This window comes from Hibiscus syriacus, unplaced genomic scaffold (genome assembly GCF_006381635.1).
Source record: "Hibiscus syriacus cultivar Baekdansim isolate YM2019G1 unplaced genomic scaffold, ASM638163v2 tig00110384_pilon, whole genome shotgun sequence".
Taxonomy (NCBI): domain Eukaryota; kingdom Viridiplantae; phylum Streptophyta; class Magnoliopsida; order Malvales; family Malvaceae; genus Hibiscus; species Hibiscus syriacus.
This window is the reverse complement of record NW_024062715.1, coordinates 2,191,509-2,263,597: the sequence shown is the minus strand read 5'-3', so window position 1 is coordinate 2,263,597 and position 72,089 is coordinate 2,191,509. Positions and strand designations below refer to the sequence as shown.

The 72,089-nt window shown below is 33.0% G+C and overlaps 1 protein-coding gene and 2 pseudogenes across 1 annotated transcript; 1 reads left to right on the top strand and 2 right to left on the bottom strand.

Annotated features, from left to right (window-relative positions):
* The window catches only part of LOC120121940, a 5,123-nt pseudogene extending 4,546 nt beyond the window's left edge, over positions 1 to 577 (top strand).
* Positions 578 to 1,839: 1,262 nt separating this feature from the next.
* LOC120122202 lies at positions 1,840 to 3,448 on the bottom strand (annotated as a pseudogene).
* A 30,055-nt stretch (positions 3,449 to 33,503) lies between these two features.
* LOC120122164 lies at positions 33,504 to 34,034 on the bottom strand. Its single transcript, XM_039141387.1, has 2 exons — positions 33,788 to 34,034; positions 33,504 to 33,703 (listed from the first exon to the last, which is right to left on the bottom strand). The coding sequence occupies exons 1-2, from the start codon at positions 34,032 to 34,034 to the stop codon at positions 33,504 to 33,506; spliced, it is 447 nt and encodes a 148-aa protein (XP_038997318.1).
* Positions 34,035 to 72,089: the final 38,055 nt, after the last annotated feature.

The following is a 72,089-nucleotide window of genomic DNA, read 5'->3' as shown; positions in this document are numbered from 1 at the left end:
ACAAATAACATATCAAGCACAGCACAACAAGTTTGGCTTCAAAAGTTGGGGAGGGAGCAAAGAATCCGGCAAAGCAACTTAATGATGATATCTTCAAGGAAGAGCAAGCCCGGCTTCAGAAGTCTCTCTCTGAATTGAATGCCTCCAGAAAGGAGGCCAAACGAGAAGAGAAGTTGACACCGGAGGGACCGCGCCTTGGGGAACGATACTTTCAAATTTGTTTTAACTCTAGAAATTTCTTCTTGTACTCGCAGTTGCTATGGCCTGGTCTCCAGATTTAAGCAGCTAAATGAGTTAGAGTCGAGAAGAAAACAGCAAAGAGAAGAAGAGAGGAGGAAAGCTCAAGAGGCAGCAGCCGAAGTTGATCAGTTAACGAAAGAGGGACATGAGATAGAGGGTAGCATCATTGATAAGGAAAACGGTTTCGGAACTGGCTTAGGCACTAAAACGAATGAAACATATCAATCTGTGACCAACCAAGGTGCCTCCAATGTAGGAGTTGTTAATGGAGACCTTTCTAGTCCGAACTTGAAAGAAGATCAGAAGGAAGGCTTTTTCATTTAGCAAGAACAGTGAATGTTTGGAACATACAGAGGTGGAAAAATGATTTTTTGTGGTTAATCATTACTCATTTTCATGAGCTATTCTCTCTCTCTCTTCCCCCCCCCCCTAATTATTTCGAAATTTACCGTATTTTAGGAAGCCACTTCAGACAACAAATATTTTGAATAAGACAGGCAGGAAGACACACAAGGGAGTGACAATAAAAAGTAGAGAAAAATTGTAATAAAGAAGTCGGTATAGTCAGTTAAGCTAGATCTCCGTTTGATTTACCTGTTAAATTGGATTCAAGGAGGCAGCAGCAGATCGAAACTTTGCTGTCGGCTCGGTGCAGCTCAACCCGGGCTGCTACACTAGGAATTGAATGGATGGAAGGTATATGTTGGCCTTGGCCGAGTTGCAGAAACAACTTGGCAAAGCAAAATATACAAAGACAGCGTGTAAGGTTTCACATAATATAAGGGCTGTTGTAAACTTGGAAGAGCTCAAACATTAGATTACTGATCCAATCAAAGGATTATTTCCGTACAAGTTCATGAGTAAATGTTGTCCTATTTTAGCTAATGTTCCTAAATTTTCTTTTAAATTTGAAACTTTGGTCAGATCGATGGACTAACATTTCTTGTTCATATATGATAAAAGTTATTTTACTATTTTTATAATAATCAAATATATTAGGACTTGTAATTACTTTTTTTGGTTACTCCTTTAATCAATGAATTATGGTGAAATATGCTCTCACCTCTCTTAGATACTATTTATGTAGTTGCATAGTTTGGTGACAAAGAAAAGTGGCATAATTCATTTTTAGAACCTAAAATCCCATAACTCATTAAGTGGCTTTTACTCATTAGTAGTAAAAGAGAATGTTTTTCTTAGAATGTTGTAATTTTAGAAATTATGTTCAAGCAGCTGCATTTGTAGAATATACGTTCTATTTCGTTAAAAAAATTTAAAAATTATTATCCCTTGTAATCACCCAGAATATTAAAAAAAATCTAAAATCTGAAGAGTACTGTACCTCCGTTAAAATATGAACCTTATATGCGTCGAAGCATTTTGCTTTGTACTAAAGTTGAGTTCACACTCACAGTTCCCACTGTGTAACTGTACCATCCCTTGTGAGAAAACCATAGAAGCTCATGGAAAAGCAAGAAATTCTTTACATGTAATGATGACCCATTTCACTGCTTCAATTCGACATATCAACAGTGACACAACATACACAAACATGAATCCTGTTTATTTTTTTTACAAAATTCATCTCGTTTTTGTATTTAATTCCATTATTAACCACCATTACTACCCAATGCCTAGCAACGCGACCCCTTCTTGCAAATGAGTGCACCGGCACCTCCCGTTAGCTCGCTCACCAGTGACGATGGCCTCGCACTCAGGCTCGATGCCTTGGCGTAACTAGAAAGGTCCCTTTGCCTGAGGCCCTGAAGAATGCTCCATTCAACATCCAATCCCCCTCCGACCTCCAATTCCATTGCCTCCATTTACTTTCCGACGCATCTTCGCGTCTAGTCACCTCTTTGTTGTTTGAATTATCCGGTGCAAGAAACCTATTCCCTTCACTGTTGATCGTGGGATTAGCACTCCCGCCGATTGCGTACATTTCCCAGTGCGTGTAATCATTGTTCACAACATGAAAATATCCATGCCTGCATCTATATCGACCCGAAAAACTAAAACAATTCAGTCTAATACTCATCTAGCTACATATAATGTGTTTATATTTGTATGCATCTATATCGACCCGAGTCGAAAAACGAAAACAATTCAGGCTAATACTCATCTAGCTATATATAATGTGTTTATATTTGTATGTATGTATTACCTAGGCATCCCTTGGACAAGTCCTTCTCCAAAGTGATTGAAGGCAATAGTGACTTGCATGTTCTTGTCCTGCTCGTTGGAGTCGCTGTGGCCCAAGAGCATGACCTTATTATGATGGGTCATGTGATTGCTGGAAATGGTGATGGCTGTCGATCCTTGGACGGCATCAACCAGCCCGTTTGTACAATTCAACAATGAGCAATGGTCGACCCAAATGTGGCTGCTTCCGGATATCAACACGGCATCACCGTCCGATATCGTCCTCCAACCATAATGGCTAGGAGAGTCTCTCACATAATCATTCCCTCCTCTCTTGCAACCGTGCATGTTAATACCGTGGATTATGATGTTGCTCACGGATTGTATAGTAATGCACGGACCACCGGCGATGTGAACGTTGGCGCCTCGACCATCGATGGTCTTGTACGAGCTCATTAGCAATTCTTGCTTCAATTTAATAACCATGTTATGAGCAAAAACGATCCATAAGGGTTCGCTTTGGATAGCAGCATGCCTAAGAGTCCCGGGTTTGGGGTCTACGGGGTCATGGTCACTGGGGTCTGTGACTAAGTATATTTTCCCATCCCGGCCACCGATGGCATGCTTACCGAACCCAATGGCGCAATCAGCTAGCCTCCGTCGGTTCTTCTCCCAATGAGGGTCACATCGCCAGCAGTCGTCAATGGGGTTGCCAGTTCCGCAGGAGAGAAATCCCAAGCTCCTAGCCATTGTGGCATTCATGATGCTCCTGTATATGTTCAACATACGTCCAAGTTTAAAAAAAATGCGACACATTTATTGTTTATACACATCTTTTATACGATATATTAGAATTCGAATCTTAATGTTCGTGTCATGTTAGACTACATCTTTTATACACATACTCGTCAACTTGTTGGGCGACTTGGTCAGGGTCTCGAACCGGGGACGAGAAAATGAAGATGGGAGCCTGAAGGAGAGGCAATATGATGAGAAAGAGGGATACTGAAATTGGCATTTTTAGGGACTTTTTCTCAGCAAAATTAAGAAAGAATGTTGAAGGAGAGGAAAAGATTGTGAAACCAGGAGTAATGGAGCGGGGTTTATAAAGGGGATAAACCAAGTACTAAAGATGTGTTATAATTAGTTTGTCTTTTTCCTTTTTGAAATTTAATTAGTTTGTCTTAATTATTAGCTTATTGGGATGTTTAAGTGTAATTTACAACTTACCAGCCACTACCCATTACTAATGATTTATGTAAATTTATTCTAAAATTTTCTATAAAAAAAAGTCTTCCTATATCAATTCTGTTCATACACAAAACTTGAAAATTAAACTTATATAAGATATTAAAAAATAATATTTAATTTATGCATCTTTAAAAATATATAATAAATATTAAAAAGTATTAATCAACATAATTTATTCTTAAATAGTATGAACTAATTTATTCTTAAATAGTATGGAGTAATTATATGATGATATCTTTTTGAATTTTTTCTTAATTTATTGACAACGTACCCATACTTGCTAAATTGTTTGAACTCGAATTTTACAAGAAAAATATCATTTCTTTTACACGAAAACCATTAAATAAATTCTTGATAAACATGAATTGAATTTTGAGTTAGATAACAATTTTAGTTGGCCTATAAAAAGATTTAATTATTTAAAAAGTTTAATTAAGATATCTTAATTATTATTTTTGAGCAAATTAAAGATCTTAATTTATTGTTGAGAATAGGGGTGAATATTCAATTAAGTTGACTCGAGTTAAATAATTTTGAGTTATTCGAGTTGATGAGTCTTATTTTTTAATTCAAATTTTATTTGAACTTTTTTAGAGTCAAGTCAAATTTATAAAATTTGAGTCGAGTGGAATCAAGTTAAATTGTCTGCGTTTATGTTTGAGTTTAATTGTAAATATTTACAATGTTATGATACTATTGATTCTAATTTAAACAAATTTTTATAACTATAGATGATATACGTATATATTCTTTCATATTTTTTTCACATACTATATATATATATATATATATCATAGAAAATTAAGGGATTCAACTAGAACTTAAAATTTAATTCACTAATCATTAAAAATTTAACTTATTTAACTCTTATTTTATAACACGACTCGGATTTAAAAATTTTCGAATCAAGTTGAGTTTTATTGAACTCTATTCAAGAAAGCATTCCATAAACTTACTTGAATATGACATATATTGGAGCAAAGGATACATAAAATATAATTTCGTGAACTTGCTTTGTAAATATCAGACATAATACTAAAAATAGTCTCCAACATTTATTAAAATGACTTTTTTGATCTATATTATTTTTTGGTTAGCATTTTAGTTCGAATATTTCATTTTAGGACAAAAAGAACATTCATTGATGAAAAATTTTAGTTAACAAATTGTTAGCACTCCAAAATAGGAGCTTTTTACCTTGAAATGAAACATTGAGACTAAAATATTCTAAAATAAGAGTTAAAGTGATTATTCTAAAAAATAACATGGTTTAATTTTAGAATTATGCCTAAAAATTATGAGAGGGAAGAAATTAAAGCGCCATAAGTGGATAACCACTAACAAAATAATAACCTGAAAATAGCATTGATATGTTTGGTGATAAAATTGACAAATAAGTTTTGGTCTTACAAATTACCAAGTTTTATGAATGATTCCATTTCCATGCTCAACCGATTCATTTGTGCAATTATTACAAAATTGAATAAAGAAATATTCTTCACACTGCTCACTAAATTGAGGTGTCCTTCATGGTTTTTCCAACATGAAAACATCAAAAGCGAAACTTTCTTTCTCCATCAAGGTAAACTTTGCTCTTTTATGTCGCAATTTTCAATCATATCTCTTGCAATCATCAAGCACCGAGGGTTCGCTTCTAATCATTCATCATTATTATTACAATGAATTATTAAACATATAGAGTATTTATACTATATTCTAAAATAAATTTGAAGAGTTTTTCACTGTATTCTAAAATATATTAATCATTATTATTATTATTCTAAAATGAATTATTAATATAATGTATTTAGACTATATTCTAAAATAATGTACTAATCAACATGAACCAACTTACCTCAGTGGTTAAAGGAATCATTGTTGTATTTAGAGGTCACGAGTTCATGCACTAGCAACTGCAATAGGATTATTAATCGTTCATTGTCAAATTGTTGAGAGTATTTAGAACATATACTACTTTATATTTATCTTAATGGTAATAGGTAATGTTATTCTCACTACATGTTTCGGATTTAAATAGTTGTCTCTGTAGAGTGTGTTATCAATGACTAGGTGCACACATATGAAACACATCAATTTTAAAATTTTAAAAAAAGAATTATTATTAGTATTTTTAAAGCATTTTGACTTCTCGGAGAATCATTGCAAAAGAGAAAAGAACATTTTGTGAAAAGTATTTTTCATTTTTGCTGAGAACCTCTACAACATCACTATATATGTGGGTACAAATATTGGACATACATAACGTATTATTCACCCCATGACTCCATATTTGAGGATGAGACACAGCTGTCGAAATGACTAGACATTATGATTTTTTAAGAAATTTCTATAAATAAAGAGAAGTTTCTTGTAAAAAAATCGCCTTAATTTTTGTAGAGATTCTCTGCTACACCCACTCTCTATAAGGTTGCAAATAATAGACCTTTGTAAATCACTATCCACCCTGTCATCCGTTCTTGATGGAATGAGACACAATTGTCAGAAATAACTAAACATTATGAGATAAACACAACTATTAAAAATGACTAGATATTATCAATTTACAGAGAATTTCTACAAAAGGGAGAAGAGATTCTTGTGAAAAGCATCATCCATTTTTATAGAGAATCTTTGAAACACCCACTATATATAAAGGTAAAAATAATGAACCTCTACAAATTTATCCCTGACATTCATGCTTGAAGGATGAGATACATATGTTGAAAAAGACTGGACATTATGACTTCATAAAGAATCTCTACAAAATAAGGAAAAATCTTTTAAGAAAAACGTTTTTCATTTTTGTAAAGAATCCATACAACTATATATGGGATACAAATAATGGATCTCTGCAGACACTATTCACGAGATCAGACAATTGTTGAAAATGATTAGACATTATAATATTGATAGAATCTCTAAAAAAGAAGAACATCTGCTTGTGAAAAATACTTTCCATTTTTCAGAGAATGTCTACAACATCCACCACATACATGGCACAAATAATGGACTTTAAATAATATTATTTACCTCTGTCTTGATGCTTAATTAGATGGGGCCTTGTTGACAAAAATAAATAATTTAACTTCGTAGAGAATCTTTTAAAAATACGAAAGAGCTTCTTGCGATAAGTGTCTTCCTTTTTTTCTAGAGATCCTCTGTAACACATGCTCTCCATGGGATGGAAATGATAGACCTCTCTATAACACTATTCACCTCTATGTCTTCATGCTTAAAACAAGATCTATATATTTATTTTAAGACGTGGTTCTAATTGCTCCATTTTTATCCATCCTTTTCATTATGATAAAGAGAACCTTTATTGTAGTTTTCTCTTAGTCACGAACTTGGTCAAAATCTCACTCAAGAACTTAGTCACAAACTCACTTATTCATTATTTTACTTACTCGGTGTTTTTTTCTGATGACATCTAAAATGTCCTTATTTAACCAATCAAATGATATATTATTTGAGATTTTACGGTGTGCTAGTGAAAATTGTATTGAGGATTTTCTAAGCTTTTACTTAGCTTGTTGAGACTTTTGCTTGACTTCAAATTCAATATGTATATTTAAAAATGTTCTATCGTATGGATATGCTTGACACTTTTGAATCATTCTAAATACTTTCTATTACAAAAGTCTTATCTTTCAAAAAAAAAAAAAAAAGATTCTCAAACATAGTATAAGAAAGGTATAATAGAGTGTTTTTTCAAGTACCATGTCAGATAATATTTTGAAGGGAACCTTTATGATAAGTGTAATTAAAGAGACTTATGTCTTCGATATACGGTTGCTTCATATTAAGGGAAGTTTACGACAATGATATGAAGTTTTATATAGTTTTGGTCCACTGCATCTAATGAAGAAGCAATGAGAGCTTTTTCATTATAAGACCATGATTGTATCTTATACCATCAACATTCTATCAATTATATACATCGTGAAGATTTCACAAATATATTGCTCATGTGGTTAAATTTGTAAGGTGCGTTTTATAGTTTTTGAAAACATGAAAACAATATTGTAATAGATTTTATTAGGGTAAACTACATAAATGACCACGCAACTATAGAATAGGTCGCGAAATGACAACCATTTTTAAATTTATGACAATTATACCACTAAACTATTTAAATGGGTTCAAAATGGTCACACGATGATAACTTTTAACGGAGGTGTTGATGTGTCAATTAAAAAAATTGATATAATTAGGGTACAAGACCTTGTAAAGTCACGTATTCATGGCGCTAACACCCTGTTTTCCATTTTGGTCACTACTTGTATATGATTTGTTTTCTTGGATTTTCATTTAATCCAATTTGATCCTGATTTTTTTTAATTTGTCTAAAGCTTTAATTTGAGTATTAACTTTAAAATATTTTATTCTAGTCATGTATTAAAATTTGTAGATTAAATTCCCTAGATTTTAAAATTAATCAATTTGATCACCAAGATTAACTTTAATTCTTAAATTTTACTAAGGTCTTAATTTCAATTTAATTTAATAAATTTATTTCTCCAATCAAATTGTGACACATGTCACAATCTTATGATTATAATTTGAATATTAGCTATAATACATAATATATATATATATATATTTATCATTAATTATATTAGAATATATATATATATATATATATATATATATATATATATAATTTGAATATTAAATTAATTTTTAATGATTTCATATATATATATATAATCATTAAAAAATAAATATGAAAACAATAAATTTAGTTTAAAAAATTAAAATCATAAATCAATTATAAATAAACTATTAGATTTAATTTAGTGATTTAAGTGTTGTCATATTCTCAATTAACTTAATAATATGAAAAATTATTTTTATCATATTATTTATTAACTATATTATGCCAATTATATCTCTCTGACATCACAATAATTTCATAATTAATAAAAATTATTTGACTTCACCACAAGCACTCCCCAGCATAACTCGCAAACTCATGTATATCAAAGTACGCATAAGAGAGGAAGAAGATGATTGTGAAAGTATGTTTGAATTCATATTTTATTCGCTTGACAAATGACGTATTTTCTCACATCTAGGTCCTTATCTTTTGTACGTTTTACAGTTTAATCACTCTCTGTACTCCTTCAAAGTCCTACCACTAGGGGTATTCAAAACTGGGTACCCGAAATTTTTGGGCATCAAAATCTCTGCCCGTGTCCCATCCCATTACATCCAGGCACCCGTAAAACTCGGATACCTGTATTTTCAGGTCACAGGTACCAATTTTATATTTTATATTTTTTAGAATTATGTTTTTTTAAAAATATATATAGAAAAAAATATAAAATTTAAAGGTCTATAATACATAATTCACACATAAAGTTACAAAAATCAAATTATATAATTGAAAAAATATTAAAAATTAAAAACAAAATTGTAATTAAATTTCAAATGTTTCGAAATTAAAATAATTTTTTAGAAAATAATAATTTAGAATGTTATGGTTGCAAACTTTAAGAAATTAACAATTTAGAATGTTAGAGTGAAATAATATGAGAATAATAATAATAATAATAATAATAATAATAATAATAATAATAATAATAAATAGTTACCGGGTCAGCGGGTTACTGGTTAAACAACATTTTGTTATATGAAATTGAAACTAGGACCTAATTAAAAAAAATAAAGAATTAAAGTTAATCTTGGTGATCAAATTGATTAATTTTAAAATCTAGGGGATTTAATTTACAAATTTAATACCTGACTAGAGTAAAAGATTTTGAAGTTAATGGTCAAATTAAGGCATTAGACAAATTAAAAAAAATTAGGATCACATTGGATTAAATGAAAATCCAACGAAACAAATCATATACAAGTAGCGACCAAAATGGAAGAAAACAAAGCAAAGTGCCAGTGCCGTGAATACGCAACTTTACAAGGATTTTCTTCCTAATTATACCAATTTTTTAACCACATAGCACCCACGTTAAATGTTAATTTCGTGTGACTATTTTGAACCCATTTAAATAGTTCAGTGGTATTATTGTCATAAATTTGAAAATGATGTTCATTTTGCAACCTGACTCATAATTATGTGGTCATTTATGTAGTTTACCCATTTTACTATTTGTCAAATTAATTAAATGCAAGTTTTTCTTTAGAGTTTTAATTAATAAATTATTTTACGTATTCATCTACTTGTGATCATGTTTAATGTTTTAAAATAGTATTTCAATTTTTAATTTGTGCAATGCAATATTATTATTTTTAATTCCTCAAAAATAATTTTATATTATGGACATAATTATTCTTTTAACATTTAAGATTTAACAATCACAAACTCTAGATCTATATATTATAATTTAGTAATATATTACTAATATTTGGGTTGCATTTGATTCTTGAACGTTAAATTTAAAATTAAATTTAGATTGAGTAATATTTAAGTTGTACAGAGAGAAAATATAACAAATGCAACAATTGTTAGTAAGGTTAATATTCCACATAACCATAATATTCAACAACGTAATATTTTCACATTATATTAAAAGAGTTCTTCGTCTATGTACTTAAGGAGATGAAAATAACAAATATTTCACAAAATCATAAGAACATGATTCTTACATATAAGCTTTAGTCATTATTATTTGTGGACATGTCAAAAGTAATATTGAATTCTTCAATCTTTCGTGCTTTTTACTTCTTGTTTCCTATAGATCTCATGAACTAATATTTTGGAGTATACATCATCTATTTGTGTTCGTTTAGTATTCTAACTCGAACTACCAGTATCAATCTTAACAAACTCTACGCACAACTTCACATTCTATATAAAATTAGAACTGTATGTGTTAATCATCCCATTAATGTCAACTTCATTGTTGAAATAAAACTTTGTGCATGAAGCGAGAAATTTAAATGCAATTAATATTATCTTTTATTTTTTTTCTAGTTGAACCTTTTTAGGATCTTATGATTAATTCGTCTAGTTGAATTTTTAATGTTAAAAGATTTGATATCATAATTGTAAAGAAAGTGACCATAAGTCCATAAGTAAAATATCAAGAGAAGATTTAGAGTTGAAAGGCAATTATTTTGAAAGATGTTTTCTTCATTAATTGAGAGTAAAGAGCTTACCTTCTACTCTTATTTATATTCCTTGATGTGAAATGTATGATCTATCTATTTAATAAGTGAAAATAGTGATTGCATCATAATTTTAGATAAGAAAGTGAAAAAATATTAACAATCTTATTAGTGAAATAAATAAAGTAATAGACTTAGGATTGACTAGTCTGACTATTAAATTCACTCATTTTGTACATAATGTTTTTTTTTCTTGGAAATAAAACCAATCCTTAGAAGATAAGGACTAAAAGTCATAAAAAAAGATCTTAGGAATCTTTTGAACTTAAACCTTAATTTAATAATATAATAATTAAAATTTTGTGCCACCAACTTAGTTTTGAAATCAATTTGGTTTAAGGTGTCAAAAGATGTTCTTTTACAGGAAGCACTTTCACGTGTTATACCATTTCAACAAAAGACATTTTTCATATAAAGTGTATTTGTCACGTATTCTATAAATGATTTCTACATAAAGTGACTATATAAGTGTCGTTTTGAGAATTTTCATCTTGAATGAGTGTTATAAGAACAAAAAATTATAATTTTAGTGTTATTAGAGTAAAACGTCCGTTGAATGCTTTTGTTGTTATTTTTTTCTTTTAAAAACACACACTCAATTTTACACCCCTTTAAATAAAAGAGAAAGTAATTTTTCATATGGCTAAAATATAATATATACTTCCAAAACAAAATTATTCATACCCATATTTAGGTTATACTATTTTCATATACTATTTTTTTTAATTATAAAATAAAATCTGTAAAATTTTATTTTCGCTTAAAAACCATAAACCACTAATAATATGTTGTAACACCCCAAATTTTTGGCCAGTAGTTTTGGATTTACCCGAGAAGTAAGTGGACCTCGAAGATTTCACAATTGAACTTGTTGAGTAGAGCCAAGGCTTATTTGGATGAGAATTGGGCCAAATTGATCGTAAAAAGGGAATTTTTGCATAATAAAAAGATGAAAAGGGACCAAAAGTGTAATTATCCTATTTTTAAAAAGATGATAACTTTTATCTCTTTAATTTTCTTCTGCTCTTCATTTTCTTCTCATTTTCTTCTCACATTTCTTCTCCAAATACCATAGAAAAAGGTGAGTCCGTTGAGCTTTATAATTCATCTCTAATCCCTTTAGCCGCATCCTTTATGTTTAGAATCTCATAACTTTACTTTTTGGATAGATAAAGGGGGGTGGAAATCATCTTAGTTCAAGAAGAGTGAGAGGAAGTAAAGCTTATTGAGAGAGGAGCTTCATTTCGAGTTTCTAACATCAAGGTAATGTATTTCTAATCCTTTGTGGTGTCGAGGCTTTCATAATCCTGATGATTTGTTAAGATTTAAGTATTTGAGCATTTTGGGTTTATGTTTGGTTTCATGATTAGATGACATTTTTTTCATGTAAAGCATGTGTTTTTATGAAACTTTATGACACTATGTAACTTCCCAAAGTTTTAACACATAATTAGGAACCAAACTAAGACCTTTGGGATGATTTTTGGGTGCTTTGTGAGCTTAAAGAAGGTATTTCTAAGTTCGAGTATCGATACTAGATGAACAATATCGATATTGGATGAACTAGGGTGAAATTTAGGCCTTTCTAGTAGGGAGTATCGATATTGCCCTACAGTGTCGATATTGAGGGTGATCAGTATCGATACTCGGTCACTTTTTAGCAAACAGAAGCCATTTTTAGTTTTGATACTCATATGGGTATTGATACTTGACTATAGGGTATTGATACTACAAGTAGAGTATCAATATTACCCACTTTAGATGGTTAGATTTGGCATCAATAAGGCTTGTAAGAGTTGAGGATAATCTGTAATGGTAGAACTTAGTTGAGGGACATAAATGACCAAGAGTCCTAAAAACACTCGTAAGAGTGGGTTATAACCGAAGTAGCTGTAGCAAGCATAATACGTCCAAGCATCTTCAGTCGAGCACATATCAAATAATTGGGAATGAGGATCATTACAGAGAATGTACCGACAAGCAGTACAATAAGTAAGTCAGATTACGTAACAACAATTTCGTTTACTTTGAGAATGTCAATAAACAAAGAACATATAAGTCGTCTCTCCAATTCAAGGGGTATTGAACAAAAATGCGATAAGAACGACTAGAGTTTCATTACCAGTAATGAACATGATTCAAATATCGAGCTCATTAGTATTACAACCAGAGAATAGTAAACACAGTAATTGTCATAAAATTATGAAACACATAGAGACCTATTTAGAGATATAAATTACTAAAATACCCTAAAGTGCTAATGACCAAAATAGAGCAGCTTAATAAATGATTAGAAATAACATTCGAATAAACTTTCGCATAACATTCTAGATGAAAGAACGGTCAAGATAGTAACTAGGGAGGGGTTTACCTCACTTTAGTTGTCGAGTTACACTAGTGTGTAGTTAGGCTACCTCATTTACCCTAGTGGGCCGTTGTAAGTGTTATGTGGCCTTACATCTGTCAGATATGTATGTTTAGTTGTATCAGTCCAGTACAACATATATCTTTAAATCTTGGCTTGACAACTATATGAGAGTGATCCAATGTTTCAATTGAGTGAGAATTACATCGATTTTATGTGACATAGGTTTCCCCCTTTATGATCTACCTGACGACTATGTGAGACCAGAGGATCATTCAATAGCGTAGTGGAAATTTTACCGATGCTATGTGACACCAAATTCTCTCAGTTAACTAGTGCCTGATGGCTATGTGAGACCAGATACTAGCAGAGTGTCATATTCAGATAATGCATATCTGTTACAATCATTGTGGTTAGAGACATATTAAAGTTGTACTCACGGTGAGGCCCTTAACAGAGGATTAAGGGAACCATGAGACTCATACTTCAGTGATAGAACAGTTAAACCTTAAATAGGTAACACTTGATTAAGATCATGTGTAACACCCACAGACCGATGTGGGTGACCCGATCCAAGGTGTCACATTAGGGCCACCGGAGCGACCCATAATAAAAATATGGGAAAATTTTAAATTTTTGTTAAAACATTTAAAATCATAAAACAATTTATAAATAAATACAAGTTCTATACTCAGTATAAAAATAAGTCAAATGTGACCTATATGCTCCCAAATTTTCTCTTGTATCGTACTCTTCAATCCAAGCCAATGGAGCTCCCCATACTGAAGTTAATATCTACGCTGGATCGATTCTTTCAACCTGAAATGGAGAGTAAGAGCGTGAGCTTTAGGAAGCTTAGTAATACAAAACTACCAAGTTATTCTGAAGGACATCTATATAAAAAATAGCTTAATTTTCCTTATTGACTCAGTCGACTACATGTATTCGTAATGAGCTGAGGTTCCACTGGTATTTCATCGAGTAAAGCCATGAAGATTTCAGTTTATAGGAAACATTCATAGTACAAAGTTTTCATAAGATCGAAATAGGATGTCTAGCGTGTTCCAACCAAAAATAGTGAGAAGATGCAAATCTTTTTAAAATAGTAACAATTTAAAACATATTTTTAAAAACCATAATAATACCTTCCAACCGAATACCGTTATACAGTTCCCCATAACTACATCCATAAGGACTTACCCTAAGAACATAATAGAGGAGCCACCCTAAGGGAGTACCTTGGGGCCTATGGGCCTACCCAAGGGTATCCTTAGGTCCATAAGGATTTACTAGCTTGATCAGAGTTGAACCTCCATACTCCAAAATCCTACCCTACAATATCCAGTATAAATCAGATTTAACAGTAAACTATAATATCAGGATTGTGATCCAGTAAAATCTCATAATAGTGATAATGAAATAAATCACATAATTGCCCTCCACCCATACACAATATGTAGTCTGATGATTAACCCAAGGGAGTGCCTTGGGGCCTGAGAGCATACCCAAAAAGTTTATCGGGGCCTCAGAGCCTACCCAAAGGTCACCTTATGTCTGTAAGGATTTACCAGCTTGATCAAATCTGAACCTCCATACTCCAACCTACCCAGATAATGTCCCAATAAAACAATTCAAGTAGTAACTAGTATATTCCAAGATCCATAAATCAGGAATAATCATATTTTACAGTAAAAATAGGAAACCAGATAACACATTTCAGGTAACCATAGTTCATAAACCAGTAGATTCCATGATCCATAAATCAGGAACAATCATATTTTCCAGTGAAAACAGGAAACCAAATAACATATTTCAGTTAACCATAATTCATAAAACCAGTAAATCAATGATTTCTGAAAATCACATTTTAAATAGGTAAAACATTTGCATGTCACAAAACGAACACACTAGAGGATCCATATATTCTTCAGAGGTACTTGGTAATCAGGAAGGTATTAATAATCTTGTGCATCATAGTTATTTAAGATTTCAAGTATGACAATAGTGATTCCATTATTCAAATAAACAGGGGTATTTCAAATATTTTGGTTATTGGAGAATCCTTAATAATTTAACTCAATAAGGATAGAGGAATGATTTGTGATAGTCCGATCAAACTACATACCCTAATACTGCGATACTTTTCAATCATTCAGACCGTGATAGTTCACTATTATTCATTTCTTATTACTAATTGCACCAGCTGATCTGATCAATATCAGAATCATCATTGATCAATTCTTTAGGAGACGAATAGGTATTTCGTTGGCATTTATTTCATTTTCACGTTGTAATAGTATCCAAAATGTCTGACGACTTGAGTCGTGCTTCATAACCTTTAGAGGCAGTAAATCATTTAGGTTCATCTGTGTTCCCATATTCTATCCAAAGGCATTCACTTGGTCCAAGTTAGAAAGGTATTTAGATCATCTCGGTATTCGAGGTTATTTTAGTCATTTGGGGTCCAAACTCAATAGATATTTCAAAAGTTGAGGAAAATCATTCATTTAAATACTTTAGTGATGTGTTGCACTTCTAATAATCTAGTCTTGATATGATCATTTAAAAATAAAGAGATCGACATATTAAGAATTTCCAAATATAGGAGTTTATTTTTGTGGTTTTTCAAATATATCAGAAATTTAATTAGTGATTCCAAGGTTCAAGTGAATCAAAATATAACTTCTCAGGTCGTCTCCATTATTATTATATCCATCCATATTCATTTTTACGCTTTAAGGGTATTATCGTCTTTCCATTCAATTCTGTCAGTGGCATTACTTCCGATAAATTAGACTTCAAAGTATTCTAGTTCCTTTAGAGTTCAGGGTATTTTGGTCATTTGAATGTTGGAGGTTATTTTAGTTATTACGTAGCTTGAGGATATTTCGGTAATTCAGATCAATCCAAACATATGTATATTTTCTGGTAATTTGGTCAGATATATCTGTTCAACGTTATTTTTTGTTATTAGGGGTAATTATGGCCTTTGTGCAGTGCAATCACATTTTGGTTAAATTATAATTTAAGGTTACAAAAGTCCTTTCCTTCCGTCCAATCTTTCCATTTAATTCAATTTTTCTGACTAATTCAAACAAGAATAGTACTTCCAATATTTTAGTCTTTAGGTGTTTGCTGATAATCAACAATTATAGGTCTTGTACCTTTTCGAATGTTAGGATCTAATTATTAGTGACTATCCGAGCAAATCATGAATTTAACAGATGAAATAGTGATTTATCGAATTTAAAATACAAATCATCAAGGTACTTTCTCTCTCAGGTCACTCCAGGCCATTTTTACCTCATAGAGGCAATTTCGTAATTTTATAATCAGGTGATTCCGATATTAAACCTTTTAATGAAAATAGTTAAAATTTAATAATTCTGAGGTTATTGGATATTCAAATTAATCACTATACTCGAAATCATTTCTTACCAGTCTTTCAATTTATTTATATAATTCAATTGAGTCTTAACCAATTTATCACTTAAACCTTATTCGGTTCGAGTCCATCCATAATCAAACATGCATAATAGACCAATCATATACATCCATGCATTTATCCATTATCAACATGTTCCTTAAAGCATGCAAAGATGTAGTAAACTATTTCCTTAATTTTCGTGCCCCACCAATCGAATATTTAAACTCAATTCAATCACTCTCGAACTTGAATTCGACACCTAATAATTCTTTGGTTATATAGCAACCGAATTTATGTCAGAAAATGAACTTAATTGAGAAATAAATTGAATCCAAAGATAAAACACTGAAAACAACTTACCGAGTGCAAACTTGGCAAAACGAACTTCAGATTCGGACTCAAGATATCGAAAAAAATAAAATATGACTTTTCGGTTAACATCAACGGGTTGACTCAGTTCAGGTTAACTCAGTTTGGTTTGAGTTGACTCGAACCAAGTTGACTCGGTTGGGTCAAACAGACATGGTTCAGACTGGTTCAGATCGATTCAATCTGGTTGGACTATTTCTAGAAGAGTTATGGGGCCTGAATGAGCCTACGCGTGTATGGCAGCGCTTGGAAGTGACGACGGGCTCAGGTAATAAGTCGATTAATAGAAAAGCAAAGAACACCAATAATAACCCAAAATAAAATCAGATTACAATGCAAAACATAACAAAATAACCGAGAAAAGATAATAGAGCGTTACTCTCGACGGTGGCAAGTAAACAACAACAAAAGAGGATAAAACTAGTTGGGTCTTAGTCAGAATAGAGCAAGGAACCTAACTGTAGTAGCGGTGTGGCCAATCGACAACAACATCAATCAGAAATCACTGAAACAACTGTAGGATTTAGAGTTCTCCGATGAAAGTTTCAAACGTTGATTTGTGTCTAAGAATGATGTTTTATAGTATGGGGTTAGAGGGGTTTTGGTTGGGTGGGACGGGAGTATTTTGGTTGGGGCTGTAATAGGCACGACGGCCGGACGACGGTTGCTCGGTGTTAAAGGGGTTACGGGTCGGTTGCTTAATTGGGGGGAAATTGGGGAATTTTTTGGTATATCACCGATGAGGTTTTATTTTCCCCTACCAAGGAAAAATGGGAAAATTCAGGGTTAAGTACCTATACTTCCCATAGTTTCAAAACCAAGCTTTAAGTTTCTAGAACTTGCAATTTAATCATTGCAACTTACTTAAATTAATAAAATCTAGCCCCTAAATTGGGATATGACATCATGCATGTGCCTACTACTTAGTACTATGTTTTTAACATGCTCATGTTTATGAGACTCATAATGTTGCTCTAGATTAGGGATTTTACTACTGAGCTTTGTAAGCTTAACATTCAGATGATTTTCGTTTGCAAGTTATTAGCTTGAGTTATTCGAGGATCACTGTTGTAGCAGGACTTTCAGTATCTCTTCCAAAGTACTTTGCTTTAGCTTTAGTCGGCATATATATTCATAGGACCCTTATTACTGTATTTAGATTTATAACTTTGAGTTGTATTATTTTGGTTTTAAACTATGTGTCATGGAGCTCCGATTTATAAAAATATTTTTATAACGATCATGTATATCTATTTTGATATCATACTATATGTTTCGAAAAGAAAATAAATGCGTTTTGAAAATCAAAGGTTATCTGGACAACCTAATGCAGCATTTTAGGCCCATTTAGGTTTAAGCTGTTACATTTAATAATATCAGAGCGTTAGATTGAGTTAGTCCAAGGACCTAGTGGTCAGTTATAGAAAGTGTCAGTGAATACATTCCCCTAGGTACTAAAAGTACTCGTATAAGTCTAGAATCCTAATGGTGCTTTCTTTCTTTGTGTGTATTGTAGAAATTTGTGATGTCAATAATTTCAAATGTAGCCTCAATGATAGGATATACACTCGTGCCTCTCATCCCGATAGAGTCAACAATGAGTTTCTGCCTAGGGTCGAGGATCATGGGGTCCCATTAGATGCGGTAGTCACAGAGGTGACCTTTTTAGAGGTTTGACATCCACTTTCAATGAGATAGTGGACGTCATTCCTAGAGCATAGTCTATTAAGTCGGGCACCTAAAGTATGTAAATACCGATAGAGTCTCCAATAGAGAGACCTTAAGGACTTTGAGAGAGATTCACCTTACCTGAGAGGTAAAATTAGAGTGTGCCACCGCTTTGTTCAAGGGTGACACTAGTGATTGGTGAGAGACTGTAGAGATGTCTCTACAACCAGAGATTCCTACATGGGATCCCTTCACCTGTCGTGTCAACTCTGAAAATACCCTCGTTGGGTTTGTCGCGAACTACAAATATATATCAATATAAAGTCCCTTGAGAAACCTCTTACACCTCAAGGACTCAGTTGTAACCAAATGTGAAGCATAGCGGCTCAATCGAATAAAATCTCTCTCGTACTCGTACACTAAGCGTGGAGAGGGTACATGATATAAGGAATAATTTGTTGGGTGAATTAGGCACCCCAAGTATGAGGCCCTATATACCAGTAGATTTATCTCAGTCAGTGGTAGAGAGAGACAAAGGGCCACATGAGTAGAGGATAGTGATATCATCTTTTTCACTCCAATCGACAAGAGGGTCAGACGTAGGGTCTTAAAGTATACCGTCATCTCCACCCTCCATGATGAGCTTTGGAGGCTCTAATAGATTATTGAGGTATCTAGAGTGAGAGCATTGTGAAAAACTATGACGAGGTGAAGTGGTTCCTCCAATTTTCCATGATGCATTCGTGCATGAATAATAAGTGATTTAGCTAAGTAAGCTTAACTTCATTTATGATGTTTTTGTGTTGGTATATGAGCATGAGTTATATAAAACACATAGCAACATGCAACATTGTGTAATACCATGGATTTTGGTGCTTGAGACTAAAGGAGATCAAGTATTTTAAGGATCAATTGACAAGCATTAGTTGTTATCGAATATCTCGATAGAGGTAAGCGATAGTTAGTATGAGACATAAAGTCTCAGAATCCTTAAGTCAGAGTGCAATTGCGAGAGACATCTTCATTATGAGTCGATCTCTCTAGGAGAGCTAGATGTTTCTAGTTCCGATTGGAAAGTGGTAGATTTTCAGTTGTGAGTACCTTAGAGGCATGATTAAGTGAGTAGCGTGTATGTAAACCACAAGAAAAATGAGAAACAATTACGTAACATGGTTGAATATTTAATTAGAGTTGCGCAACAGAAACATAGATCAATATGTAGAAAGCTAAGAGTTGTTATCATATCTTTAGTAGTCGGTATCAAGACCGTGTATGAAAAGTTCCTATAAGATCTCGATGTGTTGTATGACGACTTACATAGGTTCAGTAAGTAACAAATATTTAGAGTTGTGCATTATGTTAACTCCACTTAGTAGAGTTAGCCAGTGAAAGGGGTATGCGATAGTAATTATATCGTGGAGTAATATTGTCCTTATGAAATGTTTCGAGCACTTAGTATTAGACAGTAAGAATGAGATTTTTTGGCCATGGGCCTCTTGAAGGATGTTTAAGGTTTGACGCAGGTAGCGCCCTTGGAAATCATAGATCTATTTGTGAGTTCCCAAGTTACAAGTCAGGTTACGGGAAATTCTCCCTTGAGAATCAGACCTAATAAGAGTTTAGGTTCTTCGAGGCTTCAAAGTGTATGAGTTAAGAATATGTCATTATTTAATCTAAGTAAATTTTGTGCATGTAATTTCTTTCAAGGAGGGAAGAGTTGTAACACCCCAAATTCTGGTATAGTAGTTTCGGGTTTACCTGAGGGTAAGTGGACCTTGAATATTTTATAATGAAAGTTGTTAGGCTGAGTGAGGGTTTATTTGGATGAGAATTGAGCCAAAGTGATCGTAAAAAGAGGGATTTTTATATAGTAGAAAGATAATAATGGACCTAAATCGTAATTATCTCATTTTTTAAAAAATAAGAGTTTTTATCACTTTCATCTCATTCTTTTCTTTATTTCCTTCTCTCATTTCTTCTCCAAGTACCATAGCTAAAGGTGAGTCGATTGAACTTTATAATTTGTTCCTAATCCTTCAGCAATATCTTTTATGTTTAGAATCTCATAACTTTCCTTTTTGGCCAAAGAAAGGGGGTAAAAATCATCTTAGTTCAAAAAGAGTGAAAGGAAGTAAAGCTTGTTGAGAAATGAGCTTCATTACGCGTTTCTAACTTCAATGAAGTGTATTTCTAATCCTTTGTGGTGTTAAAGCTTTCCATTAGTACGATGATTTGTTATGATTTGAGCATTTGAACATTTTAAGGTTTATGCTTGATGTTTTGATTAAATGAGTTTTTGATGTAAAAAATATGTTTTTATGAGACTTTATGACCTTAAGTAACTTTCTAAAGTTCAGTGCATGATTAGGAACCAAACTAAGACCATTGGGATAATTTTTGGGTGTTTTCTGAGCTTAAACAATGCATTTCTGGGTTTGAGTCTTGATACTGGATGAACGGGGATGAAATCTAATTATTTCTAGTAGAGAGTATCAATATTGAGGGAGGAAGTATTGATACTACCCCTACATTATCAATACTAAGCGTACTTGGTACCGATACTAGGCCAATTTTTAGCAAACATGAGCCATTTTTGGTACCGATACTCATGGGGGTATCAATACTTAACCTTAAGGTATAGATATTGCAAGTAGAGTATCGATATTACCCATTTTGGATAGTTAAATTTGGCCTCGTTAAGATCTATAAGAGTTAAGGATTATCCATAATGGTGGAACTTAGTTCGTAAGGGACATAAATGAAAAAGGGGACATAAATGACAAAGGGGACCTAAAGCACTTGTAGGAGTAGGTTACAACTAAAGTAGCCATAGCAAGCGTAATATGTCCAAGTATGTTCAGTCGAGCACATATCGAATATTTAGGAACGAAGATCATTGTATATGATGTATCAGTAAGCAGTATAATAAGTAAATAAGATTACGTAATAACAAAATCATGTACTTTGGAATGTCAGTGAACCGAGAACGTATAGTCATCCCTCCAATTCAAGAGGTATTGAAGGGAAATACGATAAGAAGGACCATAGTGACGCTACCCAATAATGAACTTGATTTAGGTATCATGCTAGCTAGAATTACAGCTAGGGAATAGTAAACATAGTAATCGTCTTAAAATTATGAAACACATAGATACCTCTTTAGAGATAGAAATGACTAAAACACCCTTAAGTGGTAATGACAAGAATAGAGAAACTTAATAAATTATCAAAAATAATAGACTAATAAACCTTCGCATAATGTTGTAGATGAGAGAACGAGAGAGATAACAACTAGTGAGGGGGTGACCTTACTTTAGTGTCGAGCTACACTAGTTTGTAGTTAGGTTACCTCAATTTCCCTAGTGGGGCGTTGTTAGTTTTGTGTGGCCTTAGAGTCCTCAGATATGCATGTGTAGTTACATTGATCTAGTACAACAAATATCCTTAAAGCTAGGCTTAACGGTTGTGAGAGAGTGATCTAATGTTTCAATTGAACTATAATTACACCGATGTTATGTGTCACTGGGTGCCCCCTCCACGATATACCTTATGGCTATGTGAGATTAGAGGATCATTCAATAACTTAGTGAATTGTTTACTGATGTTATGTGACACTGGGTTCCCTCAGTTAACTAGTGTCTGATGGTTATGTGAGACCAAATACTAGCAGAGTGTTGCATTAAGATAATGCACAACAGTGTCAGGGTTGCATTCAAATAATGCGTAGCTATTACAGTCATTGTGGTTAGAGAACCATTAAAGGTGTACTCATGGCGAGGCCCTTAGCAGAGGACTAAGGGAAGCATGAGACTCATACTTTAGGGATAAAACATTTAAACCTTAAGTAGGTAGCACTTGATTAAGATCATGCATGTACCTATAGCTTAGTACCATGTCGTTAGCACCTCATGTTTATGAGACTCATAATGATGCTCTAGATTAACCATTATGTTGTTATCTTTGTAAGCTCTATGTTCGGATGTTTTCCATTCGCAGGTTATTAGCTTGAGCCGTTCAAGGATCACCGTTGCAGCAGGACTTCCAATATCTCTTCTAGAGTACTATACTATAACTTTAGTGGGCGTATGTATTCAAAGGACCTTTATTATTGTATTCAGATTTATAACTCCGAGTTGTACTATTTTGGTTTAAAATATGTGTCATGGAGCTCCGATTTATACAAGTGTTTTTATAACTTACATGTATGTCTATTTTGATATCATCTTGTATGTTTCAAAAATAAAATGAATGAGTTTTGAAAATAAGGGGTTTGCTCAACAGCCCAAGGTGACACTTTAGGGCCATTCATGTTTAGGGTGTTACACATGTTACATGATTTTAATTAAAAATTTATTTACTAAAAAATAAAAATCAAATTTAAAAATAGTTTTGATAATAAAAGATGGTATACTCTCCTTAAATAATTAATATGTAATAATATTATCTAAAAATTGTGTAAATTTATCCAAAATTAAAATAAAATATGTACTACAAACAAATCAAGTCCGACCAAATATAATAATGAAGTTGTAATATTAAATTTACTAAGTGTAACATAATGATTGAGATTGTTGCTTTTCTTTCCTCATAAGCTACCGTTTCTTTTTCCAAATTCATAGTGTGCATGATAATAACAGTCTTGACTATATTTACCATATTGGATAAGGCAACCTTTACACAACAATCATCAAATAATTTTAAAATTGACATTTTTTAATTTCATCATTACATATTAATTTTTATTTTAAATTGAAAGGAGTCGAGCTAAGAAATTAAGCTAGAGCATGTTTACAATACGAGGACCAAAAATACCCCGAACAAGGAGATCTTGAAGGAACCTAAGATTCAAACAAAAGTAACAAATAATTTTAAAATTAATAATTTTTAGTTAGGCGTTATATACAGAAACACTTAAATTAAACCTAAGATTCAAACTTTATATAATTCCTAGTAGTTCATGTTCCCTATAAACTTTAAGGATAATACTTTTAAATATGTATGATATTTTAATAATTATTTTGTTTAAAACTTAATCATTTCATTTTTTTTATCCTATTTAATGATAAAAACTAAAGTCTACGCATCATGTGAAGATTTATGGATTCAAAGATTAAAAGATCACATGGCCTGAGCAATATATATATATAAGAGTTGAACACATTTGAATCAACACTCGTAGGTTATGCTGAATACCCGAGTGTAGGGGTGATCATCAGGTCGAGTCGAGTCGAGTCAAAAAATTTTAAGTTATTCGAGTTGATGAGTTGTAGTTTACAACTCGAACTTAACTCGAAATTTTTCATGAGTCGAGTCGAATTTAAGAAATTCTACTGGAGTTATTCGAGTTTCTATACTAATTTTATTATAATTATTTATAGTATTATGAAAATGATTTGTTTCAATTTTTCGACTTTCTCTAACCATATAAGATATATAAATATTATATATTTTTTACATTATAATGTTATTTAGTATATAAATACAATATAAAATTATAAAATATATTCATAATATTATATTTTAAATAAAGTATTTTGAGGGTAAAATATTGATTAGAGTACAAAGAAATCAAGGAATTGATGGAAAGAAATAATTTGCAAACAATTGTAGTCAAAAGACCAAATTGAGTAAAATGCAAAGTTAAATGACTAAATAAGAGAGAGATAGAGAGAGATAGAGAGAGAGCATTTTTAGTAAAAAAGTAGGAATTCAAATTACAATATTCCATTGTGGTATATGAGCATGTGTCTCAAATTTGGTAAAAAAGGGAGGCTTAAAATAAATGATGAATTGAAGAAATAAAGAAATTATGAAAATTGAGGGACTAAATTGAAAAATAAAAATTTATTGTCAAAAATAGTAATTTAAAGTACATATGTATTCTACGATGTTTTAGGAGCATGTGGTTAAAATTTTGTAAAAAAATAGACTTAAAGAAGAATGGAAAGAATAATGAAATCATGAACTAAATTGTAAAACCATCAAAATGCCTAGTCATATTTTTGATTTTCCGAGTTACAAGAAATTTCAAAGTTTCAACTTGACTCAAATTCGAAAACCGAATTGATAATTCAAGTCCACTCTAATAACTCGAATTTGAAAAAAAAATCAATTTTTCGAGTCAAATCGAGTTTTACTCACCCCTACCTGAGTGTTGGTCAAATTTGTCAATGATAATATTTAATCTCGAGGGGCTTGAAAATAATTATATTTGAATTTACACTAAGCACGACACCCATAAATATTAAGGGCTATGTTTTCATATGGTGGGAAATAACAATACTAATAATTTGGTAAAAAAAGTACAATTATAATAAAATATAACATCTGAATAATTATTATAATAAAATTTTATTAGTCTAATATGATTACAAATAATATTTGTTTATAATCCTTCTTGAATATTGATAATACAGTGCATACGTAACTACTCAAATTTAAGACATTGAGGAGAATAACACTATCTTAAATCATTTTTTTTATTAATCTGAGGTAAATTCAAGACAATATCTATTCAAATATAACTCTCAACCTTTTGACATTGAATGCTCACAACCTTGGCATCTATGGTGCTTGAACCAAAATCCTCAAGAAATAATAATAATTCTTTTACCACGGAGGTCACTTTGTTCGTGCATAAATCACTTAGGCTACTCAATAGATTTATTATAATAATTTAATTCTTATAAAATATTCTTTAACACATATTGGGAAATACCATAAATTAAATTCATAAAGAAACATAAAAAAACTAGACGTTGAGAATATATAATAAAATTTGAACCTAAAACATTAAAATTTGTAAAACTTTAACGTTATGGTTGAATGAATATGCATGATTATATTTAGTTACAACTAACAAATGCTAACAAGAATGCGAATGATTGGATCTATTATTTAATGGAGGGAATGATTTAAATAATAATTTTTTTACGAAAATTTACTTTTATTATTTTAATTATTTTAGTGTTTATTTATTTATTTCTTAAATTATATTTTTTTATTAAATTGTCCCTTAAATATTTTTTAATTTTTTTTTATAGAAGTAACTAATTTTATTGAAAATAAGAAATATCCCAAATTACAATAAATATTTACAATCACAATCGTAAATTAATCCATAATTAGGAAAATTTCATATGATCATTGAAGCAAAACTAGCAACTTAAGAACACATAAGGATTATACAAAGAAAGATTAAATCTAACCAAGAAACTCAAACAAAGATAGATACAAGCAGATCTGATTGCTTCGGCAAACGAATCGCAAAAGGGGATCAAGCTATTGAAAGATCACCGACAAGCTGGAAATCAGACTCGAGCAACGTGAAATGCTATCCACGAACTCAAAACAGGTATCCAACTCCAATTCGAGGGCCCAAAGCAGAGAAGATCAACAATATATCAGATAAGCTCCATCTTGATCAGACATGACGATGTCAAATCAACTGTTAGAAAAGATAAATGAAAAAATGGTCCAAGAACCGAAAAACATGCCAAAATCATAAAAAAACATACCATAAAGGCATATGAAAATGTGCAACACAAGTAAACTTATTAAAAAAAGATATGTTATAGAGAAGAAAAGACAATAAAGAATATCGGTGATCGACAATCAACATTAAAATCGGTACAACTGCCGATCAACAAAGACAAAAAAGAAAAGAGATGACTGACAAACCAATGAGAGAAAACTAGATTTTTTAAAAAAAATGATTAAAACAAATATATTTTAATTTTGGATTTCTTAAAAGTTTAATTATGTTATTATTTCATCTCAAATTATTAACATTCGCTACATTTTTCTCAATCAAAGCACATAAAAAAGGAAGTCCTAACTTAAAAAAAATGCTTAACTTTAATAAAAGGGGTTTTTTAAAATGAAAAACCTTTTTTAATTAATTTATTACAAAAATGACCACATCCATCATTGTTTGGAAAAATGACTCTCAAATCACCCAGGTAGGAATATATTGCGTTCTACAAAATGCGTTTAAGGACCTCACGTTGTACAGGGTGCGAGATCCATCCAACGTGAAAGCAATTTTAAGATAACCTCACATTTTGCACATAATGAGGTCCCCGAGAAATTGAACCAACTCAAGAATTTATCCCAAGATATATAAAAAGGACCTCACATTCTATAGAAAATGAAGTTCACGCATTTTCAACCCATGATACAAGGGTTTATAGGCATGTTCGAGTTATTTATCTAGGTTGTAAATTGGAAAATATTTGTAATTTATAAGATTAGAGGCATGGTATTGCAACTTATCTTTCAACTGAGTGTAATATCAGCACATATGAGACATTGTAAGCGAAGTAAAAATCGCATTGAAAATGGTTCGAAAGCTTGGTTTTGTGTATGAAAAACAAGCTAAAATGGCTTGATAGGCATGTTCGAGGGGTATTTTCGGGAAGTTAATCAGATTTATTTTTTGTAGTTTATAAGGTTAGGTCTATAGTATTGCAACTTATCTTTCAATTTGAAGGTAATATCAACACATACGAAACATTGTAAGAGGGGTAAAAATTGCGTTGAAAATGGTTAGAAAGCTTTGTTTTGTGCATGAAAAACAAGCTAAATTGGCTTGATAGGCATATTCGAGGGGTATTTCTAAGAAGTTAATTGAAAAAGTTTTGTAATTTTTAAGCTTAGAGTAGTAGTACTGCAACTTATCTTTCAGTTGAGTGTAATATCAACACATATGAAACATTTTAAGCGGGATAAAAATTGCGTTAAAAATGGTTCGAAAGCTTGGTGTTGTACATGAAGAATAACCTAAAATGGCTTGATAGGCATGTTAGTGGTGTATTTATGGGAAGTTAATTGGATTTTTTTTGTAGTTTTAAGCTTAGAAGCATAGTATTGCAACTTATCTTTCAGTTGATGGTAATATCAGCACATATGAGACATTGTAAATAGGGTTAACCCCACATTGAAAATAGTTCGAAACTAAAAAGAAATTGGAAACTAATGAATACATTTGTTAATTAGAAAAGTATTAGTTTAATGAAAAACATAATTAATCGATACAGGGGCCTAATCAATTAGGACATTTGTTCTTCATGTGTATGAGATTCTTACAAATAGTGCATAATTCCAGTTGTCATTTTCTTTCTCGGTGTTAGACCAAATCCTCGTCACAATAATTCTAAGTTGATCGTGGACAACCTTTTTTTTGCGCCATAGTGCATAATATTATTGTATTATAGGTCATCAACTTCATTCGAATCACATTCATTTCCAATGGGAGGAAACTTGTATCGATAAACCTTGAATACAATTTCAAGTAAGTATACCGAATTAACGAATATCATGTAGTGAATCCATAGAGAAGAACAAACAACAGTGACGTGTGTACACATATATTTGAATGATTGGAAGTCTCCACACTCACATGTTCTTTGTCTTATATTAACCATGTATATGTTGTGCTCCATGTCTTCCAATGGCTTCAAATATTTTGAAACACGAAATTTATTTTGTTTGTAAATGACGAATATCAAATTCATCGCATTTGAATTTTGCACAAATAATTAGAATTTTGTTAGGAGGTCTAGGTTAATTATTTGTTCACTTGCCATCTAGTCAACTGTTTACTTCTCCAAGGTTACAAAAAGGGTTGCAAACTGATAATATGTCTCTTTGAAAATGAAAATGATATGCAAATGACGCACTATATTCAGTGATGAATTGATTGCCTTAGCCAAGTTCATTGTCATGTGACCATATTGTTTAACTCCATCAAATGATTGAAGTAATTTATCTCTTGGAATTTTAGCAAGGTAGTTATAGCCTTGTAAATTCCTGTTTGTCAGTTCTTGAAGCACCATTAGGAGTTCATCTTCACTCTTGCTTCAACCTCATATACAAAATACGTATGGCCTATCTATTAAAAATGGAATAAATTAATGAGAAATAATAAATATAAAGATATGTTAAACCCAAAAGAGTGAAAGACGTACTCATTCGAAGCACCATTAGGCGTTCATCTTCACTCTTTAACTTTTGCAAATAATTTACAATAATATGGCGTAAAAAATATTGGTGATAAATATAGAGAGGATGATGATGATGCTATCGGAGTCCCAAATTGGAGACGGGTAAATTTTAACTTCGATCTTAATGTTTAGAGTCTGAAAACCAATTTATGAAATGACTTCAACATATTAAGTACATACATTACATGCAACGACTTGGGTGTATCATCTTCTTCGATACCAAGGCATTCTTGAGTATATAGCTTTGACTTTGACTTAAACCTACCACCAACCCAACATTCAATGTACAATCTATACAATATGGATGTGGCTGCGTGGTCTTCTCAAAATGACATGAGTTCGCTAGACCATGAAGTGTTTAACCGATTCGATGATTTCTCATCTATACGATATTCAACATATATCCCTAGTGCAGATTGCGTGCCACCATCTATAGAGAGACATTCTTGTGTTGGTGTTGTCGACTTTGATCTTGGTAATAAGTTTCTTGAGTGGTCTCGTGATCGACACACAGCTGCAACACTTGTTACCGTAGCATTCGATGATGTAAAACTATTTCGATTTAAGGGGGGTCATTTTGACGAAGAACCGGTAAGGGAGACTGGCCCCGATGGTGATGAGGTAGGTCTCTTCTATGAAGAACCCCAAGACCTTGACATGATAGTGGGAGTAGATCATGATGTTTAAGACAATGAAGAGCATGCCACATCTATCAATGTTCCACATGCTACCGCTTTTATTTCTTATTACCAACCATCATCACACTTTAAAACGATTGATATGGACTCCATAATTTTTACAATTCCCGACATATTGAGTAACACAACCAATGTGATGATAGTGAACTCTATATTGAAATGACCTTCAAAACAAAATAACTCACCATGGCTGCCATTAAGAACTAGGTATACATAGCTCAGTTATGTCGACTGTAAAAAAATAACACCAGATAAGAACATTACTGAATGTGTCTACAAGAAATAAAGATAGAATTTGAGGGTCCGTGTATCATGCTTGAAGATAATGAATAACCTATGGAAGCTTACAGAATATGTCCAACCTGATACATACACCGTTAGTAGCCTCAGTCAAGATCATCGTAACTTGGATGTGCACGTGGTTTGTGATGCCTTCATTCCACTCCTCAAAGTAAATTCACGTATAACAATTATGAATTTTATTGATGTAATTACATCTCAATACTACTACACAATTGACTACCATAAAGCGCAGTATGAAAGGTCTCTGTTGCGTGTTCTGAGTACTATAAAATTATATGCAAATAATGTGCAAGTATACACAATCGCTCAAGTAATAAAGTGATGAGTGAGTATCATATCCACAAGCATTAGATGAACTTACAAAAGTCTAACCAAAGTAAAGCACTACTCTATCTAAGTATAGTTAGTGTTGATATGTACAATGTCATATCAATGGAAAGTAAATGTTGGTGGATATGGATTGATGGTTTGATGGTGTATCAAATGGAAATGTAGTGGCAAGAGTAGATATTTAATATTGAAAATGATGAAAAATAGAGGAAATGAAAAACAGTAAAAACACCAAATAAAAGATAAGTTGATAATTTTCATACGACAAGCTTCCACTGGAATAAATGGCAGAGATTAATTTAAGGATGCTAAACTTATCTCTCAGGTGGATTTAATCTATCTAAACTTTACTTTCTCTACAGGGTTTGCTGAAAGTACTCCCTCTATCTTTAGTCAAAGGAACCTACCTGAATAGAATGCCACGTCATCTCCTCTCAGTCTCAGCTATGACAGCCTACACTATTGATAAAAAACTACCCTTTTTAGTCGTTGAAATCCTATCTTAGTCTCTCTCGAGGACTAATGGATTAGGATATAGTATTCCTAGGTCAGTTCAAAGCTTATGAAAATATTATAGCCCATTGCTTATGAGGATCTTGTCTTGTGTTTCTCTCGAATACTACAAGTATTTTTAGCTTTCTCTCGAACACCTAACCTTCATCTAAGAAATTGACACTCTTATGCCTCTTACAAGCTTAGACGATGAAGCATACATAAGTAAAGCAAGCAAATATCAAAGATAAACATAAATCTACCATTAAAATAAAGTTTAAACAACCATCAAAACAACCCCACCAAATAAGGTTAATTTATAAAGGGGTTCAAATTATCCATAGAACAAGCCATGAAATATTCATTCCAACAACCCAATAATAAATAGAAAAATAAAAACAAAGGGAAGGGAGAAGAAGCCTTCGACGTACTCCACTTGAGCTCTCCTCAACCACCACGAATCGCCTTAGCTCGCTAGCTCCTCTCGGACGCCTAGCTCGCCACTCCTTGGAGCTTATCAATTGAGGAACACCAATCAAGGAAGAAGAAAAGGAAATTGTGAAAAAGATAAGAAAACATTGCTGAAAATCCAATGTCTCCCTTTTCTCTCCCATGTGAGGTGTAATATATAACAAAAATACTTAAGGGAAATGATGAGGTTGATGGGTTTAAAACACCCCTAATACCCCTAGAGTCACACCTTATGCGTGAACTTTATCCTCCAGGTGGCAGTGGTCCCCTAGTAGGCGGTTAAAGCCATCATTCACGTGCAGTACTAGTTGTCCTTGTATAGAAATATATTTTTATCCTTTTCTGTGCCAGAAATGCCAATGCATTTCAATCTGCTTCAGCAACGTGTTATGCCACGACATTACTTCCCAAAGAGACCTTTTGCTTGCTATTTCCTACACACCACAAACAATCTGCACATTTCTCTCATACAACACCCTTAAGAGATAAAATAACAATACCACCACAAATACAACTATATGAAACTACATGATCCTAAAATGACTAAAATGAGCTTTTAAACAAATAGTAACTTAAGTGAAAAAGGCCTTAAAGTAGCCTTTTTAGGAAGTTATCACTCCCCCAAACTTAAGCTATTGCTTGTCCTCAAGCAATGAATAACAATTACATAAGCAGAATGTCATGGAAATTTTCAACAATAGGACAATATGACAAAAATTGAATTTCAACCCTCAGAAAAATAGGCTTCAACACGCTAGACATATCAAGAATTCAAGTACTTTTCCCTAGGTCAAGAACCTTTGTGGTAGCGTGTGTGCGTAATTGTATCCAATCTATACTTCACAAATTTAGACAATTTCTAATCAAGTCCCCTAGTTTTTTCCAAGGCATTTACTCATTTATTAAGAACATTTTTACTCCTTTTTACTATATATATATATATATGCAATGTTACTACGAAGGGAGTTAGCTTATCACACCTACTCTTCCACTCTTTAGGTGAAAAGGAGCATACCTTCCACCCTGAACTAGTTGAGTAGAGTCATCCCGTGACTAATTTTATTCACTCATATGCTCGTGGCTGCCATTTATTAAAGAGAGTTCCAGGTAATGCCACGACAAAAAGGAGTGTCCCTCTACAGCTATGCCTAAGCATTTATTCACAGTCTCAAATATAAGGGAGTTATTTTTTATTTATCTTTTAAGCACAATACTATATTTCAATGCCAAAACTAACTAGAGTTCCTTAATAAAAATTTTCTAAATTTCTTAAGTATAGAGAACATACAGAATTCACAGTCTCAAATATGCTCAGGAGATGCCTTGACATTGAATGCCGACAGAATTTCATCCAGAAAGCCTAGAAAATTATGTTGGATGTGGGGAAGGATTTCTTGAAACATCGTTTCCACAACAAAATCTCTCTACTTAACATAACCAAAGAAATTACGAAAATCACCTTATAAGGCATGTAAGTGAGTTTGAATTTGCATCACAACTTCTTCGAGAGCAAGCATTCTTACCTCGACATTTGATTGTTCATTACCTACAGACTTCTCATGAGCAGGGCCTTAGATTTTGGATTTTCAAGTCCCAATAGTAATGGTAATCTAGCCCTAGTAATGCACGAAACTCCAGATAAAATCTCATCAAAAGTATTCTCATTTACCTTTTTTTTACGACACAAAGCAGTAATCAAATTAGGAAACACTAAATCACTTGCCTTTTTACCTAAACACTCATGAGCTTTATGAACAATGATGCGACCCACATCAATAGGACGGGTTACCATGATCGAATGTAAAAACATTAAATGAGAAAGATATATCGTCGTACTGTGTGATGTAGGCATGAGCTTGTTCTTTAGAAAATGGTTCCACAGCTTGGCACGCGGTTGTAGATGCTCACGGTTGACCGAATAACGATTGACTTGGCGACTATTCCATGCGGTGTTGGTGAAACACAAGTCCTTCAAGATTTCATCATACGTGGTGCTATCAGCATCATTTTCGAACTTGGCATGTTGGTCCTCAACATCATGCAAATGAAAATATCTATTAATCACAGATGGTGTAAACATGATGTGCTTACCTCGGACTAAAATGGAGTGTTGCTTCAGCTTTGGTTGGTCTTGTGCGCGCCATTTTTTCAAATATTTGTAAAGCAAGAAAAATGAAAAATGAAGAAGCTTTGAGAGCTTGAAAAATTTCGGCTATGGGGAAAATGAAAAAAGAATATGAAGAAATGAAAGAGAAAAAGAAAAAGTTAAAAATGAAATGAGTGATAGGATGGTTAAAAGAAATGAGTGGGTGGGGGTAAATGGGTATATGGAAAAGGAAAAAATAAACTGTAAAAGTAATGGTGATGGGACAAAACAGTGGATAGAGAAAAGTTAAAATTAGAAATAAAAGAAAAGAAAAAGAAATAAATCAAAAAAATATTTTTCCCCATTTGATTCCTTTATCCTTTCCTCCCTTGGTAATCGATCCTTGCACGGCTGCAGTACTGTGGTCCTATACAAAACAAATAAAAAATTATCTACAAAATAAAATAAGAATAAAAATTAAAATAAAGGAAAGATTAAATTTATTATTTATGCACAGTCACAGAGTTCAATACCACGGCATCGAAATTTGGTTCTCAACTGGGCACTCTTCAGCATCGTGCAGATACAACACGACCTTGTTGTACGGTGGTGGAGCTCCATTATATGCTTTCAGATGCTGGCCATTGACTTTGAAGACCGTCTCATCTTCTATATTATTGATGTCAACTGCTCCATGGGGATATACATAATGCACCTCAAATGGCCCTGACCATCAAGATTTGAGCTTCCCAGGAAAAAGTTTGAGTCTGGAGTTATAACGCAATACTTGTTGGCCCACATGATAATGACAAGGTATCAACTTTTGGTCGTGCCACTTCTTAGTTTTCTCCTTGTATATCCAAGCATTCTCATATACTTGTGCTCTAAACTCTTTCATTTCATTAAGTTCCAGTAATCTATGCTCTCTAGCTAGTTGAGCATCAAAATTTAGTCGCTTAATAGTCCAATACGCCTTCTGTTCAAGCTCAATCGGGAGATGACAAGCCTTCCCATACGCAAGCTTGAATGGTGACATTCCCAAAGGAGTTTTGAACATTTTTCTATATGCAAAAAGTGCTTCATCTAACTTTGGTGACCAATCCTTCTGCCTTGAGTTCACCACTTTCTCTAAAATCTGCTTAATCTCTCGATTGGATATCTCTGCTTGGTCATTTTTCTGCGAATGATATGTTGTGGAAATCTTATGTCAAACTCATTATCTCCTCAATGCCTTGGCAATCAAATTGTTATCGAAGTGAGTTCCTTCATCACTTACAATAGCATGAAGTACTCCAAACCGAGTGAAAATATACTTGTACAAAAACTTGAGTACGGTTTTAGAGTCATTCCTTGATGTTGTTATTGCTTCCACCTACTTTGAAACATAATCCACAATAAGCAAGATATATAGATCTCCTCCAGAAGATGGGAATGGTCCCATGAAATCGATGCCCCAAACATCAAATAGGTATATTTCCAAAAATTTTTGCAGTGGCATTTCATGACGTTTGGATATGTTTCCAGTCCGCTGGCATCGATCACAAGATTTGTAAAATGCTTGAGCATCTCTAAACAGAGTTAGCCATTAAAAGCCTAATTGCAGGACCTTAGCAGCATTCCTTGCTCCACCAAAATGGCCTCCACTTAGGGCTGAATGAAAATGGTATAGAATGTCACGTATTCTTCTTCAGGTACACATCATCTAATGAGTTGATCGGCACAATGCTTAAACAAATATGACTCATACCAAAAATAGTGTATTGCATCATGCTTGAACTTCTTTTTACCCTGGCTATTCAAATCAAAAGGCAATATTCCACTAACAAGAAAATTAACAAGGTCAGCGTACCACGGGATTGCCGTGGCATATAAAATTTTCCCATTAGGAAATTCCTATTGAATATCTACAGTGTCATGGCATTCTGAATTGTTCTCTAGCCTAGATAAATTATCAGCAACTTGATTTTCAGTTCCTTTTCTATCTACCACCTCTAAGTCGAATTCTTGCAAAAGTAAGATCCACCTAATAAGTCTATGCTTTGCATCATTTTTGTTCACTAAGTATTTTATAGTCGAATGATCAGTGTGAACAATACCTATTAGGTATAGTCTAAATTTATCAAAAGGAAATACCACAGCAAGTAATTCTTTCTCAGTGGTGGTGTAGTTCAATTGTGTTTCATTTTAAGTGCGACTAGAGTAATATATAACATTAAAAACTTTACCTCGGCGTTGCCCCAAAACAGTTCCTACGACATAATCGCTTGCATCACCATTAGCTCAAATGGTGATTTCCAATCGGGAGGAACTATAATAGGTGCCGAGATCAATCGTTGTTTCAGCTCAGTGAATGCGCCGAGGCATAACTCGTCAAACACAAAGGGTTGGTTTTGTTGAAGCAATGTGCACAAGGGCCTAGAAATCTTGGAGAAGTCTTTGATAAATCTTCTATAGAATCCAGCATATCCAGGAAAACTTCTTATACCCTTGACCGAAGTTGGTGGTGGCAATTTTTCTATTACTTCAATCTTTGCCTTGTCTACCTCGATACCTTGTGAGATATTTTGTGGCCTAACACAATGCCTTCAGTCACCATGAAGTGATATTTTTCCCAATTTAAGACCAAATCAGCTTCCTCGCATCTTTTGAGAAATTTTGCCAAATTGCCGAGGCATCGTTCAAAATCGTCTCTAGAAAAAGAAAAGTTATCCATGAATATATCCATAAAATCCTCAACCATGTCTGAAAAGATAGTTTGCATACAACACTGAAATGTTGTCGGGGCAGTATAGAGTCCAAAAGGCATCCTCCTAAAGGCAAAAATGTCATAGGGAAAAGTAAATTTAGTATTTTCTTGGTCCTCTGGTGCGTTGGCAATTTGATTGTACCCCGAGTACCCATCCAAAAAGCAATAAAATGCTTTGTCGGCCAATCGATCTAACATTTGGTCGATGAAATGTAGAGGAAAATAGTCCTTCTTTGTAGCTTTGTTGAGTTTTTGATAATCCATACATATCCTTCATCCGGTAACAGTGCGAGTGGGTAATAGCTCATTATTCTCATTGGTAACCACCATCGTGCCTCCTTTCTTCGGAACACATTGTACAAGGCTTACCCATGAGCTATTTGATATAGGGTAAATTACTCCAGCATCAAGCCATTTCATAATTTCCTTCATTACCACTTTCTTCATAACTGGGTTAAGTCTTCTTTGTGGTTCTATCGAATTGTCGTGGCAGTCTTCGAGCAGAATCTTGTACATGCAATTTGTAGGATTAATTCATTTCAATTTGTTCATAGTCCAACCAATTGCTTTATTTTGCTGCATCAAAACACTTAACAAACTTTGCTCTTGGTTAGCAGTAAGGTTAGTGAAAATAATCACCGGTAAAGTTTTATTGTTACCCATATAAACATATTTAAGATGACCTGGCAAAGTCTTAAGCTCTAGAGTATGTGCATGCAATAATGATGTACATGCAATAATAAAGGCTTAGGAGGATTAAATTCATCAAAATTCATAGGTTCAAAATTCATAATTGATCTAGCTTATAGTAAGCTAGATTACTCATCCAAAATTGGAAAGTTGTCATACTCCACTAAGCTTTCATTATCCACCCAATATTCCTTCTCTGCTAGCTTAATGAAATTATTCTGGCAAAGCTATTCTTCAATTACTGAGTTCAATTCAGAAATGCCTTGGCATTCTTCAGTGTCATCGACATACTTGAGAGTTCGAAACACATTAATAGTCACACACTGATCAACCACTGTTATGGTGATTTCACATTTTTCATATACTATCCAAATACGACCAGTGGCTAAGAAAGGTGTTCCCAAAATAATAGGTACCTTGGCATCAACTTCACAATCCAAAATCAAGAAGTCAACTGGAAACACAAACTTATCCACCCTTACTATGACATCTTCAACTCTCCCTTCAGGTTTAACATGGGATCTGTCGGTAAGTTGTAAAATAACCGAGGTGGGTCTTGCATCTCCTATGCCAATCTTCAAGAATATAGATTTTGGAATTAAGTTGACACTAGAGCCAAGATCAAATAGTGAATTTCAACGAAATTAGCTCCTATCGAACAAGAAATAATGAAGCTGCCCGGATCATTTTGCTTTGGTGTCAACTTAGTCAATGAAGAACAAAATTATGTTGTCGTGGAAACAGTCTCATAAGTCTCTACTTTCCTCTTCTTGGTATAGATTTCCTTCAGAAATTTAGCTTACGTTGGCATCTGTTCAATAGCTTCCAAGAGAGGTACATTAATATGGAGCTGATTAAGAATGTCCACGAACTTCTTGAACTGAACTTCATCATTATGCTTCTTCAATATTTGCGGGAAGGGTGGTGGGGTCTAGCTTTCTTAACTGCAGGAATAGGATTTGCTTTTGCCTTGGCATCAGAATATGGTGCCTTAGTATAATCAGTAGTAGAACCCTCCTCCTTATCATTCTCAGAGATGATATCATCATGTAATTCAGCTTCACTATTGTCAATAGTGGGAGCAGAGTCATCATGTTGTGTCCTACTAGCCTTGACTTGTTGATTGATTTGTGTTCCACTCCTAAGAGTTAGCATGTTACAATGCTCATTTCCATGCGCTTTAGTGACTTCAGTATGACTTGGCAAACATCCTTGCTAACAATCTTGCAATGTCGTAGCAATCTGACCAACTTGACTTTCTAAAGCTCTCAGAGACGAGCTATGGCTTTGAAGTAAGGCGCCTTGACTATGAAGTAAAGCTCCTTGATTCTTAATTGAAGTAGAATGGTCTTGAAGCATTGAATTCATAGTAGGTATGAACTCTTGAATTATAGCTTCCAATGAACTCATGCTTGCTGAAGATGAAGCTTCTTTGTTGGTATTGTGCCATGGCATATAATTTTGGTAACCTTGAGGATCATTGTGATTCTGCAACTGAGTGGACTGATTAGTATTGTGTGCTCCTTGATTTCCCCATGAGAAATTGGGATGTTGTTACCATCCAGCATTATAAGTGTTAGAGTAAGGATTGTTGTTGCCTCGATTGAAATTACCTACAAAGTTGATGGACTCATGGTTGGTTGGGCATTTGCTCTCGTGATGATTACCTTGGCATAATAGACATGCCAAGCTAGTTGCTTTCACTTTATTCACATTAGTGGAACGTTGTAAATTCTTCAGCATATTAGTAATAGCTGAGAGTTGAGCGGATACCGAATCCTTGGTATCTAACTCAAATGCTCCAAGTTCTTTTCTCACACTCTCAAGCCTTGAGAAAGAAAATTGATAATCATTATTAGCAATTTTGTGCTAGATAGTAAACGCCTTAGTAGGTGATTTATCCAATAATATCCCATTTGTCGAGGCATCCAACATCATCCTCGTGGGTGCATTGACTCCATTATAGAATATAACTACTTGAGTCCAATCATGAAAACCATGATTTGAACACTTTTGAAGTAAAATCTTGTAACGGTCCCAACACTCATACATGGATTCGTTGTCGCCCTAGCGAAAGGATGCTATGTCATTCCTTAGTTGAGTATTCATATTTGGTGAGTTGTACCGCAATAAGAAACTTTTGCAAAGATCGACCCATGATTCCATCGAACCGGATGGAACACCACTCAACCAAGTCCTTGCTCGGTCACGCAATGAATACGGAAACAACTTTAATTTCAGAACATCCTCATGCACTTTTTCTTGGTGGGAAGAATCACAAACTTCCAGAAAATTTCGAATATGCTACCTGACATCTTCAGTTGGCATACCCCCAAACTTCCCAATAGAATTCAACATGTTGAACATAACTGGTTTAAGCTCGATATATGCAGCTTGAATTTTAGGTGCCACAATTCCAGGATTCAAGTCATCCAACATCGGATTTAAATGATCATGAATAACGCGTGACCTACCAGCAGATTCAGCATTTTCTAATGCCGTGGCATTTGGAATTCTGTCATCCTGACCAATGTCTTGGTTTCCAATTTGATACATTTTTCCTCGAGCACATTGAGCATGTCTCCTATGTCGAAAGAGTGTTTCAATCTCATGTTCTATCGGTTCCAATGGCTCTTCAGAATGTCTTCTAGGGATACACTAAACAAACCTGAAAAATAATAAAACAAAAATAACAAGTAAACTATACACAAATAAAAATGCAAAAATAAAATGCTCTGGCAAAATTAATTAACTTCAGGCTGCCAATCCCCGACAACGGTGCCAAAAACTTGTTGTGTGTTGTGAGTACTATAAAATTATGCGTAAATAATGTTCAAGTATACATAATAACTCAAGTAATAAAGTGATGAGTGAGTATCGTACCCACAGGGATTTGTTGAAATTACAAAAGTCTAACCGATGCAAAGCACTACTCTATCTAAGTATAGTTAGTGTTGATATGTACAATGTCATAGCAATGGAAAATAAATGTTGGTGGATATAGACTGGTGGTCTGATGGTGTATCAAATGGAAATGTAATGGCAAGAGCAGATGTTTAATATTGAAAATGATGAAATGTCGAGTCAATGAAAAATAGTAAAAAAACAAATAAATGATAAGTCAAAAATCCTCACACGACAAGCTTCCACTGGAATGAATGGTATGGATTAATTTAAGGATGCTAAACTTATCTCTCAGGCAGATTTAATCTATCTAAACTTCACTTGCTTGACAGGGTTTGCTAAAAGTGCTCCCGCTATCTCTAGTCAAAGGAACCTAACAGAATAGAATGTCACAGCATCTCCTCTCAGTCTCAGCAATGAAAGCTTACACTATTGATAAAAACTACCCTTTTTAGTCGTTGAAATCCTATCTTAGTCTCTCTCGAGTACTAAGGGATTAGGATATAGTATTCCTAGGCCGATTCAAAGCTTATAAAAATACTATAGCCCATTGCTTATGAGGATATTGTCTTGTGTTTCTCTCGAATACTACAAGTTTTTTTACCTAGGTTTCTCTCGAACACCTAACCTTCATCTAAGAAATGGACATTCTCATGCCTCTTACAAGATTAGACGATGAAGCATACATAAGCAAAGCAAAAAATATCAAAGATAAACATAAATCCATCATTAAAATAAAGTTCAAACTACCATTAAAATAATCCTACCAAATAAGGTTAGTTCATGGTGGGGTTCGAATCATCCATAGAACAAGCCATGAAATATTCGTTCCAACAACCCAATAATAAATAGAAAATAACATCAAAGGGAAGGGAGAAGAAGCCTTTGACGCGCGTCACTGGAGCTCTCCTCGACCACCACGAATCGCCTTAGCTCGCTTACTCCTCTTGGACGCCTAGCTCGCCACTCCTTGGAACTTATCAATGGAGGAACACCACTCAAGGAAGAAGAAAGGAAAACAGTGGAAAAAGATAAGAAAAAATTACTGAAAATTCAATGTCTCCTTTTCTCTCCCTTGTGAGGTGTAATATATAAAAAAATATCTAGGGGTAATGATGCGGTTGTTGGGTTCAAAATACCCCTCATACCCCTATAGTCACACCTTGTGCCTGAACCTTATCTTCCAGCTGGCACTGGTCCCCTAACAGGCGGTTACAACCATCATTCATGTGCAGTACCAACTGTCTTTGTAAATAAATATCTTTTTATCCTTTTATGCGCTAGAAATGCCAAGGCATTTCAATCTGCTTCGGCAACGTGTGATGCCACGACATTACTTCCCAAAGAGACTTTTTGCTTGTTATTTCCTGCACACCACAAGCAATCTGCACCTTTCTCTCATACATCACCCTTAAGAGATAAAATAACAATACCACCACAAATACAACTATATGCAATTACATGATCCTAAAATGACTAAAATGAGCTTTTAAACAAACAATAACTTAAGTGAAAAAGGCCTTAATAGTAGCCTTTTTAGGAAGTTAACAGTCTCGGGCCCAAAAAAAATTGTATGGCCAATGAGAGGAATTGTACAAAGAGTTGTTGCCATAGCTAAAAATGATGCAAAAGCACATACCGAGAATGGTTGTGAAACTAAAAATTATAACAGTGTACGAAAATGATCATTTCGCATAAGGTGTGTGTAAATTCTATTAGTTATTTTGGATATTTTCGTAGTGTTTTAATACATTTTGCTAGTGTAAGCCGATGGTTCACATCGACTGCACTTAGTTGTACGATAGATAAACACAACTACTATTATTAGAGGATGCACAAGATGACATTAGAAAATTATTCATATCTCCTTCGTAATAGTCGAAAAGGAAGATATAAACTCTTAGGAATTCTTCCTTAAGAACCTACGAAGGCATGTTTTATTTTATGTTATGCATGATAGATATAATGTGATATTTTTTATTTTTTATAGAGGCACAAGGATCAAATATGTAATCAGTGTATGGGACGATCTTGGTCACCTCCCTATATTTATGACTGGTACTATTAACGCTACATTCCTGTAAATTATTTACAAAAGTTCAAGTGTGAAGATGAACGCCTAATAGTTTTTCGATTGGGTACATCTTTCACTTTTTTGGGTTTAATATATCTTTTCATTTATTAATTTCTCATTAACTATTTTATTTTTAATGGATAAACCACATTCATTTAGTACGTGAGGTTGAGGAGCTACTCCAAGAATTGAAAGATAGAAATTTACAAGGCTATAACTACCTTGCTAAAATTCTGAGGGAGAAATGACTTCTATCATTTGATGAGGGTAAACGATGTGGTCACATGACAATGAACTTAGCTGAGATAATCAATTCATCATTAAAAGGAGTACAACATTTGCCTATCACTTTCGTTGTCAAAGCGACATATTATCGATTGACAACCCTTTTTGTAACCTTAATAAATGAAATAGTTGACTGGATGGCAAGTGGCCACATAATTTACCCAGACATCCTCACAAAATTCCAAGCATTTGTGCAATATTCAAATGTGATACGCGTCTTTCACGAACAAAATAAATTTTGTGTTTCAAAATATTTGAGGCTATTGGAAGACATAGAGAACAACACATACGTGGTTAATCTAGATAAAGAACCTATAAGTGCAGAGTCTTCTAAACATTAAAATACCATGTGCACACATTATTGTTGTTTGTTTTTCTATATAGATTCACTACATGAAATTCATTGATCTGATATACTTACTTGAAATCGTATTCAATATTTATCAATACGAGTTTTCTCCCATTGGAAATGAATGAGAACAAGATGAAGTTGATTATGGACCTACAATACGGCCAGATTATGCACTACGATGCAAAAAAAAGTCAACCACAATCAACACAGATTTATTGTGACGAGGATTTGGTCGAACATCGAGAAAAAATTGGACAACTGAAACTATGAACTAGTTGTAGGAATCCCAGAGATATGAAGAACAATTGTCCTAATATATCATATCCTCTTATCAATTAATTATACTTTTTGATTGTACTACTACTTTTCTAATTAACAAAATATATTAGTTAGCTTTCAATTTTTTTTTTGGTTTCGAACAATTTTCAACGCGAGTTTAACCCCGTTTACAATGTCTCCTATGTATTGATATTACCATGAACTAAAAGAAAAATTGCAATATTACGCCACTAAACTTAAAAATTACAAAAACTTTTAGATTAACTTCCAGAAATATCCTCGAACATGCCTATCAAGCTATTTTAGCTTGTTCTTTATGCACAAAAACAAGCCATCGAACCATTTTCGACGCCATTTTTATCCTAGTTACAATGTCCAATACGTGTTGATATTACCCTCAACAGAAAGATAAGTTGCAATATTAAGATAAGTTGCAATACTACTCCTCTAAGCTTAAAAAATACAAAAATTTTATGAATAACATCCCGGAAATACCCCTCGAACATGCCTATCAAGCCATTCTAGCTTGTTCTTCATGCACAAAACTAAGCTTTCAAACCATTTTCAACGTTATTTTTACCCCACCTATAATGTATTGTATGTGTTGGTATTACCCACAACTAAAAGGTAAGTTGAAATACTATGCCTCTAATCTTATAAATTATAAAAAAAATCGATTTACTTCTTGCAATACCCTTTGAACATGCCTATAAAGACATTTTAGCTTGTTCTTCATACACAAAATCAAGCTTTGGAACCATTTTCAACCTGATTTTTACCCCTTACAATGTCTTGTATATGATGATTTCACACTCAACTGAAAGATAAGTTGCAATTCTACGCCTCTACTCATATAAATTATGAAAATTTTACAATGTACAACTTGGAAAAACACCTCGAACATTCCTATAAACCCCTATATCGTGGGTTGGAAATGCATGGACCTTGCTAGTTGCAGAACGTGAGATCGTTCAAGAAATCCCACGATAAATTCTTGAGTCAGTTCAATTTGTCGGAGATATAGCTATGTTCAAAATGCGAAGTCCTTTATCCAAATATTAAATTGGATTATTTGAAAAGTGCTTCCACATGGATGAATTTCACGTCCTGCGGAACGCGAGGTCCTTAAACGCATTTTGTAGTAATGATGGATGGGGTCAATTTTGTAATAAAATAATAAAAAAAGGTTTTATTTTTAAAAAAACCAATAAAAAGAATATGACAAAAAAATAATAATATGAGATGATTATAAAGTAATATTTATTAAAAAATATTTGTAACATAAAACAACGTGCGCATAATGGCAAATATAAATTATACTCAGAATGGTAAGTGCCTACCCTAAAATTTAAATTTCCTTTTGTTAGTGAGCTATATTGAGTGTGCTTACCCTAAAATTTTATTTGTATCCACCTATATATAAAAAAATTTTAAAAAAAATTGTGTTATCAATACATTTGTATCTACCCTAAAAAATATTTATAGGTTTATCATTATGCACATACACCCTATAAACATAACTGCTCGAATCTAAATTCTTTTAAAAAATATTATTTTTTACTATTTAAATCACTCAATAAATTACCAAGTTTGAGATTAGTATACGTAATTCATTTAGCTGTTGGAATTTTAATTATGAGCTATATTTAAAATTTTTATTTATTTATTAATAAAATAATAAAAAAAATTACAGTTATAACAAACAATAATACGTTTATGAAAAAAGATTACCGCATATGTTTTAAATTTATTATATTTTAATTTTTTTAATTATTATTTAGAAATGTAATTTTAATATTAATACTAAATCTTTTTTTGTTAATAATTATTAATATGTTAAATTTGTAACATTAGAAATTAACAATTAATTTTTTTAATTCTTTTTTGTTAAATGACTGTAAGTATTTAGAACATATACTACTTTATAATCACTTTAATTTAATTAAAAATAATTAATTTTAATAACTTAAAGAAATAAACAATTTAATAAAATAAAATAAATTTAAGATACTAACAACTCATTAAATTTCACTTTTAACTATATGCAGAATCGAAGGTGGATTTCAAAAGTAGATAAGTGATGGAAAAGTAAGGGAGAACGTGCTTGATCACTCACTTTATTAAGCACAATCATCAGCCCGAATCAAACAAATATTCCCAACAATAATTGTTACCTTCACAGAAACAGTTAAAAGCAAGCAAATATTATGTAGAATTATTACACTAAATGAATCCATCATTTATGGGTGATTTTATATAAGAAGTAGCAAATTTATAAAATTTTAAAGAAAAATTATAAAAAAATTTAATAATAAAAATAAATCATCAATTATAAAAATTTTTAATAATAAAAATAAATCATCAATATAAGATATAAAGAAAAATATAAAATATAGAAGAACTTCAAAATTTAAGGGGGTGTGATTGTCTCCACCCATTCCTGTATCAGTCCATCCCTACTAGTAGTTGACTTGATTATAAGGAACCTTATTCTCTTTAAATGTCTCAACAATTTTCATCTTTTTAATTTTATTGATATTTTAATTTAATTCTTTGAATTAATTAACGGTAAAATATACACGTAGTACCTAAATTATTACTTTTATTTCATTTTAGTATCTAAACTTTATTTTTTAAAAGGGTAAACTATGCCGATAGTCCCTTTTGTTATCGGTCTGACCAACTTTAGTCACCAAAAAAATTAAGGGAAGATGGTACCTTACGTTAATGGTCCGTCCGGTTTAAGTCCCTATGCTAATAATATTGTTTAACCTCCTTTTATTTTAAGTCCCTTTTATTGATGTTACTGAAATTGTAGAGAGACTAAAATAAAACAGACCGATAAAGTTAGAGACTGAAATTGAACGGACCGATGGTGTTGGTGACCATTTCTCCTTAATTTTTCGGTGACCAAAGTCTGTCATACTGAAAACATAGAGGACTATCATCATAGTTTACCATTTTTAAAATTATACCTAATGTTTAGTTTATGTTTCAATTTGGTACCTTATTGTTAAAAATTTAACAGTGATATTGATGTATCATCATAAAGTAATGTCGAATCATCATAAAAAAAATAAAAAAAATATCACATCATTAATTATGTTAATATTTTAACGACGATATACCAAATTAAAACATAAACTAAATATTAAGTATGATTTTGAAAAATAAAATTTACATATTAAATCAAATAATAATTTAAATATTAAAAATGTAGTTTATTCAGTAATTAATTAATTTAGAAAATAAACAATTTTGTAATCATTGAATATTCAAAAATAAATAAATAAAACAATGTTCTCTATCTCCTATTCATCTTCTTCACCTCAATCATCAACTTCAGTATAATTTCATCATTTATAAATTTGATAAAGTAATCAAATTTTTATTTTTAAATAAAATCAAAATCCAAGTTTTCCTAACAAAAGTATTGAACGAAACACTTAAATTAAAACCTAAATCAGATTATAAAGGAACCAAAATTTAAAGTAAGGCTGTCAACTTGGACTGTTTTTTATCTAGATTTAAATTGTTTGGGTCTGTAAAATTAATAATTTTTTCAAGTGGGTTACTATTAGTTCTCTTCTTCTTTTTTTATATTATATATTTTCTTTTTATATATTATATCTTTTATTTTTTTCTTGAATCTTTTTCTTTGTGCTATTGTGACATATGTTTTCTCTTCTCTTCTGGCATGATCCTTATGTTTTTTTGTATGTTTTTTGCATATTTTTCTGGTCGTTTTCGTACTCCCACAAAAACCATCATGACATTTATTTTTTGATTCGTTTGTCAGTGTGGTCATGTATAGTCAGATCCTCTCTTTGGTAAAAGGTTGTTTACCGATGTATTCAGATTTATGTAGCGAAACAACCTATTAGATTGTTTGGTTTGCTCACCACTCCTTTATCACTTCATAAATGTATCATTCAATAGAGACAGAGTTTTTGTGAAGATTATTGTGTTTTGATGTTGATCGTTATTTTCAATGGAAAGTTTTATTTTTCTTCTTATCTTCGAAATTGTAACTGGTCTATGCAATTCCAACATATCTCGTGTACCAAAAACCTGGTGGCCAACACCCTTGCAAAACTAGATGTAAGAGATGATATCAACGTTCATTATATACGTGTTCCTCCAGCCGAAGTTCTTTCTCTCCTTCACAATGATCTTCCTGCTAGTGATCAGAGTCTTGTTTGTTTTGTCGGACTGATTCTTGATTGAGTTCTTGTATTTCTCCTTTGTTGTTCCCTTAGAGTTATCAGGTTTACTCTTTTTCTTCGACTAGATTTAGGGTGTTTTAATGAGGCACTAGTAATTCTCCTTGTGTATGATTTCACCTACATGTTATCATACATTTTCACCAAAAATATATTTTATTTTTATACGAATATTTTGGTGATTATTGTCTCCAAATTTCTCTTTATATTTTGATGAGTTGTAATTTTGATTCATTCCATTATTAATGAAATCCAATTGCCATTGTTCAAAAAAAAAATTATAGTTCAAACAAAACTCATCAAGTGGGTTTAGTGATAAAAAATATTGTTCTCCCTAAAGGTCCTGGATTCGAACAACGATGTTTGCATGGTATGTATTGTCAATAAGTCAAGAAAATTATGAATAAATATTATATTATAATCATCCTAGACTATTAAAATATTATAGTTAAACAAAGACTTTGTTAGCTCTTACGAACAACCGAAAACCGTCAAGAGGGGGTGAGTTGGTCTTTGAATGATTTGTGGTGGAAGAAATTAAAATTTAAAAAAATTACACAGAGATTTAGAGTGTTTCGACTTCTAAACCAAGTCTACATCCACTAGATTTGCTATTGGCACGAAGGATTTTTCAAATCCACTAGATTTGCAAACCTTTAAGGACAAGGTATAACCTTACAATGAGACACAACGTTTATACCCCAAAACCTTGCTTACACATTCTCCGAAAGAGAAATTACAAATTTAGAAAACAAAAGAAAAACCTCTCAAAGGCAAATGTGTTTGCACAAATTAAGCACTCACCAAAATTCACACTTAAGAAAAATTAACAACGTAGCTCACAAGAGTGTTACAAAAGATTTGACAATTTTGCTCTAAAACACTATAGATGTTGGTTTGATCTTGCAATTGAATTTCTTGTTGTTCTCTATTTGAATCTTGGTCCCTTTTATGTCTTCTAACATCAATCTATCTATTTGGATCTATTGAGGATTGAATAGAGCTGTTGGATTCATTAATTTTGAGTATTTGATGCTCACTTGCATATTTGGTATCGATACAACATGTTGGTCTCGAGAACAAGCTTTCCAATGGTAAAAAATATAGTCGTTGAGCCATCAGTATCAATATTATTTGAATCAATATCGATACCCACCCATCGGTCTCGAGACCGAGGCCTTGGTATTGATACTAAAAAGTCCTATGGAATTTTGGTTGCAAGACTACCTAAGTACTCTCGAGAGTGACATGGTTTTGGAAAAATTTAAGTGTTTTAAGCTTTAAAACAATATTTATAAAATGTGGATTAACTCAAAAATACTTGGGATTATTTTTCACAATTAAAAATGATTTAAAATTTGTTTACAACAAATTATTTATAAAAATTACGAAATGCAAATTTTAACAACTTAAAACATTAAAATAATCATGTTATATCAAAAATAAAACTTAGTTAAAAAATCTCCCCTTTTTGATATAACAAAACCTTTTGTGAAAATTTGCTTTAATAATGATTTGTCATATTTTGTGAAAAATAAATTCTACCCCTTAGAAAAAGAATTTTTTGGCTAAAGTGATTTTTGGCTAGCAATTTTGCAAAATTTACACATTTTACACTTATACATATTTCTCCCCCTTTTCGTTATATCAAAAATCAAATTAAGCTTCAAAAGAGAAAATATGTTAGTGTAATAGGGAACTCAAATATTCAACATAAAGTATTCAAAAGTCAAATTATGCTTAATATACAATAATCAAGTTCAAAAGCATAATATTAACACCAATAGTTCAAACATAAATCCATAAAGCACCAAACTAACCAATAATCAAACATAAAATAACATAAAGTTCCAAAATAAGTCATAAAGTGCGTATGTCCAAATAAAAATGCAAAAGTCCTAAAATGACAAATCAATGCCTAATCTTTCGGATGCAGAGGCGAAGGAGAGGGAGGCATCAAGTGATGATGTATCGAGCGAACGTCATTCTCAAGTGTGTCCAAGTGAGTATATGTGTTCTCGAGTCTTTGCATCACGTTATCGTACAAAGTCTTCATTGATATCTCCTCTTGAGGTGGAGGCACCGATGGCTTTTCCATTTCATCCTTTTCCTCCTTGATGTCGTCCAAGTTTTGTCTTCTAAAAGGATGCCACTAACCGAAATATCATCAAAATCCCAATTGGACTTATGGGCCAATTTAATATCGATGACACTAACGACGGGAATAGGAGGGTCAAGGGCGGTAGACACTCTAAGCTTCTCCCTAAACATGTAGCTAAGAATATAAGCATAAGGAAGCATCTTGGTGTAATTGATCCCTTTATGGATAACATCAACTAGGTCTAAGAATATGATATTGGTAAAGTTTGGGAAGATGTTGTTCTTATTATGATAAAACCACCAATAATCGTAAGTACACATATGGGTAGCCTTACCACAGGAAGGACGAAAGAACCAAGTAATGATGAACAATAATAAATGGTTGGGAAACTCGAGATGGGTAAGGCTATCATTTGGGAATCTCTCGAAATGAATAAGAGAGTTTTCTTTAAAAGAATCATCGTCATTATCAATGATATTCAAGTATGAAGCAATGGAGGATAGACTAAGAGTGAAAGTGTAGCCCATGATAAAAGACTCAATCCAACGATTCTATCCTCATTACCTTGGCATGGACAAGAATAACATTAGAAAAGAAAGCACAAACCTTGGAAGGAATGCTAAACAAGTCTTACCATCCTCACAAGACGAAGGTTCCAAAGATAGGAAATTGATACTCCTATGACATAAGAAAATCATGGTCTATGGTATGCTCAGAATGGATAGGTTTGGTTTCGTAAAAGCGATTGAACATATCGAGAGCATTGGAGTTCCTAAAGCAAGCATTTTGAAGTTTGTGATCTTTGAGGATTGACCTTTGAGGTTAGTCCTAATAGACTTATTTGAAGTTTTAGGAGACATTTTGGACAAAAGCAGAGGCTAAAGACAAGAGAAAAGTCTTTTAGAAATTTTGTCGAACACTTGGTGGACAATCCTAAAACAAGGTTTATAGACTAAATATGATGAATTGGTTAGCTTCCTACAAGAGAAACAAATAAAATGCAACCTAATAAACCAATTAATATCATAAATTTTGTTTAAAGATGCATAAATTTCAAAAAAAATGAAACCCTATTTTAAGCCATTTAAAAGAGATTTACGTGATAATCATGAAATGTAGATAAAAGGATAGTTTGTGTTCAAATACATTATAAACAAATTTAAAGATCAAAATTATCTTGAAAACATGATTATCATGAAAAAATTGAGAATAAATTTCAAAAATAAAAATTAGGTTTAAAGAAAACTTGTGACGATGATGATGTTAATCAACTCTAGATGAAGATGGAGTGAAGATTTATGAACAAATTCGTAGAAATATTGAGTGAAAATGAGAGATTTTATAGAGGGGACTCGGTTTAGGGTTTAAGTATTTGATAAAAATGAAATTTTTAGGGGAAACAACCATTTTTAGTGCGTACAAGGACCCCATTCTTGATACTGAAACTGGTGGTCTTGAGACTCATTGCTCGGTATCGATACTGAAAAAGCGATATTGATACCATTTTTGTTACTGGAATGTTGGTCTTGATATTGATTTGTCGGTCTCGATACTAAATGCTTGGAGATGCCAAAATATTGGTCTTATGACCATGATAATGACAATGTGAACATTTTAACATTATTGACTTTGATGAATTATGAGAAATAATTTCTTTCTCTTTTATTAAGCTATCAAGCTTAATTTTCAAATCAAAAATTTCTTTTTCAAATCAAAAATTTCTTTTTCAAAATTTTTATTTTTCAATTTTGAAACTCTAAATCCTTTTTCAAAATTTCATTTTTGCTTTCAAAATCCAATTTAATTTTCAAAAGAGAATCATTTTCATTTTTAAATTTAGAAATTATTTTATTGTATTTGGAATTCATGGTCTCAAATTCCAAATCGTAAGCATCTTGTGACTCATCAAAAGAATATGAATTTAGTTCATTTGAGTTAGAAGACACCTTTCAATCTTCTTGGATGACTATAAGTCAAAGGTTGGCTACTTCATCTTCTTCATTATCGGTGATGTCCTCATCACTCCAAGTAGGTACAAAAGCCTTCTTCTTGCTTGATACCTTATTATTTAGAAGTGGACATTCATATTTGAGATGTCATATTCTTTGGCATTCATAGCACAACAAGAGACTATTTTTTCTTGCTCGATTCATGTTTCACTTCATTTTCTTTGGAAGACATGAACCTTATAAATCTTTTAAAGATCTTGGCTATCTCTTTATCTTCTTTATCCACCTCTTCACTCGAATTTTCTTTATCTTCATTGGTGGACTTGAGAGCGATGCCAACATCTTTATCTTCTTCTCTTTATTTTCTTCTTCAAGCTCATCTTCTTTTACCATCAACTCATGAGTGAGTAAGGAACCAATAAGCTCATCAAGAGTGAGAGACTTTAGGTTCTTTGCTTTGATAATTGTCGTCTTCTTCGATTGCCAATATTTTGGAAGATATTAAATCATTTTCCTTACAATTTTTTTATTAGGGATGATCTCTCCATATCCCTTGAGGCCATTGACAATCATGGAAAATCTATTCATCATAACTTTGATGTCTTCATCCGGTTTTGTCTTGAAAATTTCATAGCTATGGTTGGGAAGACCGATTTTTGTTTCCCTTACTTCATTGGATCTTTCATGAGTGACTTGTAGCCTGTTCCAAATCTCCTTTGCATTTGAACAAGAAGAGACTCTTCCATATTCATCCGGGCCTAATACACAAAATAGAATGTGCATGGTCTTGGCATTTTGTTGGAACTTCTTATTCTCTTCATCACTCCAATCTCCCATCCTATTGGTTGGAGTAGAGTAACCCGTCATTATAGAATCCCAAGCCTCTTAATCACTTGCTTGAATGAACAATATCATCCTATTATTCCAATAGGCATAATTTGGTCCATTGAAATAAGGTGGCTTATTGGTAGGTTGAAAATATTCAATGTAGTTAGAGGTTAAAGCCATCTATATCGGTTGATTGAATATGTTGATAGAACTCTCTTAGGACCGTCTCAAGGTTGTTAAACTGTCAATAGAGACCTTTTCTGATACTAATTGTTAGCTCTTACGAACAACCGAAAATCGCCAAGAGGGGATGAATTGGCCTTTGAATGATTTATTGTTGAAGCAATTGAAATTAAAAAATTTTAAACAAATATTTAGAGTGGTTCAACTTTTAAACCAAGTCTACATCTACTACCTTAGCTATTCATACTAAGGATTTATCAAATACACTAGATTTGTAAACCTTTAAGGAATAGCTGTAACCTTACAATGACACACAAGGTTTATACCCCAAAACCTTGCTTACACACTCTCCAAAAGAGATTACAAATTTAGAAAACAAAAGAAAAATCTCACAAAGTCAAATGTGTTTGTAAAAATTAAGCACTCACCAAAAATACATTTGAGCAAAATTAACAATGTAGCTCACAAGTGTGTTAAAAAAGATTTGACAATTTTTCTCTAAAGCACTATAAATGTTGGTTTAATCTTGCAATTAACTTTCTTGTTGTTCTCTATTTGAATCTTGGTCCCTTTTATGTCTTCTAACATCAGTCTATCTGCTTAGAGGCATTGGGGATTGAATAGAACATTTAGATTCATTCATTTTGAGCATTTAATGCTCATCTACACATTTGGTATAGATACCAACATGTTGGTCTCGAGACCGAGCCTTCCAACAGTAAAAAAAATATAGCCATTGAGTCATCAGTATTGAAACTATGTGAATCAGTATCGATACCCACCCATCGGTATCGAGATTGAGGCCTTGGTATTGATACCAAAAAGTCCTATGGAATTTTGGTATCGAGACTGCGCTAGTGCTCTCGAGACTGACAACGGTTTTGGCAAAAATTTAAGTGTTTTGGGCTTTAAAACAATATTTATAAAATGTGGATTAACTCAAATTTTAACAACTTAAAACATTAAAATAATCACGTTATATCAAAATCAAAACTTATTTCAACAGACCTTATCCTAGATCTAATCTCAGTAATAGAGGTAGGTGTGCCTGACCGATGCGGAAAGGCTCGATAAAATTTTTATAATTTCAAAAATTTTCGAATAAGCCCATTGTTTAAAAATTTTAAGGTAAAATTGAAAAATTAATAAAAATATTAGAGACAAAATTTTCTATTATAATGGGGAATATAAAGAATAGAGTGGGTCGAGACGTTTCTCGGCTCTAGCGATGGAGAGTGCAAATAGTACACCCCAGACGGTGTAACTAGTCTCGAAAAAGTAAGTGCTTATCTTCCATGAATCAGATTAAACACCAAATTGTAGAGTTGTCACCAATCTTTTAATTCGGTGAGATTGGTCACCAAAATGTCATATTATTTTAATAAAAAATCCTAAGAATAATATTAAAATAATACATCTCGGGTCTGCTTACCAGAAAAATGAGTTCGAGAGTCGGTTACGTATGGAAAAGAATTAGCATTCTCACAATGCCCAAAATTAGTACCGGTATTTATTAATTAAATGTCTTTGCAGTAGTTAAAAATTTGTTATTAAAATTTATAAAGGATCTAAATAAATTATTAATTAATACTATTAATAATTAAAATATTATATATATATATATAATATAGGTTAAAGTTATAAAATATGTAAATTACTAATCATGATATAAGATATAAATACCTGTAATATGATTAATATTATAATAATTAATGGTTTAAAATATAAAAACATTAATATTAAATTACTAATCATGATATAAGATATAAATACTAGTAATATGATTAATATTATAATAATTAATGGTTTAAAATATAAAAACATTAATATTAATTAAGATAATTCAAAATAATATTAAATTACTAAACTAATACCGTAATTTGTCCTAAATTTTTATATATATTAAAATGTAAATTATTAAATATATTAATGACTAATATGGTATTTATCCTAATATATATATATATATGCACAGTAATGACCAAAACGTAAATAAATAAAATTAAAGGACAAAATTAAAATATATAAAGGATCCATGTAAACCATTAACTCATACTCGTAATTACGCTTAGGTCCCTCCCCAAAATGACAGCGTTTGGGGAGGTTTATAAATAGGCCTTTATTAAGCCTAATGAGACCTTAAGCCTCATTTCCTCTCCTCTCTTTTCTCTCTAAACCGAGAGAACCTCTCGGTTCTCTCTAGCTTCCTCACCTGAGGAAGGCTAGTTGCTAGTCGGCTGGTCGTGTACCACTGATCGCCGCCACCGCCGCCACCACATACGGTGGCCGGATATCAACAAAACGTACCAAACGCAGTAGATCTAAGGAAATATACCTTCGATGGTTCGTCTTCTAAGGTGGCGCGTGGAGATACGTGAGTGCTCCGACGAGGGTAAGGCTTCTCTCACTCTCTTCTCACTATTATTTTGATCTGTTTGTCGTGTATTGGGTGCTTGCTTGTTCTCTTTCCTCTTTGTTTGCTTGTGGTTTTCTTCTTCATAGGTTTACCCTATTTATAGGGTTTTTTGATGCACTCTATTATCCAGTTAAAAGACCATACCCGGTGAGTCACCGGAGCTACGGTGGTGACTCACCCTAAGGGTGGTGAGTTGTGCGGTGGAGAGACTAGGTGCATTAAATACACCCATATTGCTTCAATTTGGAGAGGATATGGCATCACTGTGGCATGCGCTGGTTGGAGCATTCGTCGGCGGGGCACCATCATCCCTATGATGGTGCCAAAATAGCCCTAGGGTTGCAATGAGCACCCTAGGGTTTGGCTGGTTCACTGTGGATCGTTGATTTGCTTCTATGTCGGACGACTGTGGAGGCTTACGGCGCTGGAACCTTGCGATAAAACCCTAGCAGCACTTGGGTTTGCTTCTGGTGTGGACTTCCTGGGCTGTTTGGTTTAAATCTGGGCTTGGACCGAGCCTGCTAGGCTGCTCGAATTGGATCCAAGTTTGAACTGGATCATGGTCTGATAGTCTTGGGTTGTAATCGGGCTTTAGGATTTGTAATTTGTTTGGGTCCTGTAAAATTGTAAAATATTAAGAATAATAAAAATAAAAATATAATATAATATTTATTATATTTATTACATCTATAATAATAATAATATAAATATAATAATAAGCGTATAAACATCACTCGGACGAAAACCATTGTCGAAAGTTGCCCCTCTTTGCTTATTATTGTGTAAACAAGAATAAAGCAAAGATAAAAAGACAAATAGTTTTCGTCAAGTGACTTTTTATTTGATAAAAATTCGCTCCACTACTCTTTCGTTGAGATCGAACTTTTGATATGATCTTGCTTCACTACTCTTTTTTCGTGAAGGCTTGATTTGCATTGCTTCACTAATCTTTTATGAAGGCTTGATTTGCATTGCTTCACTACTCTTTTGTGAATGCTTGATTGCATTGCTTCACTACTCTTTTGTGAAGGCTTGATTAACTTGAGAAGAATCTGTTTCACTACTCTTCCGCGAAGATCAGATTCGAATTTGACTCCACTACTCTTCCGTGGAGATCAAATTAACTTGGAGAGAAATCATTCCCACTACTCTTCTGTGGGTGTTATACTCGTGCACTCTTTTGATATCCCTCTTGTAAGGATTTTGAGTTGATTGTTCCAATCTCGAGATTTAGATTTTCGTCTTCTTTTTGGAAAACCTGCAAATGTGACATTGTTTGCTATCATGCATTTATGAATGTCATGACCCTATTTGCAACTAAAATGTGTGCAATAACAAAATTTTGGGGTATCTTTTCCTTCGAATAAGGACCCCTTTTTGTTATCAATTCTTGACTTAGTTTCGTCATAGATTTTATCTCGACCAATCATCTTGATGTTTTCTTTAAAACTGAACTTGCTTTTTTTCTTCTCGAACTTCACCAGTACAAATGATAACAATTCGATTGATAACAGACTATTTTCAAGTATCTGAAATCTCCTATGTATTTCAATGCTTCGTGTTTCATGTGATCATATGTTAAAACATTGTTAGCCTCAGAATAACAATATTCTTCAAAGACTTTTTGTATAATAATACATCATGATTTTATGTAATTCAAATTAAATTATATGTTTTGAAACTTTCAAATCAAGATGCTTTGCAAAAAGAAAAATATTTTTATTTATGCAAAGAATTTACATGGAAAACTTTTATTTGTAAAAGACAAAGTAGGTATCCTCAAACACCAATAGCATAAATGCTTCTGAATTGGCACACCGAAGAGTGACTTGAGTGTAGCTTTTGTCAAAAGGATCTTGAAATTATGATGAAGGTATGAAGTTCCTCAAATCCTTCTTCTCTTCATGCAAAATATCTTTTAACTACATCTGAATTTACTGGGAAATATAATTCATGTCCATCCATTTCAGTAATGACTAAAGCTCCTCCAGGAAAAACCTTTTTTTACAACATAAGGCGCTTCCCAATTTGGCATCCACTTTCCTCGGTGATCCTTTTAAAAAGGTAAAATCATTCTGAGCACAAGATCTCCTTTGTAAAATTCTCGAAGGCGAATTTTCTTATTATGTGCTCGTATCATCCTCTTTTGGTACATCTGACCATGACAAATTGCTTTCATTCTTTTTTCTTCAATCAAATTTAATTGGTCATATCTGGTTTGTACCCAGTCTATCTCATCTAACTTTACTTCTGATAGAACTCGTAATGAAGGAATTTATACTTCAATTGGTAAGACTGTTTCTATCCCATAGGTTAATGAAAATGGAGTTGCCCCAGTCGATGTTCGTACTGAAGTTCAATAGGCTAACAAAGCAAATGGCCATTTTTCGTACCAATCCTTATAAGTGTCAGTCATCTTCTCTATAAGCCTCTTGATATTCTTATTAGCTTCCTCAATCGCTCCATTCATCTTTGGGTGATAGGTGGTGGAATTATGATGCTTTATATGGAATTGTTCACAAATTGCTTTCATCATTTTTTTTGTTCAAATTCAAAGCATTGTCTGTAATAATTCTTTCTGGAAGACCATATCAAAAAATGATCTTTTTATTCAAGAATTTACAGACTGTGGCCTAAGTAATGTTCGTATAAGAAGATGCTTCCACCCATTTGGTAAAATAGTCTATTGCTACTAAAATAAAGCGATGACCATTTGAAGCTTTGGGAAAAATTTGTCCAATAACATCTATGCCCCATATAGAGAATGGCCAAGGAGTTGTCATTACATGCAATGGATGAGGAGGAGTATGTTTCTTGTCTCCATAGATTTGACACTTGTGGCACTTTCGGACATAATTAATGCAGTCTGTTTCCATAGTTGAGCAGTAGTATCCGAATCTCATAATTTGTCTAACCATTGTATGCCCATTAGCATGTGTACCACATATTCCTTCATGTACTTCTTTGAGAATTGATTTAGCCTCTTTAGTATCTACACATCTCAACAAGACTTGATCTAGGCTCTTTTTGTACAAGACTTTTCCATCGAGTACATACTCGGAAGACATTCTTCGGATAGTTTATCATTTTCAATTCCTTGTTCAGGATAACTTTGATATTTGATATATTGCAAAATATCGTAATACTAAGATTTCTTTCTTCTTTCTTCTCTGGGATGTAATCAAAAGTCACTTCTTCAAATTCTTTGATGAGTTTCAGAACCAATTTCTGATATTTTATAATTTTGTGATCTTTTGTTTCCCATTCTCTTCTGATTTGCTAAAATACTAGAGCTGAATCTCCATAAACCTTGAGCATTTTTACTTTACGTTCAATGGCAGCTTTAAGACCCAAAATACATGCCTCATATTCAGCCATATTGCTCGTGCAGTCAAAATTAAGTCGACTAGTAAACGGATAATGCTCTCCATCTGGCGAAACTAATATTGCTCCAATTTTGTGACCCAAAGCATTTGAAGCACCATCAAAAGTCAACTCCCAATGTTCATCATTGGACACACTTGCTTCTCCTATTGAAATTTCCATCAAATCTTCATCAGGAAAATCAAAATCTATTGGTTCATATTCTTGAGAAGCTCTACTTGCAATAAATTTAGCTATTGCACTTCCTTTTACTGATTTTCGACTGACATATTAAATGTCAAATTCTGACAACAATATTTGCCAACAAGCTAATCTTCCAGATAATGCAGTAACATTCATTAGATATTTCAAAGGATCAAATTTGGATATGAGCCATGTAGTGTGATACAACATATACTGTCTAAGCCTTCGAGTAGTCCATACTAATGCACAATACAGTTTCTCAATTAAAGACTATCTGGTTTCATATTCAGTGAACTTCTTGCTTAGATAGTAAATAACTCTTTCCTTCTTCTCAGTTTGATCATGTTGTCCTAATACACATCCCATTGAATTTTCCCAGACCGACAAATAAAGAAATAAAGGTTTATCTGGGATAGTGGTACCAATATTTGTGAGGATGGAAAATCTTGAATAGCTTTGACTTTATATGGGTCTATTTCAATTTCTTTTTGGCTTACCATAAATCCCAAGAGTTTACCAGAGGTTACCTCAAATGTACACTTATTCTGGTTGAGCTTTAACTGACATTCCCTCTCTGGAAAAGCTTTCTCAGATTCTCAACATGCTCTTCTTCAGAATTGGATTTGATAATCATATCATCGACATAAACTTCTATTTCTTTATGCATCATGTCGTGAAATAAGGTTACCATAGCCCTTTGATAAGTTGCTCCTGCATTTTTAAGTCCAAATGGAATCACTTTATAACAAAATGTTCCCCATAAGGTGATGAACATTATTTTCTCCCTATTCTCAGGGTACATTCTGATTTGATTATAGCCAGAGAAACAATCCATAAATGAGAATAGAGAATTCTTAGCAGTATTGTCCACTAATGTGTCTATGTGTGGCAAAGGAAAATTATCCTTTGGACTGGCTCTATTAAGATCTCGGTAATCAACACACATGTGGACTTTGCCATCCTTCTTTGTTATAAGGAAAATATTTTCTACCCATTCAGGGTATTTGGCTACCTTAAGAAACCCAACATCAAATTGATTTTTTACTTCTTCTTTTCTCTTAAGCAGAATTTCAGGTTTCATTCTTCTCAGCTTTTGTTGCACAGGTTTACATTCTGATCTTATTGGTAACTTATGTACTACCAATTCTGTATCCAGTCCTGGCATATCTTCGTATGACCAAGAAAATACATCCTTGTACTCTTGTAATAATTCAATCAAATCGTCGCCCTTTATCAGATAAAGTGGTACAAATTTTTACTTATTTCTTTTCCATATTGATCTTAAATTTAAGATCTCAATAGGTTCCTTATGAGGTAGAATTTTCTTATCCTCTTTTTCCACCATTTTTAACAGTTCAGAGGGTAAATCACATTTTTCACCGTAACCTTTAACTTCCTCAGGACACATAGGCTGTTCAAAATCAATTTCCGGGCCAGCATCATTAGCATCTATGTCATGGATATTTGAGTTCCTGAAAGAAAAATAAACAAGAATATATACATATAATCATGAAAATGCATTTAAAAATTATTGCCATTTAAAACTGATGCATCTTTTATTGAAAGAGAAAAACACATAATTTAACCCTTTTATAAAATCAAACTATTGCCCCATGGTATAGGCAATAATGAAAGTTTTGGTGTATTACTCTGAAAAAGACTTGAAAACTATAGGTAATTCTTCCGCAATCCAATTATTTAACTCAAAATCTGATGATGCGGGGTAAATGCCCATGGCTTCTTTTGTTGTAGATTCATCATCCGATATGACATTGATACTCATTTCTTTCAAAGCATCTTCAACAACCATCCTTTTTCTTTGCTGATTTTCTTGGAGAGTATGTCCTCCAAACACAAAAGTATCATTTAATAGTGGAAAGGTCATTGATTCCCATGTGAGATCTTCTCCAGCTAACTTTGCCTTTCTCAATTCCTGATTCTTTCTAATGTCCCTTTGTCTCTCTTTTATTGTTGGCTAATATCCCAAAAAAATTGATCTTTCTTGGAGATAGGAAAAATTGGATTCATTGGTCCTTGCAAATAACTTCCTAATCCTTTTTCCTGTTTTTTCCCCTTTCCCTAAGGTCAACCTGAGTCGCATTTTTGTGCAATTAGAAATTTTGGGTTTAGGCATCTTTTTCCCCTCAGCTACAAATGTTGCGTTAACAAACTCCAAAGATCTGAAAGAACATTCAATAGCTTCATCATCCAATTCGACATATGGAGCAGTGGTAGAGACTGAAGTGATAATGTCTTCTTCAGCATTAAGACATATCAACCTACCATCTATTACAAATTTTATCTTTTGGTGTATTGTAGATGGAACTGCCCTACCTGATGAATCCAGGGTCTTCCCAACAAACAATTGTAAGTGGGTATTATATCCATTACAAGGATTTCTATCTCATATGTAGTTGGACCAATGGTTAAGGGAATATTGATTTTTCCTAATACCTCCTTCTTGGTTCCATCAAAAGCTCGGACAATACTCTGACTACTTCTCATGAGTGTGCTGTCAATTGGTAATTTCTTCAGAGTTACTAATGGCATCACATTCAAAGCCGAGCTATTATCCACTAATACTCGAGATAAAATATGTCCCTTGCACTTAACTGTAATATGAAGAGCTTTAGGGCTACCATTCGTTTAATACTCAAATTTATGTACTGATTTGGGTCAAAACCCCAAATTAGAAAATACCTAATTGAATAATAATAAGAAATTTGGTACCAAAATGAACTTTGAAAATGAATTTAGGTGCCAAAATATAAATTAACTCTAATTTGTTCTTCTTCAAAGATATTGATTGTGAGTTTCTCCGATATTTTTATGTTTTCTTGAACCGTAAGAAATGAATTGGTTTTTTCAAAAGACTATTTAGGTAAAGCAGGCCATGGCATTTCAAGATCTTGCTTGGCATAAAACACGAAAAAAAATAATATAAATATTAAAACTACAAAACTATCCATATTTAACTTATATTCGATTTATTAATCAATTAATCCGAATTAGATAATATAAAGATTTATTATAAGGACGACATCATAATTTAATTTACTTTGATCACAATATTAAGGTTTGAATCTATTACATTACATAAAAGATCTAGTGTTTTATCTCACTAAACTAACGGATTATTATTACTTACACTGATTTTTTGATTGACTTAAAGTAAAAAAAAAATCCCTAAACTATATATATTTTTTGTTTTAAGCCTCTAAATTATTTTTTTGTCAAAATAAGTCTTTCAACTATTATATATAACCACTTTAGGTCCTACTATTTTTCAGTTAGAAAATATTTTTCGGCTAATGAGATGTTGACATGTTACACAAAATTAGATAAATATTTTGATCGAAAAATGGTTTAGGGTTTTAAAGTAAAAAAACATAGTTTAAGGATTTATTTTTGACAAACGTTGAGAGTCAAAATGCTTCGAAAAAATAATAAGATCAAAGTGATCATTTTGATAAACATTAAAGGCTAATTTTGATATTAAATTCTAAACATAAACTCCAAATTCTAAGTAAAACACGTATCATTATATAAATTTAAATCTAAATTCTAATAAAACACATGTGATTAGAGTAGTCAAACTTATAATAATATATGTAACAGATAATTTTTCTAGATAAAAAACATTTTTTGTGGATCCACCTATGCAACAGATTCTAAAGCACAAGAACTTGTTCATTGCCTTGGTTCCAAATCATTTTTCTTTGACTGGTAAAGTAATCCAAACTGAGGAGGGGTGAGTTTCAATTGGGTTTACAACATCTTGTGACATGCCCTTATACCTATTAATAAAATGGGGTCATTGAGAAGAAACGTCAATAGATAATTGAGACCGCGTTGAGACTACTTGCCCAAGCCTTCATGCCAAATCAACTATTGGTCACAAATTGTATTGAGTACTACATATGTCATCAATCGACTATCGACCAAGGTCTTAGACAATATATCACCTTTGCAGAATTTGATTGGGAAGCAACCTGTGAGAATGGGGCCGTAAGTGGTAGGAGATATGTCGGATGGTAAACGACAGACGTATGTGATGGAAGAGAAAAACGACTGTAAATGTGTTTTAAGTATAGGTTTTAATTGAAATGAATATAGAGATTGCATTTTGAATGAAACATATTACAATCCACAACTCAGGCCACTTAAAATTATTATGTTTTTATAATCCAAACTCATAATCAACTATTAACAAACTTAACAAATTATCTAATTGGTTAACTAATTAATCTTACGAAATTCATCCTGCTCTAAATTCTTGATTTTTATGGTTAATTCTCGTACAAAGGACAGAAATAAAGTACGCAAACAAAGTGATGCAAACAAAAAATTCACTTCTTTCTTCTTCATCATCCACGTAACATCATTTATTCACTCCTCTCTTTTTTTCAAAGCAAGGCTGTTAGGCTTTGAGCCTCTAGATGCATCTGAAGCTCATCTTAAGCAAATAAGTATTCCATTTTGTCTACTCAGCTTTCCCCATAAATTTTCATCTTCTTCATTCATTGTTCCTCTTCATCATTCCCATCTGCATGGTAGCTAGGCTTTTAAGCTACTAGCTCTTGGGTGTAGTTAAAGCTCAGTTTGAACAAGAAAACATCATGTCGTCTGATTAGTGAACAGACAATGATCAAGATACGTTATTCTCCCCCAAACTTTCTCCATGAAAACTAGGCGGTTGGGCTTCTAGTTCAGATGTTCTGTGTAGAAGAAGCAAACAGAGTGAAGAATTCTAACAAGCACCTTTTGAAACAATCCAAAAAACGTTTGAGTTGTATTGGAGATCGACTTTTCGTTTACATTATGTAATTAAACTAATACTTAAAATATTATGTAATTGAGTCAGTACTGAAAAGTAATGATGGTTGTCAATAAATATCATTAAAATATGATATTATTATATCTTAATCAGCATATTAACATTCAATTCAGATTTTTAAACATAAAATGACAAAATATATGAATGATTGAACAATTATTTTATAACTTTTAATAATCGAAAACTTAATAAAATAATATTCTATAGTCCAATTATAATTTTATAAATTTTAATAATTTAAGAATTTAATAAAATAATATCTTATAATCGAAGAATAATTGTATAATGTACCCAAATTTTAATATATTAAATTAATATATTATTGTACAAATTAAGGTTTCGGTCTTAAATGACGAACCAAGAATTTGACTTTTACTTCAGCAGCTCTTGGAACAGAGGCAAGCTCAGTATCTTCGTCTTCGCTCTCAGAAGAGATAAGCTTCACACCCAAAGAATGAATTTGAGGGTATGATATGTATTTTGAGTGCAAAATTCCCAAGAATACCCTTAGATATTTTTATTATAAAAAAACACCACACAAGAGAGAGAAATTGAGGTTACCAAGATAGAAAATTCATCATCTTCTCCACTGTTTTTCTTCCCCCATTTTTCTGGTATTGCTCCATTTGTGAAGCTCGAGGGAGTGGCGAGCTAGGCGTTCGAGAGGAGCTAGCGATCTAAGGTGGTTCGTGGTGGCCGAAGGGAGCTCCAACAGCATGCGTCGAAGGCTTTTTCCTCCATCCATTTGTTGTTTTCTTTCATTTATTTTAGTCGGTTTGTTTGGAACAAATGATTTTCATGTTTTATTTCATGGAATATTCTAGCCCCACCATGAACTAGCCTTTTTTGGTGGGGTTGATTTTATGAATGCTTGATTTTGTTTTAATGGTAGATTAAAGTTAATCTTTCGAATTTACTTGTTTTGCTTATGAAAGCTTCATCTTCTATGAGAGTGTCCATTATTTAGATGAAGGCTAGGTGTTCGAGAGAAACTTAGTCATTAATGCTTGAAGTATTTGAGAGAAACACAAGTAAGATCCACATAAGCAATGGGGTGTAGTAGTTTACTTAAGCTTAAACCCGGCATAGTAGTACTATATCCTAATCCCTTAGTTCTTGAGAGAGACTAAGATAGGATTTCAACGACTAAGAGGGGTAGTTTTTATCAATAGCATAGGCTACCATAGTTGAGACTGAGAGGATATGTCGTGGCATTCTATTCTATTAGATTCTTGTAACTATAGATAGCGTGAGCACTTTCAACAAACTCTGTCGAGCAATTGAAGCTTATATAGATTAAATCTGCTAGAGAGATAATTTTTAGCATCCTTAAATCATTCCCAATCACTCATTCCCGAAGTAGTTTCCTGTTGAAGATTATCAAGTTATTTCATTGATTTTCTATCTTTACCATTTTCCTTTGCCATGACATTTCCTTTTGTTACTCATTCACATTACCACCCTTACACCATATATACACATTTCATATGCCTCGGCATAATCATTTGTGAATACCATTAGCTATACTTAATTACTTTAGAGTAGTGCATAAACTTTAATCAAGATCCTTCCAATCCCTGTGGAGACGATAGTCACTCATCACTGTATTACTTATTCGATTGTGAATACTTGCACATTAATTGCATATAATTTTAGAGTACTCACAACACACAACAAGTTTTTGGTGCCATTTCTAGGGATTGACAATTAACAATATTGAGTTTAGTTGTTGCACCATTTTATTTATTATCTTTGTACATATTTACTTGTTTTTTTGTATATATTTTTCAGGTGTTACGTTGTCGCATGACCCGTAAAAGACCCAAAGAACCATTATTTCATATTGAACCTAAGGCTCATGTTGTTCAAAATTAGGTGAAGGATCCTGCAGTTCTAAATATCACGATAATTCCAAATGTTGGGAATGATGCTCGACCACAAACTATTATAGATCACTTAGCTCCCACCTTGGACGACCTAAAACCTGTTATTGTAGTTCCCAAGATTCAGGCAACCCAATTCGAGCTCAAACCGATTATGTTCGACATGTTGGACTTGATTGGACAGTTTGGTGGTGCTCCTCATGAGAATGCAAGGCAATATGTTCGATTATTTTTCGAGGTCTGTGACTCATTTCGACAACAAGGTGTGCATGAAGATGTGCTGAAATTGAAGTTATTTCTATATTCTTTGAAAGATCATGTCTGGGTATGGCTCAATGGATTACCTTCTGGCTCGATAAGGTCTTGGGCTGACTTGTGCAAAACATTTTTTCTACGGCATAATCTACCCAATATGAACAACTATCTTAGGAATGTCATATCATCTTTTCATCAAGCTGATGACGAGTTAATGTATGAGTGTTGGGACCACTACAAAGAATTGCTTCGCAAATGTATCAACCATGAATTCCATGAATGGATTCAAGTCGTGATGTTCTATAATGAAGCCAATGCATGATGTTAGATGCCTCGAAAAATGGCACTTTGCTTGACAAATCACCTGAAGAGGCTTTTGATATTCTTGATCGAATTGCTAACTATGATTACCAATTTCCCTCTTCAATATTTGGAACTAGAATGAAGACATCTGGGACATTCAAGTTAGAAGTTGAAGATTCAGTGTAGGCCCCACTCTCTACCATCACCAATATGTTGAAGAATTTACAACGTTCTAATGAGGTAAAAGAAGTAAAGGTTGTTAGCTCAGCATGTCTGCTATGCCATGGCATTCACCATGAATGTGAATGCCCAAAAATCAAAAGTCCATCAACTATGTGGGAAGCTTCAATGGAGGCAATAACAACCCATATTCCAATACCTACAACCAAGGATGGAGTCGACATTCTAATTTCTCATGGGAAAATCAAGGAGCTCGTAATGTTTATCATTTCGCTCAGCAACATCATATGGATGAGCCCCTAACCTTTCAAACGAATATGCCATGGTATAATTTTAATAAGGGGACATCATCTTCACTTAATACAAGTTCTCTAGAGGCCACTATGTAATACTTTATGGAAACTAAAAAGGCTCTATTACAAGTTCACGACACATCTATTAAGAGTCAAGAAGAATTATTACAAAGCCAAGTGGCATCGTTATAAATTCATAATTTGTCCTTGAGAGCTTTGGAAATGCAAGCAAGTCAAATTGCCATGGCATTACAAGAATACCAACCAGACAGATTGCATAGTGATACTGAAGTCACTAAGGCTAAAGGCAAGGAGCAATTCAATACATTCACCTTAGGGAGTGGTACCCAGATCTAAAAAGAAGCTATGTTTGGGGGGACACTCGAAGAAACCAACTATGAGATTGTGCATGAAGAATATCAATTGCAAGAGGACTCAACTTCGCTGGCGATCAAAGTTGAAGGTTCAATGAGTAAACCCAATGATGGCAGGCAAAATAATGCCACGACAAAAGAAAAACCCCCACTAGCAGTAGTTGATGACCAAAGGGAAGATGCAGAATTCTTCTACGGCAATTTTTCAAGCACTGGTGATTACTTGAAGCTCGATGAAGAAGAAAAATATGAGCATAAGGATATTCCAAAGGAGATGAGTATGTCTAGCTTACTTATAGCTAGACCATGTATGAAATTTGAACATTTGGATTTCATTGAATTTACTCATCCTAAACCCCAAGTAGCTGCCCATTTTTTTAGGCTAGAAATTGTGAAATAATTAAGGAATAAAATGGAGATTAAGAAAAAAAATCTCTGATGAGAAATTATTATTTGCCACGGAATTGTCGTGGTATGCAGACATTGTCAATTTTCTCGTTAGTGGTGTTTTTCTTCCGTATTTGAATAGCCATGGCAAGAACAGGTTGATGCAGGATGTTCGCTAATGTCACTGGGATGACCCCTACTTCTTCAAAGGCTTTGTTGCCCAAACAATTAAAAGATGCCATGAAAAAGGGGAACGAAAAGATTTTTTCCACTACCAGTTAGCTTTATGTAAAGAACACTCAAGATGAGAGAGGCCTACTGTAAACGTCTTACAAATTGGGTTCTATCAATTTACACTGAAGGCGGCGTTGCTATATGTGTGAAGCATTTTGGTATATATTGATGCTCCAATCGAACGCGACAAAAATGCCATAACAATTCATGATGTTTTAGAGTTTGCATTCTTTCAACCCTCTTTAATTTATGTTATAGAAGTTTTTTTTTGTCATGAGTGTTTTTTTGTTTTTCTTTGTTTTATTTCTTCTTTTTTTTAATATTAGTTCTTTTTAGTATAACAAAGTCCCACACATGTTTGCCAAGGGTAAAGCCCTCATGGATGTTGTAACCACTTGGACGAAAGGTGTTTTGGAGGATGTATAAGATGAAATCTCACCTGTGTTGAAAGGAAATAATAATGTAAAGATGCCAGTGATATTGGGATTAAACAAGGACAAAGCCAAGGACAAGGATAAGGGAACTTCATAGGCTGCTACAAACCAATCTGCCATGGTAAAGCTAGATGCAATCAAAGAATCAATAAAGAGACGAGGTAAAAAATGGAGGCTCTAACTAATGATGGAACAATTTTCCTATGTCAAGCAACAAGAAATATTCGTGGCACCTGTTCACAAGGAGATGCTCCCACATTTGGCTTATAATCTTCCAATCATCCTGGACGTGATCTTGCCAGCATATGAGGATGACATGACATTTACAAATGTCACTCAACAAGACAGTACACCCAAGCCAGAGGATGTTAACCCAATCAACACGGTATGGTGCTCGAGCAAGTACCTAAGTCTCAACTCCAATCCCAAACTGAGCCCGAAAAGTCAAGGAGACCCATAATGATGATGAGCCCTCAAGTGAGATACCCATCCATACAAAAACATCGCTACAACCTTTTCTACACAGGACTAGATAATGTTTAAAGACATATGTTAGGTGTGTGGAGACCCCAACATCCAAGAACATTGAAGGCTCTAGCACACCACCTACTAAACCCAATTTTGACCCTGACGCAAGCCTCACCCCATAGAAGAAGTGTACCAAGCGCAGTACTACTACCATTGCCAGCGCGACTCCACCACCATATTAGGAAGACAAGGTACCTTGCATTGCATTGAATTACATATCATGTAGTTGAGTTTTAACTAGTTTTTATTCAGCATTGAGGACAATGTTTCTCTTAAGTTTGGGGGGAGGTAGTGCTCTTTGTAGAACATGTGCATGATAGTATTATCATAACGTTATGCAATGGCATCAGTAAATGGTAGGATAATTAGATGAAATGTTTTAATGATACCTGATGATGATGAACTTGTTAGGCTAGAAATTGAATGTAAATGACTGTTGAGAATGATAGAACTGACTATAGGGCTTGATGCTTTGTGAATTATTCTTACACGTTTTATATGTTCTCTATACTTGAAGAACTTAGGAAGTTTTTATGAAAAAAACTTTGGTTAGCCTTGGCATTAAAATATGGTATTATGCCTAAATGATAAATCATTGTTTAAGAACTCCCTTATGTCTCAATTTTGTTTAATCATGAACAAATGTTTTGGCATAGTTATAGAGGGACACTCCTCTTTGTTGTGGCATTTCCTGGAACTCTTTTCAATAAATGGGAGCCACGCACATATCAGTGAATGAAAGTAGTCACGAGATGACTCTACCTAACTAGAATGGGGTGAAAGGTATGTTCCCTTTCACCTAGAGTGTGGGATGGTAGGTGTGATGAGTTGACTCCTTTCGTAGCAGAGTAAAAATAAAAAAATAAAGAAAATAAAATGTGTATTAAGTGAAAAGGGAGTATAAATGTGCTTAATGAACGAGTAAAAGTTGTGGCAAAACTAGGGAACTAAATTATAAATTTCCTCAATTCATTAAGTATAGTTTACATACAATCACGCAGACACACAACCATAAAGAATCTTGACCTAGGGAAAAGTACTTGAATCCTTGATATGTATAGCATGTTGAACCCAATTTTTCTGAGGGTTGAAATTCAATTTTTGTCTTGTTTTCCTATTGTTGAAAATTGCCATGACATTTTGATTGTGTTAATTGTTATCCATTGCTTGAGGACAACCACTAACTTAAGTTTGGGGGTGTGATAATCTCGTAAAAAGGCTACTTTTAAGGCCTTTTTCACTTAAGTTATTGTTTGTAGATACATGGTTGTGTTATTTTATTTTATTAAGGTGTTGTATGATGAGGAAGGTGTGGTTTTTAGTGAAATGCAGGAAATAACAAGAAAAAAGGGCAAGCTGGGAAGGAATTTCGTGAAATCACACATTACTGAAGCATATTGAAATGTCTTGGAATTTATGGCGCAGAAAAGGACAAAAAGATATTTTCACAAAAGAAAGGTTGTTTTCACAAAAAAAACAGTTGTCAAAGCACGTGTTTGTTGCTTGTAACTAAATTAAGGGGTCCACTGCCAGCTGTAGAGATAAACTTCACGCCTAAGGAATGAATTTGGGGGTATGATGGGTATTTTGAGTGCAAAATTCCCAAGAATACCCTTAAATATTTTTATTATAAAAGGACACTACACAAGAGAGAGAAAGGGAGGTTACCAAGCTAGAAAAATTATCATCTTCTCCACCGTTTTTCTTTCTCCATTTTTTTTGGGTAATCCTCCATTGGTGAAGCTCGAGGGAGTGGCAAGCTAGGCGTCCGGGAAGAGCTAGCGAGCACAGACGATTCGTGGTGGCCGAGGGGAGCTCCGGTAGCGTGCGTCGAAGGCTTTTTCCTCTATCCCTTTTTTTTTCTTTCATTTATTTTAGTTGAGTTGTTTGGATGGAATGATTTTCATGATTTATTTCATGGAATATTCGAGCCCCACAATGAACTAGCCTTATTTGGTGGGGTTGATTTTATGGATGCTTGATTTTGTTTTAATGGTAGATTAAAGTTTATCTTTCGCATTTACTTGTTTTGCTTATGAAGGCTTCATCTTCTAAGTTTGTAGGAGGCATGAGAGTGTGCATTACTTAGATGAAGGCTAGGTGTTTGAGAGAAACTTAGTCATTAATGCTTGGAGTATTCGAGAGAAACACAAGTAAGATCCATATAAGCAATTGGGGTGTAGTAGTTTACTTAAGCTTAAACTCTTCATAGTAGTACTATATATTAATCCCTTAGTTCTTGAGAGAGAGTGAGATAGGATTTAAATGACTAAGAGGGGTAGTTTTTATCAAAAGCATAGGTTGCCATAGTTGAGATTGAGAGGAGATGTCGTGGCATTGTATTCTATTAGGTTCCTCTGACTAGAGATAGCGGGAGAGCTTTCAACAAACTCTGCCGAGCAAGTGAAGCTTAGATATATTAAATTTGCTAGATAGATAAGTTTTAGCATCCCTAAATCGTTCCCCGACACTCATTCCCGAAGTAGTTTCCCATATGAGGATTATCAAGTTATTTCATTTATTTCTATTTTTACCATTTTCCTTTGCCATGATATTTCCTTTTTTTACTCATTCACATTACTAACCTTCCACCATATATACACATTTCATTTGCCTCGGTATAATCATTTGTGAATATCATTAGCTATATTTAATTACTTTAAAGTAGTGCATAAACTTTACTCAAGATCCTTCTAATCCCTGTGGAGACGATACTCACTCATCACTGTATTACTTGTTCGATTGTGTATACTTGCACATTAATTGCAAATAATTTTATAGTACACAATACATAACATATATATATATATATATATATATATATATATATATATATATATATATATATATATTCAAAACTATGCTATATATATTTTCAAAACCATATATATATATATAATATATATATACTATAAAATGGACAGGGACGAAAATAGGTATCTACACCACCAATAGAGTGCTTGAAGATCTTTATAGATTTTAATAGACCTGCGATAAACTAAAAATGGGCTACTATGAGCTTCTTGGAGAATGTCTAATCTAAGTCTCCCATTATCATGTACACAAACCCGATCTCTTAGAAAACATAATCTTCAGCATTAACTGAAAAATCAGAGTTGAGATTACTTTGAATCCTTTCAAGAATATATCAAAGTTTATCTTCTAATTGTTGCAATTTTTGGATTCTTGAAATAATGGTGGACTTAACTCGAACATTAACCAAAACAAATTTATTTTTTTGAAACTTGAAATGAGAATTAATAGCCTTTAAGGTTATAACAAAAAATTTAGAGTTAAATGAGAATAAGGTATAAGTACTTAAAGACTTAGGATTACGAATTTACCATTTAAAGATTTGCGACTGAGTGTATCAGCCACAACATGTGCCTTTCTAAGATGGTAATCAATAACCAAATCGTAATCTTTCAAGAGTTCCATCCAACGACTCGACAAAGATTTTGATCTTTCTGAGTTAACAAGTACTTTAGACTTTTATGATCAGTTAAGAGATATCATTTATCTCCGTAGAGATAATGTCTCTAGATATTTAAAACAAACACAACGGATGCAAGCTCAATATCATACGTTGGATAATTAAAATTGTTGGGATTTGATGAGGCTCAATTTGAACAACCGAAAGTGTGTAAAAGTGGTTAATTGACAATAATGAGTTTAGGGAGTAAGGAGAGTAAAAGATAGAAAAATTTGGCACATGATTTAAAGTGGTTCGATTTATCAACCAAGTCTACATCCACTACCTTAGCTCCTCACTAAGGATTTTCTAACAAATTCACTAATTTGTTCTTTCTTTTTCAAGGATAAAGAGATAACCTTTACAACTTCCTATCTTTTGAATTAGCTAATATAAAACCAAAAACCCCTTTACAAAAGGTAAAAAAAGTAAACAATAAAACCTATCAAAGGTAGGGTGTTTATAAATTTAGCTCACTAAAAACATAAATATTTACAAGAGAGATGAAAATAAGATTGGAAAATTATTCTCTTGTGATTGAATGATTGTATAGGTGTTCTAACCCTTCATCAAGTGTCCTCAACTTGTTTTTATATGTTGGAATGTTGTTGTGGCCGTTTCTAGCCATTGGAGGTGTTTTGGAGCCGTTGGGGATCAATTTTTGTGAAAAATAAAGCTACCCAGAACAGAGGGTATCAATACTCCTAAAGGGAGTATCAATACTACCTTTGTTATATTTAAATCAGCTAGTTGTTACTAGCCGTTGGGGCCTGATGGTATCGATACTACTATATAGAGTAGTATCGGTACCCCTTTGGGTATCGATACCATTTTTGCATTCTGGAATTTGAGCATTGCTGGTAGTATCTGTACCACCCAGTGAGTATAGATAATTCCCTTACCTTTGGTATTGGTACCATATGAACAGTATCAGTACAGTTCATGAGGTATCGAAACTGTAAGAATAGTATCCGTACTACTTGTCCAGAAAATTGTTTTGTGCTCAATTCCAAGCTTTATGGACTTTGATTTATTTTTGAAAACTTTGAAAAACTTTGAAAAAATTCAATTCAAGTCCAAAAACATTCTTGTCTTAATTGTTATATCAAAATATAGTTCAACAATCTCCCCCTTTTTGATATAACAAAACATTTGAAAATTTGTTTTTGGCAAAACTCCCCTTAATAAAATGTTTAATGAAAAGATACAAATTGTTGGAAAAAGTATGAAAATGTTTAGCTCCCCCTTTTTCATTAAGAAATTGAATTTTTCAAACCATATTTCTCCCCCTTTTTGTTAGATAAAAAAGAATTCAACTTTAAAGTTCTAAAATAA

Bases quoted from the DNA above. Each gene is read 5' to 3' on its own strand.
- LOC120122164 (XM_039141387.1), bottom strand. From the start codon at position 34,034: ATGTTCAAAACTCCTTTGGGAATGTCACCATTCAAGCTTGCGTATGGG. The intron at 33,704-33,787 runs GTCATTATCATG...CTTGATGGTCAG, and splicing joins CGACCAAAAGTTGATACCTT to GGCCATTTGAGGTGCATTAT.